Source organism: Manihot esculenta, chromosome 5, assembly GCF_001659605.2.
Source record: "Manihot esculenta cultivar AM560-2 chromosome 5, M.esculenta_v8, whole genome shotgun sequence".
Taxonomy (NCBI): domain Eukaryota; kingdom Viridiplantae; phylum Streptophyta; class Magnoliopsida; order Malpighiales; family Euphorbiaceae; genus Manihot; species Manihot esculenta.
The window spans coordinates 9,884,666-9,955,805 of record NC_035165.2 but is presented as its reverse complement, the minus strand read 5'-3'; the positions used below and the strand labels follow the sequence as shown (position 1 = coordinate 9,955,805).

At 33.6% G+C, this 71,140-nt stretch overlaps 7 protein-coding genes across 11 annotated transcripts; 4 read left to right on the top strand and 3 right to left on the bottom strand.

Moving 5' to 3' along the window:
* The first annotated feature begins 4,258 nt into the window (after positions 1–4,258).
* Positions 4,259–8,171, top strand: LOC110615066 (phosphate transporter PHO1 homolog 3). Of its 2 annotated transcripts, XM_021756773.2 has the most exons (10): positions 4,260–5,261; positions 5,339–5,742; positions 5,846–5,917; positions 6,009–6,138; positions 6,238–6,358; positions 6,449–6,707; positions 6,800–6,904; positions 6,999–7,193; positions 7,298–7,713; positions 7,810–8,171. In XM_021756773.2, exons 1-10 carry the CDS (start codon positions 4,676–4,678, stop codon positions 7,907–7,909), a joined length of 2,388 nt encoding a protein of 795 aa, XP_021612465.1. In that variant the 5' UTR covers positions 4,260–4,675; the 3' UTR covers positions 7,910–8,171. The 2 variants fall into 2 exon arrangements, with proteins under 2 accessions (XP_043812393.1, XP_021612465.1); XM_043956458.1 differs by having other exon boundaries at positions 4,259–5,261; positions 6,009–6,358.
* A 17,019-nt stretch (positions 8,172–25,190) lies between these two features.
* LOC110614675 lies at positions 25,191–28,031 on the bottom strand. 2 transcript variants are annotated; one of them, XM_021756285.2, is made up of 3 exons: positions 27,608–28,031; positions 26,430–26,503; positions 25,191–25,570 (listed from the first exon to the last, which is right to left on the bottom strand). In XM_021756285.2, exons 1-3 carry the CDS (start codon positions 27,872–27,874, stop codon positions 25,492–25,494), a joined length of 420 nt encoding a protein of 139 aa, XP_021611977.1. In that variant the 5' UTR covers positions 27,875–28,031; the 3' UTR covers positions 25,191–25,491. The 2 variants fall into 2 exon arrangements, with proteins under 2 accessions (XP_021611977.1, XP_021611978.1); XM_021756286.2 differs by having other exon boundaries at positions 26,434–26,503.
* Positions 28,032–29,156: 1,125 nt separating this feature from the next.
* On the top strand, positions 29,157–31,972 carry LOC110614477 (galactoside 2-alpha-L-fucosyltransferase). Its single transcript, XM_021756020.2, has 2 exons — positions 29,157–29,703; positions 30,271–31,972. Exons 1-2 carry the CDS (start codon positions 29,418–29,420, stop codon positions 31,731–31,733), a joined length of 1,749 nt encoding a protein of 582 aa, XP_021611712.1. The 5' UTR covers positions 29,157–29,417; the 3' UTR covers positions 31,734–31,972.
* A 2,754-nt stretch (positions 31,973–34,726) lies between these two features.
* LOC110614478 lies at positions 34,727–36,557 on the top strand. Its single transcript, XM_021756021.2, has one exon. It carries the CDS (start codon positions 34,920–34,922, stop codon positions 36,378–36,380), a length of 1,461 nt encoding a protein of 486 aa, XP_021611713.1. The 5' UTR covers positions 34,727–34,919; the 3' UTR covers positions 36,381–36,557.
* A 623-nt stretch (positions 36,558–37,180) lies between these two features.
* LOC110614479 (mitochondrial uncoupling protein 3) lies at positions 37,181–39,739 on the bottom strand. The gene is made up of 2 exons (XM_021756022.2): positions 39,204–39,739; positions 37,181–37,859 (listed from the first exon to the last, which is right to left on the bottom strand). Exons 1-2 carry the CDS (start codon positions 39,585–39,587, stop codon positions 37,317–37,319), a joined length of 927 nt encoding a protein of 308 aa, XP_021611714.1. The 5' UTR covers positions 39,588–39,739; the 3' UTR covers positions 37,181–37,316.
* Positions 39,740–40,140: 401 nt separating this feature from the next.
* LOC110615352 (potential protein lysine methyltransferase SET5) lies at positions 40,141–40,925 on the top strand. Its single transcript, XM_021757195.1, has 2 exons — positions 40,141–40,645; positions 40,696–40,925. The coding sequence occupies exons 1-2, from the start codon at positions 40,141–40,143 to the stop codon at positions 40,923–40,925; spliced, it is 735 nt and encodes a 244-aa protein (XP_021612887.1).
* An 812-nt stretch (positions 40,926–41,737) lies between these two features.
* On the bottom strand, positions 41,738–54,870 carry LOC110615941 (protein SHORT ROOT IN SALT MEDIUM 1). 3 transcript variants are annotated; one of them, XR_006350624.1, is made up of 22 exons: positions 54,711–54,870; positions 54,493–54,594; positions 54,040–54,234; positions 53,239–53,529; positions 52,118–52,218; positions 51,245–51,895; positions 51,095–51,140; positions 50,302–50,394; positions 50,161–50,216; positions 49,703–49,820; positions 46,071–46,282; positions 45,924–45,987; positions 45,131–45,304; positions 44,913–44,952; positions 43,673–44,832; positions 43,463–43,537; positions 43,307–43,381; positions 42,915–43,223; positions 42,534–42,829; positions 42,392–42,433; positions 42,255–42,317; positions 41,738–42,164 (listed from the first exon to the last, which is right to left on the bottom strand). XR_006350624.1 is itself a non-coding variant. In XM_021758192.2 (22 exons), the coding sequence occupies exons 2-22, from the start codon at positions 54,562–54,564 to the stop codon at positions 42,075–42,077; spliced, it is 4,149 nt and encodes a 1,382-aa protein (XP_021613884.1). In that variant the 5' UTR covers positions 54,565–54,594; positions 54,711–54,869; the 3' UTR covers positions 41,738–42,074. The 3 variants fall into 3 exon arrangements, 2 of the variants coding, with proteins under 2 accessions (XP_021613884.1, XP_021613886.1); XM_021758192.2 differs by having other exon boundaries at positions 42,534–42,755; positions 54,711–54,869; XM_021758194.2 differs by having other exon boundaries at positions 42,534–42,755; positions 44,922–44,952; positions 54,711–54,869.
* Positions 54,871–71,140: the final 16,270 nt, after the last annotated feature.

Genomic DNA, 71,140 nt, shown 5'->3' with positions numbered 1-71,140 from the left:
ATTTAGCTAGTAAAATAAAATTTTAAAAAATTAAATTATTTTAATTTTAAAAAATACGATAAAATTAAAAATCAATGTAACAATAAGAACTAATCTATTCTCATAGTAGATTAAATTATTTCTCATAAAAAAATTAATGGACAATTTTTATATTTTTAAAATTAAACGCTTAAATTTTTATATAACTAATTCATTCAAATCGGAGATATTTTCATCTATAATTCCGTTAATCAACCAATAAAAAGGAGAATAAATATTTTAAATATCTAAAATATTCTTATGAATATTTAAATTTTTTCTAATATAGGTGACTAATTTTATATTGTATAAAATATTTTTTGGTGTTTAAGTTTTAATATAATTTACGGATCAATCCTTATATTTTTAAAATTAAATTCTTAAATCTCTATATTTAATCTGTCTAAAATTATAATTTTTTTCATCTATGATAGACTTTAGTTTAAAGTCAGTGGATGGTTAAATTTCTTTTGAAAATACAATTTCTTACTAAAATACTTTTTATAAAAATTTATAACCTATTTAAAATTTATTTGATATCATTTAAAAATAACTGAAATTATAAATATTTTCTAAAAATTTTGAAATTATAAATATAGAAGTATTTTAATGAATGAAAATTGAAGAATAAAAAGTGTTAAAAAATTAATTAAATGAAATATTATAAATAAAAATTAACGGGACTTAAGTGCTTTTTAAAATAAAAAATGAAGGATCAGAATGTTTAAATTATAATAGATAATGACATACTGATTATAGAAGGATATATTTAAGTATATATTTTTTAAAATATAAAAATTGATCAATTAATTATACTAAAATTTAAAAATTTAAATATAGTTTATTTATTTAAAAAGTAATAATAAAATTTTTTTTATATTTTTAATAGTAAAAATGAATAGAAAGACTTCTAATTTAAATGAACTTATTTTAAAATAATTTAAATATTCAATTTTAAAAATATAAAAATTCACTGTTATTAAAAAATTTAAATGTAATTTACCCAAAATATATAATTTATTTTATAACTTTTTATTATACTTCACATATTAATTTATATCTAAGATGTTTCACGTGGTTGAAAACCCATCGACATAATTTGCTGGGCAGGCACTAGCCAGAGTCAAGCTGATTGGTTTTATTTTAGGTAATTTATAATGTAAGCTCTGAAATTTAATAAAATTTATAATTTAATATTTATTATTTAAAAGATAAATAATTTAATTCTTAAAATTTTATTTCATTAACAAAATAGTATTTAATTCTTATAATAATTTAGTTTATTTAAATTAAATTAATTAATGATAGATTTAATAGTACGATTGTTTTATTAATAAAATAAAATTTTAAAAATTAAATTATTTAGTATTAAAAAATTAAAAATAAATTGCAATGTTTTGCTAAAATTTTTTAGGGCATAAAAAAATGAAATTGCATTATTTAGGTCAAGCTTGGGTCAACTTACAGATTTAACCCAACCTTGTTCAAATTCAGTTTATGTTCATAATTTTTTTATTAGGCCCACGAAAGAAGCCTTGTTTGGCGAAAATGGGTTTTTTCCCTCAATTTTAGTGATAATTATTTTATTTAAAATAAATTAATTTTTTTTTTTAACTTGCAAAATAATATTGCATTCCGAAACCCATGAGTGCATAGGCCTACAATGATGATGTATAAAAAATACAGAAAATTTTTAACAGTACCAAACTCCCATTATCTGAAGGGAACACTGTGGTAGTTAAAACAAAACTTTTCGCTTGAGATTCTAAAAAAATAAAACTAAACAAACAAAAATTCATGATCGAAGGGAACACTGAAGCGAAGCAATCCCACTGTGGTAGTCAAACTCCCATTATCTCCTTTCCTGGTTCTTTCTCTGTCGTTCAGCGTTTTGAAGCCCAAAATCGATTTCTATTCACGTCTTTTGAAGGCAGAGGTAACAGTAAAAAGTCTGCCTCCACGTGTTTAAACGTGTGGAGTTGAAGCTATGATGAGGTTCCTACCTTTAGCAACACTTTTGTAAACTTCTCCGCATTTCACATTTTCAACATTGACGGAGTCGGCATATATTGAAGCTATGACCCTAACCTGAGTTCTTAGCAGCATTGTAAATAAATTTATGATTGGTAAGAATTGATTGGCCAAATAAACATTGGATTATGATTGATTGAATTTTGGAAGAAAATGATTTTTCCAAGAAAAAGAAAAGAAATAATTTTAGAATATAAATAATTAGGTTGTAAAATAAAAATTTCTTTCCAATTTGTACGGCAAGTGACGTCCAGTGGGTCCAGTTAATTTTTTTTGGGTCAAAGCAGTTAATTTAGATCGAGGGGCATGACCACTGAGATTTTTTTTCTTTTCAGGGGGAAGAAATCTTTGATTAAGAAAGAGACAGGAAGGAGACAATACATGCTCAAGACAATTAAATGACACCTAATCTATAATTAATTAATTAATTAATTAATTAACTAACTAACTAATAATTAATTAACCGGTCAATGAAGTAGTTGGAATTAATTTACGGATTATTACGCTTACTCTTTTATTTTTATTTTAAAAAAAAGGAGATTTATGTTAGGAAAAATTTAGGTAAAATTAGTACACCTAACCATGTACTGTAATCCAAATTAATTCTAATCAAATTTAAATATTTATACATTATTTCTAGATTTTAAATTAAAAAATTGAATTTTAGAATTAAATAATTAAGATGAATCGAATTAAATTTAATTAGAAAATTTGTAGATAAAAAAATAAAGAGAGAAAATTAAGAAAGGAAAATGAGAGGAAAGTGACATTTATTTAAATATAATTAATATAAATTGTTATAAGGGTAAGAAAATTTCATTATTTACTATTTACTTTATCTTTAAATTTGAAGAGAATTACTCATAGGGTCTATAAATTATTTTTTAATTTATTTTAATATTTCTATTTTTTTATTATTTAAGTGATGGATGATTTTTTTTTTCACTTTTATTTTTTATTTTCATATTCTCTATTCGGAAACCTATATTTTTTTATTTTATAATTTTTATCTATTTTATTTTTTACACATATTTAAGAAATATAATTTTTAATTATAATTATTTTAAATACATTAAATTTTATTAAATATTAAAAGATATTTTAAAAATTTTTAAAAATAAAATAAAATAAAACAAAATTATAATAGTTAATTTATATATTATTATAATTTAAAAAATAAATAATAATTTTATTATAATTAAAAAAATAAATAAAAATTATAAAATGAAAAAAAAAAAAAATATATATATATATATATATATATATATATATATAAAAGCTAACTTCCATGCATATAGGATTTTTCTTTTTAAATAATAATGCATATGCGACTTTTGACTTGGTCAAAAGTAGTTTAACCAATAAAGTAAATAATACCATTTTACATGCAAATAAATCAAAAGAAGAAAAAGGGAAAGTCACGTGTGGAAATTTTACAAACCCAGGACAGTATATATTATAATACTATTTTATATTCAAATAAATAAATCTAAATTAAAAAATCCAGCTCAGCTTAGGAGATATTTTTTCCAATTGATTTTGAATAAGGTTTAAATTCAAAACAAAGAATTCTGAAAATAATTTCAACATTAATAAATTTTTGTTTAAAAAAAATTATGGATATCAAAACTGTTAAAAAGTCTTAAGTTGCCATTCCAATTGGGGCTGCTCGTAAAAAATAATATATACATAGTAAATAAAGGTAGGAGTGGAAATATTTAGTTTAAATTAAAAAAAAATTATTTGAATTGAATTAATTTATAAATTTAGTTGAATTTTTAATTTTAAAAATTTTAATTATTTTGATTTAGTTTGATTTTGATTAAAAAAAATTAAAAAATCAAATCGAATTAATTAATGATAATAATATATTATTTTTAATAATATAATTTAATATATTATTTTTTAATAATATAATGAGATTATATGATGAAATATTTTAATTAAAATTTAAAATAGTAAAAATAAAATGTAAAAAATAAAAATTTTATTAAAAAATTTATCAAATTAAATTAAATTAAATCAAATTGAATTAGATTAATTTAATTCGATTAATTAATTTAATTTAATTTTTATAAATATTAAAATTTTAATTTTTTATTTATTTATTTTAATTTAATTTAAAATCAAATTACCCAAATCACAGTGGCTGGATAAAGGACGGTCAATTTCGTTCTCCTGATAAATACAACTTAAATCATATCTGCCCGCCACCTTATGGTGGTGATTTCAATTGGTCCTCTTCTCTCTTTTGCCTGGTCCACCGCGTGTCTGCTCTTTCTTTCTTTGTTCCTTTGTTCCTCTCTTTCAATTTGGAAAGGTATTGCGATTGTATTCACCTGAACATTCAGGGAAACCACCTGACCCTAATGTGAAACTAAAACCATCTGATAAAAAACCTTCAAAGTGTCAGGTATGCAAGAATAGGTCTCTGTGTGTGTTTGTATATATAGAGGGATACAGCCTACACAATAGAACCTATCAGCAAAGGTTGCTTTCTTTATTGTCATTGTCTTATCCTTTGCTCATTTTCTCAAGCATATCAATCCAAGCCAAGAGCTCACATTCTTCAAAAGCAACCTTACTATCAACCCATTTTGTTTCTTTTGTATTATACCTACCGAAAATGAAGTTTGGGAAAGAGTTCAAAGCCCAAATGGTCCCAGAATGGCAGGAAGCATACATGGATTATGATTTTCTGAAAACCCTTTTGAAAGAGATTCAAAGATTCAAGCAAAGAAACAAACCACCAGCCACCCCAGGTAGTGGCCTGAAGAGAAAGCTAACTCTGTATAGAGCTTTCAGTGGCTTAACGCAGAGAAACAACCACAACCCTGAGAGCCCTTCTTCTTCTGACATCGAAAGCCAAGCCATTTTGGTTAATTCTGTTAACCGTGATGGCTCTCAAAACTATGAGACTACTTTCCTTATGTCTTCAGATGAAGGAGGAGAGTATGAGCTGGTGTATTTTAGAAGGCTTGACGATGAGCTAAATAAGGTGAACAAGTTTTATAAGGATAAAGTTGAAGAGGTAATGAAGGAAGCTGCCATGTTAAATACTCAAATGGATGCTTTGATTGCTTTTAGGATCAAAGTGGAGAATCCTACTGGCTGGTCTGATAGGACAGGTGATATGACTCGTCTTGCTTCTGATGTTGCAGCTTCTGCTGCTACATTGGCAGCTTCCACTCCTTCTGGAGCTAGAGCAACCAGTAAGTTTCCTCTAAGGCTTGCTCAAAGAAAATAATCCTTTTCATGTAATTAATTATGCTTGTGTATTCATTTCCAGGAAGAGTTCATATATTGGATTCAATTGAAGAAGGTCCAGGCCTGCATGACGATGAACAATCCGTCAAGTCAACAGATGACAGAGAGGAGGAGAACGGTGGCATTAAGGTAGAAGCAGTGGAGAAGCAGAAGCAAAAGAAAGTTAGAGGCACTAGACCAGCTCCTTTGGAGATACTAAACCATGTGAAAATGAACAACACACTTGCGACTCCTCGCTCCACCATTAAAGGCTTCCTCAAAGTTCCCCATAATACAGAACTGAAATTCACAAGAGAAAATCTTAGGAGAGTTGAAGAGCAACTCAAGCGTGCTTTCGTTGAGTTTTACCAAAAGCTTCGGCTCCTTAAGAGTTACAGCTTCTTGAATACATTAGCTTTTTCGAAAATCTTGAAGAAGTATGATAAGGTACATACATATATATAGCCCAGATTCCTCTTCTAATTATTTTCCTCATACGAGTTTAATGCCATCATTTTTTTTCTTGGTATTGCACGATCAACTCCTGCAGATTACTTCAAGAGGTGCTTCGAAATCTTACATGAAAATGGTGGACAACTCCTACCTTGGCAGCTCCGATGAGGTGAGCGAAATCTCTGGTCTATTTTCAATATAGCAATCCCTGTCTTAATGCCTTGTTTAATTCTGATATTATGGACATATATATCTCATAGGTAACAAAAGTCATGGAAAGGGTTGAAGCTACATTCATTAAGCATTTCTCAAACTCAAATCGGAGCAAGGGAATGAGCATCTTAAGACCAACAGCGAAAAGAGAAAGGCACAGGACAACATTCTCTACGGGTAAAATTTCTGTTGATATCACAACTGCTTTGCTTAATTACATGAAAATTTCACATATTCATTGGTGTTGTATTAATCCCTTCTATTGGAAAAGTTCAGGTTTTTTCTCTGGCTGCACGGCAGCTCTCATAATAGCCCTTGTTTTGATCATACGTGCCCGCAATATCATGGATAAGCCAGGGAAAGAAGCATACATGAAAACCATGTTTCCTCTTTACAGGTAAACTGGGTCAAATCAATAAAGCTTATCTAATCAATCTTGGCTATGATCCATGTCTTTGACAAGTCATGTGTATCCTTAATCTTGCAGCTTGTTTGGGTTCATTGTCCTGCACTTGCTAATGTATGCTGCTAATATATACTTCTGGAGGCGATACAGAGTGAATTATTCCTTCATATTTGGATTCAAACGAGGAACAGAAATGGGCTATCGACAAGTTCTCCTCGTTGGTTTTGTTGTTGCGGTGCTAGCACTGATCAGTGTTCTCTCAAATCTCGACATGGAGATGGACCCTAAAACAAAACAATATAAGCAATTTACAGAACTTCTCCCTCTCTTCCTGGTTATAGTAAGATTCTTCAAGTAGCTCTACTCGTCTGCTCCATCCAATTCCTAAAATTCTCGCATGAAAACTCATAACTTTTTCCCCCTTCTCTGCAGCTTCTCCTTGTTCTGCTGTTCTTGCCATTCAATGTCCTATACCGCTCAGCTCGCTTCTTCCTTCTCACATGTCTCTTTCACTGTATTGCAGCTCCTCTCTACAAGGTAAAAACATTGGAAACTTGCAAAAGGAATTTAACATCTGTAAAGTAAATTGTTGGATTTGTAATTGACTTGTAAATTTCTTCTTCTACTTCAGGTTGCACTCGCTGATTTCTTCTTGGCAGATCAACTGACCAGCCAAGTACAAGCCATCAGAAGTCTGGAGTTCTACATCTGCTACTATGGTTGGGGAGACTATAAACGCAGAGAAAACACTTGCAAAACAAGTGGTGTATACAACACATTCTACTTCATCGTTGCTGTGATTCCATACTGGGCCCGTCTTCTTCAGGTTACATATTACAACCATTGAAAAAGATTTGAACTTGGTAATAAATTGCATAAAAACCATTAGCTAAATAACCAATATATTGTTCTGTTCTCTATTTGTCTCAGTGTCTCCGGCGTTTGTTTGAAGAGAAAGATCCAATGCAAGGGTACAATGGATTGAAGTATTTCGTAACAATAGTAGCTGTCTCCCTGAGGACAGCTTACAGTCTCAGCAAAGGGACTGCTTGGCAAGTTATTGCTTGGGTTTTTTCAGTAATAGCAGCAATCTCTGGTACATACTGGGATCTAGTTATTGACTGGGGACTTCTTCAGCGCCATTCCAAGAACCGCTGGCTGAGAGACAAACTCCTTGTCCCTAACAAAATTGTATACTATGTAGCCATAGTCTTGAATGTGCTGCTGAGGTTTGCTTGGTTGCAGACTGTCTTGAATTTCAGATTCTTTTCTTTACACAGAGAAACTTCAATAGCCATTGTTGCTAGTCTTGAGATCATTCGACGTGGCATATGGAATTTCTTCAGGTAAAATAAAAAAAAACTTAGAATATTTTAACAATGCAAAGACTTTGCTAAAATCCCATTATTCTAAAAAGTCAACTGTTTGATATAATTGATCAGGTTGGAGAATGAGCATCTGAACAATGTAGGAAAATATCGTGCATTCAAATCCGTACCACTACCTTTCAACTATGACGAGGACGATGACAAAGATGAATAGCTACCCTTTTATTTTATAAGCATTAGGTGAAACTGGAGAATATAACACATCAAGCTAAGAAAAATTTAATTTGAAATCTGACGGTGTTCATAATTTTTGACAGCAACAGATATAAAAATAAAAAAAAATGGAAAAGGGTATGTATTATTTTTGTAGGGGCGGCAGAAGAAGTGGTTATGTGAAATTGTATATTGAACCCAATTTTCCAAATGATTTGTATTCTTTATTCTATTATTTTGATTTTTGGTTTCTCTTGGATTTATTAAGTCTTGTATAAGATAATTGCGTTTGATCAATCCTATTTCATTATTGTTACGTGTCCATAAAGCAGATTAGATGAAATAGTCAAAATAAACAAATTCTTAAAATCATGATTAGTGATAAAAAATTCAAACCTGAAAATTTTGCCGTCTCTTGTGGCTTGAATAGGACCGATACCTTTTCCTTTCTCATTTTCACATCATTTGGTCTTTTTTCTTTTATTTCGAAAGGTAATGGATATCATTAATAATTTCCACATACAAAAATAAAAGGCCTCTAGATCCAAGAATAAAGGAGAAACAAATGAGGCCCAGCTAACAACCTAGAGACATGAGTCGAAGAACCGGATTCGATGGAGGAGCCTTAGTTGTGTCGATCTCCTCCTGATTGTGCCAGTTGCCAGAAGAAATCTGAGAACTATTGTACTTGGAAGATCTCCTTTTACCATAGTCGTAAAAGCTATAAGTATACCAATTGAAAACTAAGAAAATAACCCATCATTAAGTTAACTGAACCACCAGAGAGAAGGAATCCCAAGAGTACAAACAACCACCAAATCAACTCAAGAAGGATGTTACTACACATATCTAAACCATCTGAGTCAAACTACAACTCAAGAAGGAACTCAACTGCGCTTTCCGAGTTCTGCTCTGCGAGTCAATGCCATGCCCCCTCACCATAGTAGAGGATAATACATATAGAAACCAAACTATGAACCTACCATCTTGCATGCAAAGTAAAACCAATAACAAACACCACAATAAAGAGAAAAGCATATATAAAAAAAAATTCTCAAATAACTATAGATCTGCAAGAAAAAATTGAAAAAAAAAAAAGGAAAAAACAAAAGCCAAAAGAATAAACTACACATGGGAGGGAGACCTATTCTTTGGGTGGAAGGAATGAGTACATTCCCCTCGCCTGAACGGGACAGTGAGAATCAAAGTGTGGCAGAAAAAAATCTCTCTCCGGACAAATTAGAGATAGAGTTAGTATTTTTAAAATTTTCGTCTCACATTATTTATAGGAATGAATTTTTGTAGTAGTTTATAAGTAGTAAACAGTTTAATAGACTTGTAACGGAGTGAGAAGGAAAAGCAAGTTTGGACACATTAAAAAATATAATTTTTAATTTAATTCAATTTTTTTATTAAATATCTCTCATTATTTTTAATATTAAATATTAAATTGTGAGATTTGTCGCTTAATTGTTTCAATAGAGATTTTCTACTATTTAAGTATATAAAAAAAGTATATAAAAAAATTTGTTGGCTATTAGCGATTCTCTTGTATGAGTAAAAATCATTAAATATCTGTTAAGTATTGAGGTTGATAAATGAAAAAAACGTTTTTAAAAAAGATAGAGAGAACCATTAAACATATGTTAAGCAATGAGGTTGATAAATAAAAAAATATTTTTAGAAAAGAAAATCATTTTATTAGACGTGGGAAAAAAATAACTTGAATAAATTTATTTTATTATTTTAGTATTTTTATAAATAAAAAAATTAGGAGACTTATCACTTAATTATTTTAATTGGAATTTTCCACTCTTTAGGTATATGAAAAGATTTATTGGCTATTGGCGTCTTATTTGTATGAGAAAAAACCATTTAAACGTCTATTAAGCATTAAGATTGATGGATAAAAAAGTATTTTTCAAAAAAAAAAAATATATTATTTTATTAGATGTTATTAAGAAAAATAACTTGAAAAAAAAAATTTTTTTTATTTTAGTATTTTCAAGACTTGTCATTTGATTGTTGCAATTGAAAAATGAGATATTTACAATTTATTCTCTACGTATTGCCATTATTAACAAATCAGTCCCTGTATTTTTAGAAACCTATTAAAACATCTTTATATTTTATTTTCATCAACGAAATAGTCCTTCCGTCCTCTTTTCCATTAAAATTAGATAAAGGAGAAGAGAGAAAATTTTTAAAATCTAATTTTATCCTTAAATAAAATCCTTTATTTAGTCCTTGGATATTGTTATTATTAACAAGTTAGTCCTTATATTTTCAAAAATCTATTAAAACATTTTTATTTTTTTCATATCTATTAAAACGTTCTTATCATTTCTTTTCGTCAATAAAATAGTTTCTATCTTTTTTCATATCTATTAAAACGTCCTTATCGTTTCTTTCCATCAACGAAATAGTCCTTCCTCATCGTTTCTTTCCGTCAATGAAATCGTCCCTCCCTATATTTTTAGAAATCTATTAAAACGTTCTTATCGTTTCTGTTTGTCAACAAAATAATTTCTATCTTTTCTCACATCTATTAAAATGTCTTTATCGTTTCTTTTTGTCAACGAAATAGTCCCTATCTTTTCTTTCCTTCTCCTCCTCCTCCTCCGAAAAAGAAGAAAACGAAGAAGAAGGAGAAGAAGAAGAAGAAGGAGAAGAAGAAAAAAAAGAAGAAGAAGAAGAAGAAGAAAGAGAAGAAGGAGAAGAAGGAGAAGGAGAAGAAGAGAAAGAAGAAAAAGAAGAAAAAGAAGCAAAAGAAGAAGAAAGAGGAAAAGAAGAAGAAGAAGAAGAAGAAGAAGAAGAGAAGCAGAAGGAGAAGCAGAAGCAGAAGAAGAAGCAGAAGGAGAAGCAGAAGCAGAAGAAGAAGCAGAAGGAGGAAGAATTGATAAAGAAGAAAATGAAGGAGGAGGAGGAGGAAGAGGATGAGGAAAATAATGGGGTAATTTAGTTTTTTATTATATTTTTAACGGTAAAAATAGACGGAAGGACTATTTTGTTGACGGAGAGAAAAGATAAGGACGTTTTAACAGGTTTCTAAAAATATAGGGACTGACTTATTACTCAGGGACTAAATTATAAATCTCTCTTGAAAAAATTTCTATTATTTAGGTGCATAGGGAGATTTGTTTGCTATTGGCGTATTTCTTGAAAGAACCATTAAACATATCAAACATTAAGGTTGATGGATCAGAAAAAGCATTTTTCAAAAATAAATCATTTTATTAGATGTTGCTAAGAAAAATAACTTGAAAAAAAATTATTTTATTATTAGAGAACTTATAAGACTTGTCACTTGATTATTGCAATAGGGATTTTCCACAGTTTTGCTGTGTAAAGAAATTTATTGACTATTAGGGTCTCATTTGTATGAAAAAGAACCATTAAACTCTATTAAGCATTGAAGTTGGTTAATAAAAAAAGTACTTTTTTTTTTAAACTCATTTTATTAGATGTTGAGAAAAATAACTTTAAAAAAATTATTCTATTATTTTAGTATTTCTATTATTAGAAAAACTGTGAGACTTATCTTTTGATTGTTATAATAAGAATTTTTTACTGTTTAGGTGTGTGGGGAGATTTGTTGGCTATTAGCGTCTCTGTCATACGAGGAAGAATCATTAAACGTCTATCAAGCATTCAGGTTGATGGATTAAAAAGAAATATTTTTTTTTAAATTATTTTATTAGATGTTGAGAAAAATAACTTAAGTAAAGCTATTTTATTATCTTAGTACTTTTATTATTAGAGAAATTATGAAACTATACACTTAATTATTGGAATAGGAATTTTTCAAGGGAGATTTGTTAGCTATTAGCGTTTTACTTATATGAGAAAAAATCACTAAACGAAGCATCATTGAAGTTGGTGGGTCAGAAAAAATATTTTTCTAAAAAAATAATCATTTTATAAGAAAAATAACTTGAAAAGGCTATTTTATTATTTTTATTATTAGAAACATTATGAGACTTGTCACTTTATCATATCTGACCCATAATAAAAAAAAAAAAGAGATAAGGCCCATAACTTTTATATATATATATATATATATATATATATATATATATATATATATATATATATATATATATATATAAATATTAGGGGAAGTTCTGTCAATTTTCCGGATCATATTCGTCTCTACAGATTAGAGAATGGGTGTGACACACTTGATTAGTGCAATAAGGATATTCAATTATTTAAGTGTGTAAAGAGATTTGTTGGCTATATTTTAGTATTTCTATTATTAGAAAAAATATGAGACATATTACTTAATTTTTGTGAAAGAAAATTTTCACTATTTAGGTATGTAGAGAGATTCGTTAACTATTAGTGTTTCACTTGTAGAAAAGAAAAATTATTAAACATTGATTAAGAATTGAGGTGGATGGATCAGAATTTTTTTTTTTAAAAAAAATCATTTTATTAGATGTGGAGAAAAATAATTTAAAAAATAATTTTATTATTTTAGTATTTTTATTATTAAAAAATTATCAGATTTGTCACTTAATTATTGTAAAAGGGATTTTTCACTATTTAAGTGTGTAGAAAAATTTAGTGACTGTTGGCATCTCACTTGTGCGAGGAAAAATCATCAAACATATTTCAGGCATTGAGATTGGTGGATAAAAAAAGGTTTTTCAAAAAAAAAAAATCATTTTATTAGATGTTGTTGAGAAAAATAACTTAGAAAAGAATATTTTATTATTTTAATATTTTTATTATTAGAGAAATGGCCATAAGATTTTTTTTGCTATTTAGATGTGTAAAAAGATTTATTGGCTATCGACGTGTTATTTGTATGAAAAAGAATCATTAAACGTTTGTGAAGCATTGATGTTGATGAATTAAAAAAAAATGTTCTTTTAAAAAATTTATTTTATTAGATGTTGTTGAGAAAAATAACTTTAAAAAAGCTATTTTAATATTTTTAATATTTTTATTATTAATAAAATTGTGAGATTTGTCACTTGATTGTTGTAATAGTTTTCCATTATTTATGTGTGTTATGAGAAAGAATCACTAATGTTTGTTAAGCATTGAAATTGGTAAATAAAAAAAGGCATTTACCAAAAAGAAAAAAAAAACCATTTTATTAAATGTTATCAAGAAAATTAACCGAAAATGACGATGTCGAATTGACATATGACGTTGTCCATACAAAATCTTTTACTTTTCGAGCTGTGATGGTGGTACTGTCTCTATCTCGAGTCACTTAGAGAAGTAGTCCACGGCTACAATCATGAACCTCTTCTGCCCCACGGTCTTAGGGAATGGGCCCATGATACCTATTCCCCACTGTGAGAATGATCATGGCTTTGATATGCTTAACTACTGCATCGCTAGGCTATTGATAGCATTGACGAACTTTTGGCAGAGGTCACATCTCCTCACAAATTCTGTGATTTCTTTCTTCATTGTAGGCCAGTAGTACCATTACCGGAAAATCTTGTTTGCCAATATGGTTGCTCCCTCATAAACTCCGCAGACCCCTTGGTATATCTCTTGGATCACCATAGATGCCTCTTTCAGGCCTACACATCTCAGTCACGGGCTGGACTTCTCCTTCGATATAGGGTTCCTCTTACTGCTTGATAATTGGTTGCCTTAGCTGTGATTTTTCAGGCTTCTACTTTGTCTTTGGGCAATTTCCCGATTTTGAGGTATTCTAGGTATGAAGTCATCTAGCTTCGTTCTTCATCAATGAGCATGATGAGGACTGACTTTTCAAAGGTGGGGGTGTCAATTTGCTGTACATATACTTCATCCGAGAGCTGTTCTAATTCTTCCACAGATAATTTGTTGAGCAAGTCTGCGTCTTCATTCTTTTCTCAAGGTATTTTATGGTACTTGACAATGATTCCTTGCTCACTGAGCTCGGCTTCTAGAGCTCGTACTTTGGCTAAATACTTTTGCATGACTGGATCCTTTGCCTAGTACACTCTCGTTACTTGATTCACTACTAGCTGAGAATCACTATTTATTCTAAGGTCAGTTGCTCCCACTCCTGAGGCTATTTATATTCCATTCAGAAGAGCTTCATATTCTGCCATGTTGTTAGACACTGAGAATCCAAAGCATGGAGTATAGCATACTCTAAACTCATCAGGCCCTTTCAATAGAATTCCTGCCCTACTACCCATGGAACTCGATGCCCCATCGACGAACAGATTCCACCTGAACTCATGCTGATGTTGGTTCCCATCCCCTTCTTCCACTGAACTCGGCAATGCATCATTCTACTCTTTTTTATCTGAGTTGAAGGAGCACTCAGATATAAAGTCAGCTAAGGCCTGGGCTTTGATTGTTGTCCTAGGCCAGTAAATGAGGCAATACGGACTGATTTCTACAGACCATGCCAGCATCCGTCTTGAAATTTCAAGTCTGTGTTAGATCTTTTTCAGGGGCTAATCAGTCATCACTACTCCCTGGTGGCCTTCTAGATACATCCTAAATTTCCTTACTACCAATAACAAAGCAAATGTCAGCTTCTCGATATTCATATACCTGACCTTAGTGTCTCTAAGTACCTTGCTGATGTAGAACATAGGCTTCTGGTCCCCTGCCTCTTCTCTCACCAGTACGGCACTCACTGTCTGTTCGGATGCAACCAAGTAGATCAATAGCTCTTCTTCCGCCAAGGGACTGCTAAGCACATGTGGGGAATTGAGATACTCCTTAAGGCTTTTGAAGGCTTCCTGGCAATCTTTCGACCATTCAAAGTTCGGAACTTTCCTTAGCTTTTTTAAGAAAGGTAAGCATCTCTCTGATGACTTGGACATGAACCTATTGAGTGCTACTACTCTTCCGGTGAGCCTCTGGACATCCCTTATACAAGTCAGCTCGGGCATACTCATAATGGCTTCCACCTTTTCTTGGTTTGGATCTATGCCTTTCCCACTAACCATGTAGCCCAAAAATTTCCCTCCTCTAATAAAAAGGCACATTTCACTGGGTTCAGCCTCATTCTATATCGCTGCAGTACCTCTTCTAAGTCAATCAGGTGTTTTTAAAAAGTCTAGCTTTTCACTACAATGTCATCGACGTATACCTCCACATTCCTTCCTATCTGATCTTTGAAGATTTTATTCATCAGCTGCTGATACGTTGCTCCGGCATTTTTCAAACCAAAAGAGATAGCCTTGTAGCAATATGTCCCATCTTCAGTAATGAAAGAGGTCTTTTCTTCATCCGACCTGTCCATAGAGATTTGATGATACATTAACATAGAGTCTAAAGAAGGCTTTTTGCTTTTTCAAGTTAAAAAAAAAAATTTCTCAAATCATAGTTCGAGAAATAATTTTTCCCGAATCAGGGTGAAAAGTGGCTCTACCGCAATTAAAAAAATTATTTAGATATATTATCGCATCTTTGAGATGCGGTAATGCATGAGTGCGGCAATGCAAATATAAATTTAATTTTTATTTATTTAATTATATATTAAATTTATAAAATATAATTATAAAAATTAATATTAATATTAATATTAATATTAATTAATTTAAATTATTTATAATATAATATTATATTTATTAATTTATATAATTTAGTTATATATTAAATTTATATAAATATAATTATAAAAATTATATTAATATTATTATAAATATTAATTATTTTAATTTATTTACGATAAAATATTATATCTTCCATATCTATAATAATATTTTATTATTTTTATTATTTTTATTATAATTAATTTATAAATATTTATAATTATAAAAATTATAAAAAATTAAAATTTATTTATTTTATATTTTTTTCTCATGTCAAAATATTTTATAAATATTGATTTTTACTATTTTTATAACCTCCACAAATATTGATAGCCGAAATATTGATAGCCGAAAGTGGCAGTATAAATGATGACCACCGATCATATATAACTCCACATTCTCAAAAAAGAAAGAGACATTTATATAGCACGAGAGGATATTTGATATTTTTAGTATTATTTTTTGACTTTATCATTTGTATATATATTAATTTATTTTTATTATATTCTACTGTTTTTAAATATTTATATATTTTTTTTATTTAATTTTTTTATACTTTCTACATCGATAAATATGATTAATAAAATAAATTGCATATATCCTTAGTATTAATTAATATATTTGTAAAATAAATTATATTAATACATTTTTTTCTCATATTTACTTAAATGTACATACCACCAGATTAAATATGTAAATGCTATATTAATACATTTATATATATTTTTAATATTAATTAAATTATATAAATCAAAAAAATAAATTAGTAAATATGATAAATATAATACTATATTATAAATAATTTAAATTAATTAATATTAATATTAATATAATTTTTATAACTATATTTTATAAATTTAATATATAGTTAATTAAATTAATAAAATATAATATAATAATTAATTAAATAAAAATTAATTAATATTAATACAATTTTTATAACTATAATTTGTAAATTTAATATATAATTAATTACATTAAATATAATAATTAATTAAATAAAAATTTATTAAATAATATTATTATAATTTTTATAATTATATTTTATAAATTTAATATATAATTAAATAAATATTAAATTTATACTCATCGAGTGCGGCTGAGCCGCATTCATGCGATCATGTATCTAAATAATTTTTTTCTTTTACTTATTCTTTCCTTAAAACGCGGTAGACTCTACCGCATTTTTAGAATGCGGTAGAGTTACTTTTCACCCTGATTCGGGAAAAATTATTTCTCGAACCATGGTTTGAGAAATTTTTTTTTTTTAACTTGAAAAAGCAAAAAGCCCGTCTAAAGAAGATAAGTAATATAAACCAGTCGTAGAGTCGACCATTTTATTAATATCTGGGAGATAATTTTTTAGGCAGGCCTGGTTTAAATCAGTTCTTAAGGGGGGAAGAATGTAATACCCGGCTAAATTCCGGCGTCGAAATTCCAATCTTCCGACGGAATCCCCATTGGAATCCGGAATCTCGAAGCTGAAATCTCTTAGAAGGGTAAAATTAAGGTTTTCATAAAATGAATTTGAATTTTTAATTTTAATCTTGAGAAAAGAAAAAGGGAAATTTTTTTAAGCAAACCCCAGGTTCGGCAGCCGAACCTTTAAGTTCGGCCGTCGAAGGTGGTTCCTCCATGCCGCCACTGGACCTTCTTATTCGGCAGCCGAAGGTGGTTTATCCAGCCACCTATAAGAGGCCTTCAGCCCGAAAATGAGAGAGCTTTCTCTCTATTTTCGGGCAGTTGAGCTTTCTCTCCATTTTCAGGCAGAGGTAGGTCTATGCCCTCCCTTTGATGCTCTTGTTGAAATTCTTCAAAATTTTTCAGAAAATTCATGAGTTTTCTTTTGTTTTTGAAGATTTGAGATCGAATCTAAGTTTTAAACCTTGGAGACCTCTGGAGATCGATTTTCTCTCATCTCCAAGTTTGGGTTGCTGCTACCTTTAAATCTCCAAGAGGTAAGTTTAGATCTTTGCTTTCTCTATATTTTAAATAAGTTTTAAGAAGGGGTTAAGGGTTGATAATGCATGAAATGGTTAAATCTAAAATTTTAGGGTTTGGGTTAGGTTGATAATGAATATTTTCTCTTGTGTTGTTTTTGTTGTTGCTTGATGGGGATTAGGCTAGTTTTTATGTCCCTTATGCATGTTGAGTGAGTATGGATGTTTATGAGTTGTTGGGTGTGAGGATCGGAGTGTTTGATAGCTGTGTGCATAGGACAGAATCGGGTTCTGCCTTGCTGGAGAACTCAGGTTCGGCCGCCGAACCTGCTTGTGGAGGCAACCTTTTGGCCGCCTAACCCGCCTCCGAAGGTTCCAACCTTCGGATCTGTGTGGGGTTTAGGCCACCGAATCTGCCTCCGAAAGTCGATGACTTTCGGATTTGTGTGGAGTTTAGGCCACCGAACCTGCCCCCGAAATTCCTTGACTTTTGGATTTGTGAAGGACCTTCGGCCGTCGAACTTGCCGCCGAAAGTCCCCTGCCTAGACTTTTCTAGCTTGTTTTATATGCATGTTTTGGTATGTTTTAGGGGGTATTGGGGAGTTGATTAGAGTCTTGTAATAGTTATGTTTGATCCCTCATTTGAGTCCATCTGTGTAGGATCGGACCTGGGAGACCGCAGAGGCCTGTAGTGAGATATATATGTCAGTTTTAGGCGAGCGTCAGCCAAAGGTGAGTAGAACTAAACTGAATCATTATTTTAAGAAATTAAACCTTTTAAGCATGCTCATGCATCACAAATGCCATGTATACATATTAGGTTGTTTTGCATTAGAATTCATGAATATGATGCATTGCATAATTTACTGTTGATGTGGATGGATATTGGATGACCCATTAGCCCTCGAGTATGATATGATATGATATGATACGGAAGTCCAGGTCGAGGCCCATTCTACGCCCCTGGCATTATGGATATGTTATGTTATGTTTAAGAGGAAGTCTTGAGGAGCTCCCGTTGAGGGTCGGACATTATTGGAATATGTAGAGGGTTACTAGTAACAAGTCCATTTTGATGTGTATTGTATAGTTGTGGACATGTATTGTTTAATGGATTAAAATTGTGCTCTGCCCTAGTTTTTGACCTTGTAATCCCTGTTTTTCATGATCCTCATGTAAAGGTGATAGAACATATTTTAATCCTTTTTATCTTGATATTATTGATGATTTTTACATGATTTCTGCTTAATTTAGTGCTCTTGACATTATTTTGCAGAAAATGGTGTAAAGGGACATTTTGGAGAAAATCCCCTTAAAATTGCCTTAAATGGAGCAAAGGAGAGCAAGCCTACCAAGTTGAATTCAAGTGAAGTTAAATAAGGAAAGTTCTAAATAAGGAAAGTTCTAAATAAGGAAAGTGTCAAAGAAGGAAAGAACATTCAGCCAAAACAATTTGAAATTCAAATTTCAAACCTCCAAGTAGCCTTTTCCTTATTCAAGAAGCCAAGTCTTAAGTTGCCATAAATGAAGAGCCAAATAAGGAAAGTATTTTGAATTTCAAATCTTCAAGATTCATATTCAAATTTTGAATTTCAAAATCCAGCTTATCAAGGAAGCCAAATCCAAAGATCACATGCTTGCCACCTCATGCCTTGCACATTCAAAATTCAAATTGCAAAGAAGGCTCCACCTTCCTTATTAGTGCATGGGCGGCAAGGAGAGTGTGAAGGCAAGTCTTGGGCACCTTGGGCAGCATCTTGAAGACACTTGGGCAGCAAGCAAAGACCAAAGGCCCCACTCCTTGCACTTGAACACATGCCCCACGTTTTTCCCTTCTCACATGTGCATGGATGGCACATTTTGGACCAAGGGCATTTTGGGCAGCCTCTTGACACCTTGGGCAGCCTCTTCACTAATTAGGAAGCAAGTATCATCTAGGGCAACACTTTTCAAGTATAAAAAGACACATAAGGAGCCTCCCCATGTCTTTTCAAGCCCCCATTGGAGGCACCTACGGGATTCACATCTCTTCTTCTACCTTTCTTCTTTTCTTTTATTTTTGATTTTTATTTCAGCCATGAGAGGCTGAAATCTTTTATTCTAGTTGAAGATTAGGTGATACTTTAGTTGTTTTATGGATTGGGAGACTTAATCAAACATTGTTTATATTTTGTTATTCAATATTCATACAATCTCATACTTAATTCCATTGTTGCTTTGTTGTTTTGATCAATATGGCCAATTGATTCTTGATTGCAAGGTAATAATATGTTAGTTTGGGTGATTTAAGTCCATAATTGCTTGGATTATTCAAACATAAGAACACTTGGTGTAAAAACCAAGGAAATTGTATGATCTAGCAACATCTCATGCGTTTGAGTAGTTATAATTGGATCTCTCTCTTTCTTCATGCAATTAACAATTGTTTAATGCCTAAGGCCCAAGGACGTTCCTTGGCAATTTGTTAATTAGTAATTAATTAGATGACGTTCCCTAATTGGTTTAATCATAAGGAGAGACATGGTGGTGAGAAGCGTCTTCCGTCTCCATAACTAATCTATTGAATCAATCAAAAGAAACTAAGTGTCAATGATCAATCCCAACAACTGAAGTGGATCCAACTCTTCAACTAGAGCTTTCTTATTATTTATTTCTCTTTTATTTTATTATTCACTTATTTTAATTGCTTTCAGTAGTTTGTTAATCAAATCAATCTCAAACCCCAATTTTACTTTTACTGCAATTTATTTTTATTCCGCTTTCAGTTTATTTCTTTTTCAGTTTTATCTCGTTTCAGTTTGTTTTGCTTTCAGTTTATTTTGCTTTCAGTTTTATCTCGTTTCAGTTTGTTTTGCTTTCAGTTTATTTTGCTTTCAGTTTATTTTGCTTTCAGTTTTATCTCGTTTTAGTTTATTTATTTTTCAGTTTATTTTTGTTTCAGTTTATTTTATTGGTCTTGATAAGGAAAATAGGTAAGTTCTCAATTCCCTGTGGATTCGATCTTTTCACCACTATCTGCAGTTGTAAATTGTTGATAACCAGAGAGGTTATTTTTGACCGGCTTCGACAACCGCGAGTCAAAAGGTTTTATGTATAAGTTTATGTTGGAACCAAACTTGAGGCATGTGATGTTTACCATACTAGAGCATTTGATGAGGGCTCTAGTATGGGTTTATGTTTTCAGTTTAATACATGCACAGGTCAAGTCTTGGTTCATGAAATGTTTATATTTTTGTCATATCGTGTTATCATGTATGGGATTTTATCAGGTACACAGGATGTATAGTAGGCTTGCTACGAGCTCCGACGACCTTAAGTCGATCTGAACCCTAGCGCCGGTAGCGGTCCAATTTTTGAGTCGTTACAAGTGAAGTCTATACACATTTTATATTTTTCATTGGCTTTTTTCACTAACATAGGGTTAGCTAACCATTGTGGGTACATTACTTCCCTAATAAATCCGGCCTCTAATTTCTGCACTTCTTCTCGTGGCTTGTTGTTTCTCCTTCCCAAAGACTCCCTTCTTCTGCTTCACTGGCTTGGCCCCGATGAGGATGTTCAGCTTGTGGTCATCACCTCGGGATCAATCCCTGGCATATCCGAGGGCTTCTGTAACGACCCTAAAATGGACCGTCACCGGCGCTAGGATTCAGGTCGGCTTAAGGCCGCCAGAACCCGTAGCAAGCCTGCTCTACTCTCTGTGTACCTGTAAAACTCATACATGATCATACATTTTCTGTGAAAATAAAAACTCTTTGCTCTGAACCAAGGCTTAACCTGTGCATGCACTATCTCTGTCCTCTGTACTCTGTACTCTGTACTCTGTACTCTGATTAAAGCTTGCTCTAGATGGGTTAACTCATACCTGTTAAGCCTGGTTTTTTACATACAGTAAACAGATATATACAGATCATGTTATGCACAACATCACTAAGTCAAGCACATCTCTAACTGTATACACAACTATTACATCTTTTTCATAATACATGTCCACTCTAAGCTATTACAAGGCTCTTTACTCTTTACTCTTTTGGCATTCTGCTGTTCTCCTCTCTATACTGTACACTGAACCTGCAAAACTGGGGTTAAGGGAGTGGGATGAGCTCTATAGCCCAGTGAGTAGAACAGGAAAACATCTCATTAAAATATGATCTCATGGAATGCGTCATAACACAGACAAATCACATCAAGAGTAAACTTGTCACCACATAGTCCCAGTAACTCTGTGCCAGGGCGTAGAATCGAGCACCTGGTCTTCCTGTCATATATGTATATGTGTATATAACACCTCTGTACTTACCATTGCCAAGGCGTAGTCAAAGGCTCCTGGTCTTTACTATAACTGCCAGGGCGTAGTCAAAGGCTCCTGGTCTTTACTATACCTGCCAGGGCGTAGTCAAAGGCTCCTGGACTTCCTGTCTGAGACTATTGGATCATTCAGCATTCACTCACATCATCAAATAACTATGCAATGCAACATATTTGTGAATGCTAATGCAAACAACCTGCTGTATACTCATGATGCATGAACTATGCTAAAAGCAGTTTATGTTTCAATTAACAGTATTAAGTTTAGTTCCACTCACCTCTGGCTCTGGACTGACTGACTCTGCAGGCTCTGAACACTCTGGAGCAGTACTCACTGCTGCTCTCTCTGGTTCCTCTGGTTTGTACCTATACAGATGGACTCAAATGAGGGACCAAACTAGCTTATGAACAACTCTATGAAACTCCCCAAGAATCCCCTTAAACTCACGCTAACATCGCACTTTAGCACATAAACATCAATAAAGCACATGCATAACTCATGGCATATCATAGCAGGAAACAGATAGGACTCAAGACCCTATCCTAGTGGACATGATTTCCTATTGTGCTTGACCACTTCTAACCTGTATGAGCCCAACACTGTCTCTATAGGTCCGATCATGCGAACCTAGGGCTCTGATACCAATTGTAACATCCTCTGGGCCCACACCAGTGAATATTGTCCGCTTTAGGTTCATGCCCAGCGTCCTTCCCCTCACGGTTTTGTTTCTGGGTCAAGGGATTTACTACCTTGTCTTCCCAAAACGCGTCCACTAGGGTGTCCAGGGCTTGACCTTATAAGGCCCCCACCCTTTCAACCTCTTTCCGATGTGGGATACTTTAAATCCACCTACAAGGGGTATTACATTCTTCCCCCCATAAGGCCTGAGCGTCCTCGCTCAGCACACCGTACTCATGAGGCCCAGGCTCTGATACCAATTGTAACATCCTCTGGGCCCACACCAGTGAATATTATCCGCTTTGGGTTCACGCCCAGCGTCCTTCCCCTCACGGTTTTGTTTTCGGGTCAAGGGATTTACTACCTTGTCTTCCCAAAACGCGTCCACTAGGGTATCTAGGGCTTGACCTTATAAGGCCCCCACCCTTTCAACCTCTTTCCGATGTGGGATACTTTAAATCCACCTACAAGGGGTATTACATTTTCCAAGCAAAGCTTAAGGCATGACCCCTGATTAAAGCCATTGCAATTTCTTTTTGGCCCTTTTATAGGCTTGAATTGATGCTGAAGACCTTGTCGCTTTCTTCCCTAGATAACGGGAAGGTCTTCAGCTTGTCTACAGATTTAATCCTGGCCTCCTTCTTTTCATCTCGGACCTCCATAACTTCGGGGTTTATTTCTTCTGGCTGGGCGCATTGTTCTTCTACTATGGCCAGGTATACAACTCTTGCCTCCTTCTATCTTTCCCACTGCACCTATCCCTGCCTCCGTTAGAAATTTCATGCTCAGATATCGAATGCTAATCACTGCTTCAAAGTCATAGAGCATCGGTCTTTCTAGGATGGCGTTGTAGCTCAGGGGTAGCTTCACCACCAGATACACCGCGTAGTGGGTCCGTGATAGGGGTGGCTCTCCTAGGGTGAGGGCTACCTTTACTTTTCCTTCCACTGCTACTGGGGTTCTCCCTATCCCCTTGACTGGAGCTTGATCTCTGACCAGCTGCTCTTCAGGTATCTTCATCTGCTGGAAGACCCAATAGGAGAGTAGGTTCACTTTGATGCCGTCGTCTACTAGCACTTTTCGAACCCAGAAGTTATGGATGACAGCCTCGATGACCAAGGTATCATTATGAGGCATCTGCACTTCCTACGCATCCTCTAGGGAGAAAGAAATGGTCATTGGGGAATGTTCAATGATCTGCATCAGTTATGCACTACTTCCCTCTTCATTTCTACTTCTCTTTTTCCCTCTCTGACTTACATGGCCTCTAGTCCCTTTTACAATTATATTGATTGTCCCACTAGAGCCATCATTCACCAGTGCTCCGATATGTCTTCAGACAAGACCGGGAGCTTGAGGCACTGAACAAGCACTGGTGGGAGAGGAAGGAGCATAGACCTTATCAACCTCGACTCCCTACCGAAATCAGTCCCCTGAACGTGTCCAGAGCTGAAGTACTCGTGGTAGTCCAAGACAAGAATTTCATACAATAGCCCAAATAAGTGAAGGCAGAAGCAAACAGAAGGGACCTGGATAAGTACTGCCAGTACCACCAGACTCATGGCCATAATACAAATGACTGCTACCAATTGATAACGAGATAGAGAGGCTCATCAAGTGATGTATCATTTCCCATTGTCAGGCGGCCATTTAATTCCATCTGGCACCATGTGGACACAATCCCAAATATCCCGGGGTCTGTTGTCCCACAAGTCCATTAAGACAATTGGGTTAGACCTCCCACATGTGGACCCAAGCCCTATCCAGTCCGTCTGAGTGAGTTCTAGGCTTTGTGTTGTGGAGCATACCTATGTATTCGATCTTGATAGAGTTAAGGTCTGACCTTTCCTACACGTGCTCGGTCATAATTTGGGTATCCAAGACCCAATAGTTATAAAGCTATTTTAGTATTTTTGTATTTTTATTATTAGGTGAGACTCATAATAGAAATTTTCTACTATTTAGGTGTGTAAAGAGAATTATTGGTTACTGGCATCTCACTTATATGAAAAAAAAAAAAAAACGTTTAAACGCTTATCAAGTATTAAGGTCGGAGGATAAAAAAGTGTTTTACACAAAAAAAACGTTTTATTAGATGTTAAGAAAAATAGCTTGAAAAACCTATTTTATTATTTTTATATTTTTACTATTAGGAAAATTGCAGTGAGACTTGTCACTTGATTGTTATAACAGGTTAGGTATGTGGATTTATTAGTTATTAATATATTATTTATATGAGAAAAAATCATTAAACATTTGTCCAGCATTGAAGTTGACTGTTTAAAAAAGTGTTTTTTAAGAAAAAAAAAATCATTTTATTAGATGTTGTTGAGAAAAATAACCTTAAAAAATTTATTTTAATATTTTATTATCAGGAAAATTATCAGATTTATTACTTGATCTTTATAATAAAGATTTTCCACTGTTTAAGTGGATAAAGAGGTTTATTGGTTGGTATCTCACATGTATAAGAAAAATTATTAAAAGTCTGTCAAGTATTGATTCTGGTAGATCAGAAAAAGTATTTTTTTTTTTTAAAATAATTTTATTAAATAATGTTAGAAAAATAATTTGAAAAAATTATTTTATTATTTTAATATTTTTATTATTAAATTATGTAAAAAATAATTTTAAATTAATTTAATCTCAAATTGGAAAATCAAATTTATGTCCTCCATGGGTCAACTAAGGCTTATAAAACATGTGAAGTGTTTCGACGCGCATGCTCAATGAAAATGGCAAGGAACCAAGATATATCAAAATGTTGGTGGTTCATTTCCATTGAACTCCTCTAACGTTGTTACCAATCGAATTCATCAAATTCAAAACTTCTGAGAGCACAGATGCCATTCAAACAGGCAACTATTTTGACGTAAAATAACTCTTAAAACATATTAACAACAACAACTAAGCTTAATCCCAAACTAATTGGAGTCTACTATTATGGATATTTCTTCAGCATTCAGCTCTGTTTTTTTTTTTTTTTTCCCTTTTTTTGAAAAAAAAAAAGAGTTGCAATTGAATTCCACAAAGCATCAATTCAAATTGCTGAAAATTGCAAAAAGTTTCAACCATAGAAAAGAAAACCTACTTATTGAACTCGATAGATCACTAATCTTGGCTGGCAGATAACTAGAAACTCCTTGCTTAATTATTTTGTTCACCAGTCTTCCCTCTGTCACCACTGCAACAGTAGAAGTGTGGCAGCTTGACTCTACCACAACTCCTGAAACCCAACAATGAACCACAGAAAATATTATTGCAAGGAGGCATTAGCATATTTCATACTTGGCAAATATTCAAGGGGATGGAATTAAAAATATCATATGATTCCTGAATGTAGGAAATACTAATTATGATATGAGGACTTACAATGAATTTCAAAGTTAATGGAAAAAACTGAAATCACACTATTTCATTGAAAAACAAAGAAACAACTGTAGTGAAGAGGTTCAGTTTCATCTCCTCTTAAACGTTTTCATTAACGCATTATTTCAATTTGTTTTATGCTCTCCTTAAAGTTGATTATCTTTTATCAAGGGCTTCTTGTTCTCTAGAGGAGGGGGACAAAAGAAGAGGAGAGGTGAAGTAATCTACTCCACAGACCCCTCCTAACCGCCTCTGTCGAACTCATAAACTAATGTAACTTGCAACATAAAGAAAAAAAAATACTTGAATTTTGAGAAAACTTGACTTCAAGAAGATATTAGCATTTATATGAACATCCAAATTTCTCAAAGTCAAACAAGAAATATTCATCTTAAACAAAATTTACTTTTCCAACTAAACCTAATATTTGACTTTGAAAACTTATTTTCCAACTAAAATTTCTGCAGCAGTGATTCAAACACCTTCTAGCCAATGGGATTAGATGTCATCACAAAAAGGACAAGTATTTCTCAGTGAACTCTTTCCTAAAATTGCAAACATCATTGGCAAACTATTCTTTGGCAAACTTAATTTTCCAACTAAACTTTCTGCAGCAGTGATTCAAACACCTTCTAGCTAATGGATTAGATGTCATCACAAAAAGGGACAAGTATTTCCCAATGAACTGATTCCCTAAATTGCAAACATCATTTTACCTGCAACGAATAATTACTGGTGTTGGTTTCAATGCCTTCGGTCCATTTCTTATGCCTCTCTTATGGGGTGACACCTGCATGGTTTATAAGGCATTAGTAAATCTATATGTATATATACATAACCACAGTTAAAACATATTTTTAGTGTTTAGAAAATCAAGGTTCAATGCAAAGTGAATCGACAGACCCACAGATGAAAAGTAATTAAATAAAGATACACTACTTATTTATCAAACAGTCACAGAAACCAAAAAGAAATGCTCACAACGGAAGCTCTAATGACAAATTTTAAAATTGCTGCTTCAGAGATTGTGCAAGGGCAACCATCCGGGAGGGTTTCAGAAGGAAACTTCCATGCACTTACATATCGGCACTGTGGATTTTTGTTGTGACTAAGCCAGCTAGCTATGGCAAGGAAGATGCCAGTAGCTATCAACCTAAAGATGGATTAGTTAGTTTAGCTGGACTATTAGTAAGTTGGGAGTTGTCAATTAGTCATTGATTCATTAGTTAGTAAAGTCAACAGTTAGTTGTAGTAGGAAATAGAGGTAGTTATGTTACTGAAATTGTAAATACCAACTAAAATATAAAAATAAAGAGTCAATTGACTGATAATACGAGATTATCTTCCTTCTTCCGTGATTTGTTGTGGCCCTGCATAACAATTGATAGCTACTGCCATCTTGCCATAGCTAGCTGGCTCAGTCACAACATTTTACTACAAATACAATCAAAATCAAACTGTCATGAACCTCCAAGACTCTGTCAAGGATTTCTGAATACATTAGATATGCTCATTTGCAATAACCCGCTACAGTAATTTGATGACATCCTAATCCACCTCAATGATAGGCGTGTTCTTCTCACACACTAAATGTGAAGCAAGCGAGCCACACTATATAAGCGAAGGAAAAAGATTCATTTTCTTTTTATTGGCAATCAGTAAGCAATATCAGGAATTCCTCAACCCAAGATTATTCACAGTTACCAAAATTGTCGATAAACGAAGCTAAACCGAACTACCTAAAACCCCAACAAAACCCTAGTTAACACAAAACCCACAAAAAATTAACTCAAACACAGATCCTAAACATCAAAAAACACAAATAATCATGACGATAGCACTAAAAAGTATAATAATAAAACCAACCAGAGAAAGAAATGAGAGGAGCAATTACTTTCTTTTTGGGGACAGCCATCAGTTCCATGGATCCATCGAAAGCGAAACTGGGGAACCCAAACTCTAAGTTGTTGCTATAGTTGCCACTGCTATTATGTGGGTGCGTATCATACTCCGGCAAAACCATATGTGTAGGTGCGATCGTAGGTTGGAGCGACCCATCCATCGGTGAAGGCATTGCTGCGACATGAGCCCACCTCAAGAGCGACAACGCGCAACCTCTGTTACCAAGGGCGGTCTTTAGCATCCCTATTCTCGACGCCATTGATAGAGAGGATGGTGAGAAATTGCCCCGTCTGTTAGGCCTGATCAATGTAGAGATTGCCAGATTGGTTGCAGCAGAAGCGACGAGGGGCGTTGGCTAAAGAATGGTGGTGCACGTTGCGAAGAAAGTTGAATACGATTAGAAACAGCGTCGTTTCAATTAAAATTGTAATGTAATCTATCGGTTATGCCAAAATTAACATTCAGCCCCTTATTTTTAAAAGTCAAAATCTTCATCCCTAAATTTTAAATCCGTACAACTAAACGTCTCTCCCACAATATCCGTTTATCCCTGAAGTTCCTCTTCATTATAGCCCTGTTTTTTTTTTTTTTTTTCCTTTAGAAATTAAAATTTTATTAATTAATTATCTTATTTTTAAAAATATATTAAAATATCTTTAACATTATAAAAAAATTTATAACTTATTTTAAAATTAATTTTTGACTAAAGATTAAGGTCCTTATTTTTAACAAATAAAACAGTCACTTGCATTTTTTTCATTTTTAACAAATTAAATTATTTTAGATATTTTTTCAATAAAATAATTATTTAAAGTTATTTTATTTTACTAAACAATGAGTTATTTATTTTTAAATTAATTTATAAATTAAAATATTTATTTGCAAAACTTGACCATAAGATCATAAGTATTTCTCTATTTGTTCTATAAAATAAGCCTTTTTTTAATTTTTTTTATCAGTTATAAATTAGAATTTATTTTTAGTAGTAAATTTTTTCTAATATATTTTTATCCAATATATATTAAAAAAGTAAAATTTATCAAATTTAAAATAAATTAAATAATATAGATAGAAAATGTATTAATAAATATAATATAGATTTTTATTAATTTAATTATATTTTTTAATACATATAATTAACTACATATTTATATTTATACGACTTAGCAATAAATAAATAAGAAAATAAAATTAATTAAGTTCATATATTTTTATTTAAGAATCAAATAAACTCAATTAAATATTTTTTGAAATAAATTTCTTAACTTTATTTTTAAAACTAAATAAATTATAATCTAATGAAATATTATTTTTAATAATAAAATTTTATTTCTTAAAATACTAAATTTTAATATGTTAAATAAAAAATATTTATTATTAAAAAATAATATTATATTAAATTAACACTGATTTAGTTTCTACATAAGATTTAGAGATTTATTTGATAAAAAATTAAATGATACATATTAGGTAATTAAAAAAATATAGAAATTCAATTGGATTTATTTCCAAATAAATAAATAGATAAATGCATAAATATGGAAAAGAGAAATTCTAGGTAGCCGGCGAGAACGCCAGAAAGAAATCACTGTGATTGCTTCCCACTCTACCTTGTCATTGGCTCAGCTCAATGCACACATTCCCTCTCTGCACTTGCATCACACTGTAAACAAGTCGTCTCAGCTCCGAATCTGAAGGACCAAAACCTCTCAAAATCCCAGATCAAAAGATAGCTCCAGTCAACTCTTTCTTTCACCATTTTCGCTCCTAAAGGAAGACGAGATCTTGCGCATGCAGAATAAATGGATCTAAATTCCTTCATAAGGAGGCGATTGTCACCCTCCAAGTACCCGGATCAAGGCTTCACCCAGCTCTCTCGACTCCAACTCAAGAGATTCGGATCCAGTACCACGACTCTCACCAAGATCTTGGCAACCTGTGTGTTTGCTTTACCTGTATTATTCGTGCTTTCCGTGTTGATTCGACACCCACCGTCTGATCGGTTATTGGGGTTCGCTGAAGCTAGGGTTCTCGGAAACGGAGCCCAACCAAATGTCACAGTGTTCACTTCTGCAGGACTAGGACTGGGTGAGTTTTGTTCAGTATTTCGTTTATTTTATTTTCTTTAATTCTTTTGGGCATTTTGATTTCAGTATTTTAACATTGTTGCTGCTTTTTAAGTATGCATTTTTCAGTTTATTTGGTACTTCAAGCTGAAAATATCTTCCCATTTCTTCAGGCAATCAATACTATAAGCTTGATGTTAGCTTTACTCGCTCAAATTCAATCTGTATGAATAAAATCACTTTGATTTTGCTTTTTTGCAAACATCTAAATTAACTTCTTTATTTTAATGATGTTCTGGAAAATGAAATCAAAGTTGTTGATTTGGCCTATTTCATTTTGTTATTTAATTCACCTTAATATTTTATTGCAATTAGGCAGTGAAAGACATTTGACATTTTCTGTTAGGCCTATTTAGATGAAAAAATTCTGAACTTTTTGCAATTTTGCAATTTAATCTAAAATTTTAAAAGTTTGGTAAAATTGTTTGAAATTGTAAATTTTATTATGATTATATCCAAGTTTAAAACTTGAATGGGAGAATGTATGATTTGCTGACCTGTATTGATTTTCTTTTTTATTTTTATATAGGCTCTGAAAGTGTTCTTTCACAACCTACATACAAGAACAATGACAGACTACTTGGTGGACTTCTTGTTGCTGGATTTGATGAAGCTTCTTGCACCAGCAGGTACCAGTCCTCCTTATATAGGAAGACTCCAGTCCACAAGCCTTCTTTATATCTTATTTCCCGACTCAGAAATTATGAGGATCTTCATAAACGCTGTGGACCAGGTACTGAATCCTATAACACAGCTCTTGAACAACTCAAGTCTGGCCAAACAATTGGTTCTGCGGACTGTAAATATCTTGTTTGGATATCGTATAGTGGCTTGGGTAACAGGATACTAGCCCTAACTTCATCTTTTCTTTATGCTCTTCTCACAAATAGAGTTCTGCTTGTTGATCGAGGTAAGGATATGGCTGACCTCTTCTGTGAGCCATTTCCAGAGAAATCATGGTTACTGCCCTTGGACTTCCCTCTCATTGATCAATTTGAAACCTTTGACCACAAATCTTCTCATTGTTATGGGAACATGCTGAAGAATGATGTCATAAATGCTTCTGCAGAATTGGTCCCACCTTATATGTACCTCCATCTAGTTCATGATTATGATGATCATGATAAGCTTTTCTTTTGTGATGAAGATCAATCTCTTCTTGCAAAGGTCCCCTGGTTGATCATAAAAACAGACAACTACTTTGTCCCATCTCTTTTCTTGATTACATCTTTTGAGCAAGAGCTAAGCAAATTATTTCCTGAAAAAGGAACTGTTTTCCACCACCTGGGGCGATACCTTTTCCACCCATCAAATCATGTTTGGGGACTAATCACAAGGTATTATCACACTTACTTAGCTAAAGCAGATGAGAGCATTGGCATTCAAATAAGAGTTTTTGACTCAAGACCCGGTCCTTTTAAACATGTGATGGATCAAATTCTAGCCTGTACTTTGAAGGAGAAACTGTTGCCTGAAGTAGATATGCGAGACTCTGTAGTCACTGTTTCTGAAAACCCAAAATTGAAAGCTGTTTTGGTGACATCATTAAATTCAGGGTACTCGGAGAATCTGAAGAACTTGTACTGGGAGCACCCAACTTTGACTGGGGAAGTTGTTGGCGTTTACCAGCCAAGCCATGAGGGGTATCAACAAACGGAGAAGCAGATGCACAACAGGAAGGCATGGGCAGAGATGTACCTGTTAAGTTTGACAGATCTACTGGTTACAAGCTCATGGTCCACTTTTGGCTATGTTGCCCAAGGTCTTGGAGGTTTGAAGCCCTGGATACTTTACAAGCCTGAAAATGAGATGGCCCCTGATCCACCTTGTCGCCGGGCAATGTCCATGGAGCCGTGTTTTCATGCTCCTCCCTTTTACGATTGCAAGGCTAAGAAAGGAATTGATACAGGCAAGCTCGTTCCTCATGTGAGACACTGTGAGGATATGAGCTGGGGTCTAAAGTTGGTGGATGGTCATGATGAGCTACGGTAGCCATTGTTATTTTAATAGTGGACGAAGTTAGCATGCAACTTGGGTGTAATACAGAGAAATTATTTAGGGGTGGAGATCTATCATACAGCATGTATCTGGCGAATTGTAGTCCAAACACTCACATTCATGTATGTTATGGTTAAGAATATTGTAAGCTATGGAAGAGGTTCAGAATTGAGGATCTTGATCCCTCGCTGCACTAAATTTGTTATATTGAAAAGAAAATTTAGTTTCAAAAAGTTATTTGTTTGTTTCTTTAGACAAAAAATTATAAAATAAAATTCACTAATTCATCTTTATATTTTAAAAAATGCATTAAAATATTTTTAATATTTTAAAAAAATTTATTAATTAGTATCTCCATTCATTTTAACTATTAAATATTTTATTATTTAATTTTTACAATTTAAAAAAATTTATTAGTTAATTCTTTAAAAATTTTAAAAATTCATTAAATTATTTAATATTTTATTATTCTCTTAATAAATCCATTGATAATGTTAATTATTTTTAATAAATATTATTTTATTTTATTTTTAATATTAAACATTAAATTTTAAAATTAATATAGTGAATTTTTATACTTTTCTCTATACAGAATATATTTTATTGCATTTAAAGTATAATTTTATTAGTTATTAATTAAAATTGTTAACAATTTTAAGTTGATTTTTGATATTATGATTTATCACTTTAATACTTTATAATTTTCCACTTTAAAATTAAATATATTATTATAATTAAAATAACACTATATTATTTAAAAATTTTATATTATCAAATTATTTATATTTTGATTTTTTTAATTATCAAATTATTTATAATATTATCTAATAATTTTATATTATCAAATTATCACTTTAATAATTTATAATTTTTATCTTATAAGTTTAGTTAAATTATCATCCACTTTAAAATTTAAATATTATTTTTAATAATTTTAAAAGTAGTATATATATATATTATATAATTTTAATCTCATAAATTTAAATATTTTATTAAAAATTAAATTATCATTATCCGATGACTTAATTATATTATTGTTTATTATCCTATAATATTCTTTTAATTTAAAATTTTTATTTCATATTATCAAAATTAAATTTATTTTAATAACATTACCTTAATTTTGATATTTTATTATTAACATATAAAATTAAAATTTAAATATGAGACGTCTTTTATAATAAGTGTATCTGAGTAAATTTAAGAGATTTCTTCTCCCATATCCAATTTCCATTTCTAACTTATTATATGCAATCTAAATTAACTATTAAATCCATTAATTATTTTAAAATTTGAATTAAAATATCAACAGATTTATTTTTGGCAAAATAGTTTTTATATCTAGATTTTAATATGTATTTGGTAAATATTAAATATTTTATATTTATAATTATAATTATTCAAAAATAAAATAGCAAAAAAAATTTATAAAAATAATATGCTTTACGAAATTTTGTATATTATGATTTGTAATATTAAAATTTTAATTTATTTATAGTAGTATTTTAATAAGTAAATAATTAAAAAAATATTTTAACATGATTTTAAAAAATATATGTTCTAATATAATTTAATTTGATAACAGTAATTACATATAGTTATGATTTATAAATATTTTCAATATTTATATTTTAAATTAAAATCTCATTTAAATTAATTATTTGAGAAAAAGCATATTATATTAACATTTTCTAAAATATATAATCATTTAAATATCAATATTAACTTATTAATAAACTAAAAGTGCAGAATTATATTTCAAATTGAAAAAAATTAATGATAAGGATTAATTTATTGATATAATTAAGATAAGAAAACTAAATCATTGCTTAAATATCAAGTAACTAACGAGTAACCTATGTGTTTTATGCTTTTATTGTATCTCAAAAACTTTTTGTAATTTTTTTATTTATAAAAAAATAATTTTTTATGAAAAATATTCTAATGAATTGATTTTTTTAAAAAAAATAAAAAAAAAATAAAAAAGGTGGAACACTAAAAGAAGCTTGGAATAACTGAAATCGGTGAAGGTGAGAAGTGTAGGCCAAAGGAATCGTCCTGTTATAAAAAAAGAATAACCTGAAAAGGATAAAGCAGAGAAGGAACATGATAGGCTTCCTATCTTCAAGGGGAAGTAAAGTTAGGTTTTTAAAGTAAATTGAACCTAATCAATCAAAGTTGTAGTATTTATAAAAATTTAATTTAATTTAATTTAATTTAAAAAGAAATTAATTTAAATTAAATTTATTTTATTTTATTTAATTCAATTTTTTATTTTTTATTTTTTATTTTTAATATTATAAAATTTAATTAAAATATTTTAATTTTAACTAAGGTTTAATTTTTTTATTATAAAAAATAATATATTATTATTATTAATTCATTTAATTTAATTTTATTAATTTTTTTAAATAAGATTAAACTCAATTAAAATAATAAAAAATTTTAAAAATAAAATTGAACTGAATAAAAAATAATAAAAATTAAATTAAAATTTTAAATTAATTTAATTTATTTTTTTTTATTTCAACATAATATTATTCACTCCTTTGATACCCAATAATATTATATTATTCGCGCTGCACAAGTTTTTATATTAATTCTTATATTTTATTAATTTTTTTTTTATTTTACTTGTCATCTACCAATTTATATTTCTATTGTAACCCAGTTTTTTGTTAAGTCATTATTTACTAATTTAATATTATAATATTTATATAGATTTAAATTTATATATTTAATAATAATATTAATGCATAATTAATAATAAAAATATGACTATACATGGTAAGACTGATAATTTATTTATGTAAATAGCATTTATTAACATTTAAAAGTATTGTTTAGATAAAAAAATATTTTAAATATATGTATTAATTATTATTATTATTATTATTATTATTATTATTAAAAATTTACTTTCTTTTTCAAAAAAATAATAAAGAGTTATCTGTTCATAGAGTGTGGAAGCAAACTGCAGGCAAAACAAAGTCTTTTGCTTGACCCATCCAAATTTTACAGATAAAAAGTTGAAAAACTAGAATTGAGAAGGGAGAGGACCACATAAAAATTCTTCTGGATTTCCTTGAAATTTTGCCATTCCCAATAATCAGAAAAGAGGTGTTAGCATCTCCTTGTCTTACTCCATTCACCACTCAATCCCTGCCTTCGTCTCCAACCATGGAAGTTGCAGTACCAGTAACTTCAATATCCAAGGCTTTTAATTTTAATGTCCTTGCAACTTCTGTCGACCAAAGACCAGCTAACCCCATCGCCTTGATACCAATATGGTCTACCAAAAAGCTCAGCTTGCTTACGATTTGTGCTTCAAATTCTATCTCAGGAGACAACACTCACACTCATCTTTTCCTTACTCGCTGCTCCACAAAACCGGGTACCAACACTGACAATGGAAGAGGCCAAGATTCCAGTACTGGCTCCAATCCTAGTCTAAAACTAGAGAACCCATCAACGCCTGTTTCGAACAATTCACTGGCCTCTTCTGTTTCATCACCATCATCATCCAGAGGATTGGTGTTGGATTTGGGTACCATTGAATGGTGGGATTGCAACGAAATTGGGTCACCAGTGGTGAGACGGTTCCTCAGCGATGAGGAAGAGAGATGGTACATGTGGTACCATGGAAATTCTAGTAAAAAACCAGAGGCTGATTGTATAGGATTAGCTGTTTCCAAAAATGGTATACACTGGGAGAGAGGGACAGGACCTGTTATATCAAGTGGAGATGTGGGTATTGTGATGAATTGCAGTCAAGATTGGTGGGCATTTGATACTATGAGCATTAGACCTAGCCAGGTGCTTATTATGTCAAGCAATAGAGTGAAAGCCTCAAGTGCTGTGTACTGGCTTTATTATTCTGGTTTCAGTTCTGAAAAGGTGGATTTTGTAGATGATGATTCTTTGGAGTTCAATTTAGAGAACCCAGAAAGGTTTTGCTTAGAAAACAACAGTCATGGCAATGGAAAAATCTTCAAGTCCTTGCCTGGTTTGGCAATGAGTCAGGATGGAAGACATTGGGCTAGAATTGAAGGAGATCATCACAGTGGAGCTCTGTTTGATGTGGGTACTGAGAGAGAATGGGATTCTCTGTTTATTGCTAGTCCACAAGTTGTTTTTCACGGAAATGGTGATCTTAGGATGTACTATCACTCATTTGACATGGAAAATGGGCACTTTGCTATTGGGATTGCAAGGTCAAGAGATGGGATTAAATGGGTGAAATTGGGGAAGATAATGGGTGGAGGAAAAATTGGTTCTTTTGATGAGTATGGGGTAATGAATCCAAGTGTTGTTAAGAGCAAAAAAGGTGGGAAGTATGTGATGGCATATGAAGGTGTTGCTGCTGATGGAAGGAGGAGTATTGGATTGGCAGTGTCGCCTGATGGATTAAAAGATTGGAGGAGATTTCAAGATGAAGAAGTACTCAGGCCTTCTGAAAAAGATGCGTGGGATAGCAAGGGAATTGGATGTCCTTGTTTGGTGCAAATGGATGGGGACGATGACGAGTGGAGGCTGTACTACAGAGGAATTGGCAATGGAGGAAGGACTGGGATTGGAATGGCATTTTGCTTGGGAAATGATATCAGTAGTTTTAGAAGATGGACAGGTTTCCGATTTTAGATAACGCTAAGGTGTAATGTCATCTCCCTCAATTGATTTTTTTTTTTCAAAAGAGTTTTGCATCTTAATTTTAGATTGGTTGCTCAATTGGAAGAAGCATCATTTGATTTACAATCATAAATGATATACTGATTTTTTTTCCTGGTCTGATATTATATTTAATTATATTTTTGCTCATTTAGCTTGAAAACTGCTGAGAATTACATAAACTTCTTCGGTATCTCAATTCAGAATTCAACCAAATCTTTCCTTCAAGCCGAGTCAATCTTAAAAATCAACCAAATACTCTGTGAACATGAAATTAATCAAGATTATATAAGTGAACAATATAACCAAGAGACAGTATTCAATCAGAAGTCTCACAATAGGCACAAGGGAGAACATGAGAATTCATGAATATGCTACTTATTTTATTCCAAGAGTAAAATAATAATTATATATCATCATCGACACAATCGTTACAATAATTCTCACGGTCTCTGCCTACAAAGAGTGAAGACACAACTCAAGAACGGTCTCTGTCTACAAAGAGTGAAAACACAACTCAAAAACGTTTACGGTAGTCAACTGAGCCCCGCCCCGCCCCTGCTGGTTGTCACATGAAACTTGAAACTTACAAAAGCTCTTATATATATTACCGTTAAGCAAAGCTCATCTATAAATATGTTAGATGGTGGCATAATTTAGTAATAAGAACCCAAAAACAACGAAATTATTCTCCTTCAAATTATTTTCAGCAGCTTTTCAATGACATTTTTAAGTCTCCCAATCACAATCTGGAGTCATAAAGGTGGGTTTCAACAATTAATAATCAACATCACTGAGATATTTTATGGCATTCAAGGAAGCAAAGTAATGTAACCATTTTATTCTTTAGAACCAAAAACTAAATACTTGGCCAAATGGAGCTGGGACACTCAATCCACAAATCATTTTTCAGAAGGAAGAGAGACCTGCATATTGTCTGAACTTCTCATAAGAAACCCAAAAGACAAATTGCCAAGGACCAAGTCTTGCCCATGTTGGAAAAAATCCTTTCCACAGTGCTCTTAAACCCTCAATTTTAACTGTCTTCACCAGACAATCAAAAGAGCTCTTGTACATAACCTCGCTTTCCTTGGCCGCTACCTGATTCATCATTCTTGTCTTCACTACATCAGCTGGACAACTCAAAGCAGTTGCAGAAAGCCCTGACATAATGGAGGCTAAGGTGTGGGAATATGCATTATCAGCAGCTATGTGGTTCTGGACGACAAACCTTTTAGCGTGATCATAACATGCTAACTCTCCCATGTTCACTAAAAATGCCCTTTGGATGTTTGGGAAAACCCCTTTCCAAAGTCCACCAAAGCCTTCTGCATGCACTATCTTGCGGAATGCATCAAAAGGCCCCACATATCGAGATTGCTGACCTTGGCTTACCATACGACTATCTGCTTGCATCCGCACCTTGACAAGGTCAGCGGGGCTAGCCACCACCTGTACTACTAATGACAAATAAAAACTTAAAGAGTTATTGTCTGACTCTTACATATGGCAAATAAATGCAACTGAAGACCTTTTCTCACTAGGCCAGTATGGTCGACATTGTTTAGAGAATTAAATCACTGGCTAGGCTACCTAGAAGCATCTGATTAATAATATCTAATAATTTGTGATTTTTATTCTCATTGGAGAGCTATAACTATATCCTCACAAACACAAATGACGAATAAGAATGCCTCTGCTTAATCATTTTACAACCAATTGCAATCCAAGAAAAGAGGAACATTCTTCACTTCATGTGGCCTCTTCTTCCATATTTATAAGTGGACATGGATATCACATGAATGTCAAAGGAGAGTATGCTAAATTATTTCCCTCTTCCAGGAGAGTGAAACTTGATTCCCCTCACATGTGATTCAAACCTAAGGTAGACGTAAATTCTTCTATATAAATAGCAAAGTTGGTAATTTCATCATCCCTTTAGAGTTACAATTTTAGGAATAAATGTTGCATCATGATTTGTAAGGATCACTGTGTATATCAGAATCAGACCAACAGAAAAATGCAGATCAATAATGTCTACCACTATATTCAATTGATTTAAACTCTGCAGCCAATCTCAAAGGTACTTCATTTTTTTTCCTCTATATGAACTAATGTAGTCAATTATTGACTAAATGATAACTTCTTCAAAGAGTAATCTCAACAATCTCCCACCCCTTACAGCAGAAGGAAAGCACTTACCTAAACAACTAAGACAAATGTTCTGGACATGACAAGTTTTAAAAAGAGAAATTCAACTGCCACCACCATCAACATTCACAAAACCCTTAAGATTTCCACATCAGATAATTTGGATATGCATTGTCTTAAATGTTCGAATAACAAAATGATAATGTCAGTTGCCACTTCAAAGAAATAATATTGTGCTTGAAGATAAACAACATTTCAACATTTGTGCTTCAAACGATATGTATGGTATGCCATTTTTGGCTGAGGAAATGAGTTGCTACTCAATCATAAGCCCTAAAGAAGAAAATGACATCCTATACTACCAAAAGGCAAACTTCAAGTCTTGAAAATTCAAGCATTTCAAAATGCCACAACCTCTAAGCATTTTTCTCTAAAATTTCATAGCCTCCTTAAACCTGCTTAGCTTTCGTCATAACCAATTCCATGTAAGAGACGGTGATTATGAACATAGAGATTCAAACGCTTCATGAACTATCTTCCTTTAGAAGTACTGGTATCGAGCTTTTAGACAAATCATTAGCTAAAATTTCAAAATTTAGCCTATTGAGTTGATTTTTCAAGACAGATCAATCATCAATTTCTTACCTGGGCGATGACACCTGAGACTCCGCCAAGGAGCGCTTTACTAGGCAGAGAAATGGAACCATTTCCACTATCATTGACAGCAAAATTCCTCAAATTTTCATAACCCACAATTCGAAGAGGGGTGTAGAAGAGGTGTCTGAGGATAGCAGGAGAAAGGCCTTGATAGAGACCGAGAGGACCTTGTTGGCGAAGGATTTCCGCGGCGACTCGAAAAGCGTTGGTGGGGCAAGTGGAGGAAAGAGACTCACTGTGGAGCTGAAGTCGAGTCTTTGCAAGGTCTATCGGGAAGGTCGCGGTTTCCGCCACCATGGCCGAGAGTGAGGTCAATAGGATCTTTGTGTGAGTCTGGGTATGGTGGAGCCCATGGCTCTGGCTTGGTTTCATGGATGGAACTATGGAAGGGATATGGCTTCCTGGCTTTGCTCAGTTTCTTGTAAGTAAGAAAATTACAGGGAGGAGAAAAACGAATGAGAGAATGGACGGGCCGTTGTCATATGACGTGGGATGCCATTTTGAAAAACTAAATGAAACCATGTATTTCTATAACTTATCGTTTATTTTTAAGTTGAGATGGAATAAGATCCTGGAGTACATCTCACTCTCAAATTTATTTAAATATATTTAATTTAATTTTAAATATATTTTTATAATTTAATTTTTTTAAAAATTTTATTATAATTAATATGTTTAATCATATAGTGCTTTTAAAATAGACCGTTTTGAGGTCAATCTTAAAATAAATCGATTTAAAAAAATTATTAAATTTGGTCTGATTTGTAATTGGCCCACAAATAAATACAAACAACTTATTTTTTTTAAAGAATTAAATTAAAATTAAAAAAAATATAATCAATAAAGAAAAAAGAAACACTAATTAATAAATAAGTTTTAACTTCATATTTTTTTTTTTTAATTTTAATATCTTGAGACTCCTGAAATGAGTCTCTTTAAGCCGGAGACAGACGAAATCAGTAGCAAAACAAACAAGGAGCTTGATAAGGTTAAGATGATGAGCATATTGGATGTGAATGCTCTTGTTAAGGATTCAGTTTCAGCAAAAGTCTTGGGCAAGAACGAGGATTACTATGGTGTTGGGTTGTGGGTGCTAGCTTCATTCATCAACCATTCATGTAATCCCAACGCCAGGCGCTTGCATGTAGGAGATTATGTTCTAGTTCATGCTTCAAGAGATGTGAAAACAGGAGAAGGGATCACATTTGCATATTTTGGTGTGCTTTTGCCATTGGAAAAGAGAAGGGAAATGTCAAGAACATGGGGTTTCCAATGTCATTGCAAGAGATGCAAGTTTGAAGAACAATTCTGTTCTAAGCAAGAGATAAAGGAGATTGAGATGGGATTACAAAGAGGATTAGATGCAGTTTGTGCAGTTTTCAGGGTAGAAGAAGGCACGAAAAGGTGGTTGGTGAGAAGAAAAGAGAAGGGTATTTGAGGGCATCATTTTGGGCAGCATATTGTGAGACACATGGGTCAGAGAAGGTGGTGAAGCGGTGGAGAAGACGGCTACCTGCAGTTGATGTGGTGGTGGATAGTGCTGCAGAAGCAACAGGAAGTGATGAGAGGATAGTGAAAGTGTTGATCGAAGGATTGAATAGAAGTGATAATCTGATGGAGATGGAGAGAGTGATGAGGTTAGGGAGAGGAATATGTTGTAAAGTGGTAAAGAAACAAGCAATCAAGTCTCTTCTTGGAATAAGCTATTGAGCTAATAGCTATTCCAAGAAATGAGTTATTTTTTCTTCTTTTATTTTACTTTCATAATTAGTGATCAATCATTCTCTAACTGTTCAGAATGGAAAAATGTCATGATTTTTTCATCATATGATTTTATGGGAGCCATTATAGTTTTATGCCTTATTTTGAGCAATGATAATAAGAATGCAAAGCCTAAATAAGGCCAGCACAGGGAGGAGTATAGGGAAATTCCACCAGTCGGCGACGAGGCTGGCCCAAGAATCCCACAATACAATCACCCAGCCTAACAGATGTAAACTTAGAAAAATGAAGGATGCCTTAAATCTTGAGTTCTATAGTTCAATGAGCCTTTTTTTTTGTTTTTTTGGCTTTTGAAATCTTTGTATTGTTGTATATTGGCCTTGGAAATGTGTTTGTATCTTGGACCTATTATGGTTCCCTTTTACTGATATTATCCTTACTTTGAGGAGAAAAAAAAAATCAATTTTCCTTTTAGCCAGACAAATATTCTCAATTGGGTTTTTACAGTGCATCAAATATGAGAAAATGCATAGATTTGTAAATATTAAAGAAATCACCTTTTATCATTCCCATTTGATATATGAACATGATAGGCACGCGACAAAAACACTCGAATAATTAAAATAACCCATTAGAACTCATACAAAATTATGTATTCTAAGCAAAGACTTTCAGGCGGCAGAGATGAATACCCATTTTCCTTTCCCAATATTTTAGAGTTAAAATGTACTTTTTACAGGAAAGAAATACCACAAATATGAAAAGAGAACAATCCATGGCTACGTTAAAAAAGGGTCTACTTACAGTCAAAGGCAAGGAATACTCAGATAAATCATAGTTCTCAACGTGAGCTTGGGTAGAAAATCTTCCAAAGCTTCCATTATTAGTATATTGCTCAATAACAATATAAATTTTCTCATTACAGGACTAGTAACCTAAGATCCTAAAGAGTTCAACAACACTCAAAACAGCGTCTTCTTTTCAACCAACAAAGATTACCGCCGAATCGAAACTCAAGAAAAACTAACACAACCTATAAATAAAATGATGAAGGCTCCACGCCTTAAATTGAGGACCAATAGGAGATTGCAAAAGAACAACAGCCTACGCATGGACCAGAACAACCCAAACCTCGTATTAAATGTTAGTCATTCTCACCAGCTTGTCATAAAGAATGTGATCGTCCCTCCCTGTGTTGCTCTCCAATAATGCACTTTGCACAAGTTCCTGAAACGAAAGCATCACGAACCTGAGTTTCTTGCTTATAGAAAGGGAGAGGGGGAAAAATACCTGAACAATGGAAAAGCAAATTCTCACCTTCACATCCCTGTGGGAGAGAAACTTCCCCAAGTTGTGAATAATCAGTCTCATGTCTTCAACCTGGAAAATTATCAGATAATCTTCAACAATCTTGGTCATGATTCAAATGGGAAAATTAAAAGTTTAATCTTTACCCTAATATAGCCAGTTTGATTGCGATCAAAAAACCTAAAAGCCTGCTCCACAAAAGAAAACTTGTGTTGTTAAAGGGAAGATGAAAGTGTATATATATATTATCTCACAAACAGCAAGGGATTAGAGTTTCTGTAAACAAACTTGCAATAGTTCCTTGTCAATCACAGCCTCCTTGACAGCAGATGGCTTTTTATTCTCAGTCTCCACCTTGGTATCTCTTTTCTCCAACAAATCAACATCAGACTTCAGCTCTGCCTCATCACTTTTTGTCTCCTTGGCATCCTCCTCTGCTTTTTCTTTCCCATTGCCGGTCACTGGTTCATAATCAGCATCCGAACTCATCTTTTCCTCTTCTTTGTTCTTCTGTAAATGATTTCACCAAACAAAACTACTTCAACAAGATAGCATGCAGCAGTTTTGACAGGCGAACAATCAACCTGACACTCTCCCCCACTTTATATGATAATGTCTTATACAAGAAAACAAGAAAAATGATAGTACTAACAAGGGAGGTATTCTTACCTCATTAGACAAGTCATCTCCAGGATCCTCCATTTCCTCATATTCTTCAGGATCTTCCTCTGGGTCTTCCTCATAATCACTTTCGTCTTCCAACTTTGCTTCATTAACCTCATCAACAGAAGCATCTTCCTTTTTCTTAGTTTTTTGATCCTCAGATTGATTTGCACCCTCCAAAGATTTAGTTTTCACAGGCTGTTCATTAGTCTTTGGGCGTTTGGTTGATGATTTACTCTCCTTATCTTTCTCTTCCATTTCCTCCCGAAGCCTCTTCCGTTGATTTCTTTTTGTTACAAATTTTATGCGTAGTTTCTGCACAGGAGATATATACAGAAAGATGTTAATAAATAAATCAAGTTATGAGCAAGTTGATGGATTCACCATTGTGAAATAACCTGAAGGAATGTTAGGATTCGGGAGCCCATCTGATATTGAAGCATTTCATAAAATGATTCAGCAAATAATGAGAGCTGCAAAAAACAAAATTGACATGAGGAATAAAGAAGTATTACTTTATGTAAGAAACATAATACATGTGTACCAAAACTTACCTCAAATGTGGATTCCTCAGTATCATTATCTGTGTAGTCCAAAAGTGACTCGAGTGAAAGTGACAATGACCGCAGCTGTAGTCAAAAACACACCATTAGACAATAAGGGTTAGAACAGCATATGTGCAATTAGTTGCTAAAAGGAGGGTTTTTTTTTGTTTTCAGTTACAACTTGGGTAATAAAATATGATGCCTTTCAAATCAACATACTTTAGTTTCCTTGTCCCCTTTTGTCTGAAAAATCAATCCAGGATGTCTAGGAGGTTCTTCAGCCATTCTCTTTTCTTTTGTCTCCTTATTAGATTTGCTCCTAGACTCATCTTTGCCATCTTTGTCCTTCTCATGCTTCGATTTTTCATCATCCTTTGATTTTCCTCTCTTGCTATCACTATTATCCCTCTGAGCAACTTTTTGCTTGTCATCCTTTCCCTCAATTTTAGCCCCTGAGGCAATTTTCCCATCAATTTCCTTGTCATCCTTCTTATCTGCCTTGACAGCTTTGATTTCTGATTTGGTTGAATTGGGCACACTTTCTTCCTTCACCACAGTTGGTGCTTTTGACTTTGGAATTATTTTCTTTTCTGAAATTTGCATCTCATTCCTCTGGCTTTCTGCACCCGTTCTTTCTTTCTCCATATTATCTGTTTCGTTACTTGTCTGAGCTACTATTTTCTCATCCTTCTTAGCCTCAGTGGCCCCGTCACTGGTCCCCACACCTGCGAGTTTTCTTTTGAGCACTCTTTTAATGATTTTCTTCTTTATGGCAGTTTTGACACTAGTACCTTGCACAGGTGCACCACTACCGGTTTGTGAATTGTCCTTTGTGCTATCTTCAGTGTTATCCACTTCCTTCTCATTTTTAACCCCTGGTTGCAAGCCCTTATCTTCATTTTGAGCAGCTTTCCCTGCTGGAACCTTTTTTATAACTTTCTTCCTCACAAAAGTTTTAACTCCAGAAGGATCAGCAGAAGATTCATTCTGCTCAACAGGTATCTCAGATCTTTCATTGGTCTCTCCAGCATCCTTCTCCTCCAAAGACTCATTTTGCATGCTGACAGCAATCTCAGCATTTGTTTTCTTATTAGCAACCTTCTGTTTGACAATCCTCCTTATAATCTTCTTTTTTCCAGTCTTCACATCAGCTGTCTGAGGACCTGCAGCATCCCCTTGTTCTTTCTTTTCACTATTCTTGACTTTCTCTCCGGTTCCAATCCCATTCTTCTCAAGGCTCTTGTCCTTGTCATCAACTTTTGGTGCAGTCGCTTTACCTTTCCCATCTTTCTCCTTGTTGTCAACACCAGAGGATGAAGACTCTTTGGTTTTTTCCGATTTGTCCACCTTAGAATCTTTTGAAGAATCCGTTCCCTTACCTGAAAGGTGAAGAGAAGAATGATATCAATTTTATACTACAAACATGGGAAAAGGTGCAGTGTATGAGAAATTTGGATACCATATTCACCTTTCTGCCCTTCCTTCTTCTCCCTAGACCTCTGAGAAAAATAGGCATGCCATTTGTAAGAATACGTTATGCTTCACAGGTATAAATATAATTTCAGGAAATAAAAAGATTAACAGCAACCTTATGCAATCATTGGATCAACCAAAATCTGGGAATAAGAAGTGTCAGCACAATACATGGCCAATTTTCAAGTCCTCATAAGAACATACCTCTTTTTTTAATGAAAGTTGACGTGCTCTCTCAGCTACAGCCTTCTTGTGAGCAAGCCACTGCTCTCGCCATGTATCCAATGAAGGCAGGCAATCAGACAAATCTGGAACAAACAGAACAGTGATCTCTTTATGGCTGAAGAATCCATCCTTGCCAAACCTATCATAGTGAATCTGTACATGCAAACAGCACTATAGAAATCAGAACTCTGACTTGAAGGAATACATGCAACCAGCAAAACTAAGCCTCCCAAGCATGCAACCTAAGAAATGTAAACACTGTTCAAGAGGAAAAAAGATAAAACAAATAGATCGTGGACTAGTCTCATAAAAACTTTACCAAACCTTCAATTCATTTAATGTGAACATCAAAAATAAATTCCATAGAGAAAACAGCTAGAGGTTCAAGAAATCAACTACCATGCAGAGCTTTTTTTTTTTTTTGCACAAGTTGATTCCTTTTTTCATATCCCAGCATGAATATTCAAACTTATTCCGACTTAAAACCTATAGTAAAACTGTTAAACCACAGACAATAGAAAGGATCAAAGGAAAAAATGTCAAACACAAAGTGTCCTCAGCCGTTGTCAGATTTTGTCTACAAGGCATGTTTAGTTGTTCTTTTTGCTGAATTATAAGGTATTTTCACATTTTTCTTTTTCTCCATTTTTTTTTCTTTTGGAAGGAGCAAGCCTCAATAATGGCCTTACTTTGATTAGTAAGTCATTATTAGTAGGCCTCTATTTATTTATTAAGCACAAAAGGTGGTATCTAAGAAGAAGAAGAACAAAACCTCCAAAAAGCGATTCCAGTTACGGCAGTTCTGCAAATCAATTTGTGTTGCATCCCTTGTATATCTACAAAGTAAAATACAATTTAGTCCCGTCAAAGAGTATCAGTATCTTATAAATCAATTCGTCACGTAATAGAGAATACTAACCTGAGGGCTGTTTGAACTAGAACAGAATCATCAACTGAGGGATCACCACCATCTACAGAATCCCATGGACCACCAATTGCCATGAAAGAACGATCCCTTTTCAGGATAGCAAACCTAAGAATATTGCAAATATGTGGTAGACGATCATCATAGCTTTTATCAGAAGAAAGCTCTTCCAGGGCACCTCTACTAAGTCCACTCATCAAAATTATCTGAACCAAAGGGGAAAAATACATCACCAAGCAGACAAATATCAATTAGCACAAATATTACAGTAAAAAAGGTGAAGTAACAAACATCATGATTCAGTCATGACTAACGTAAAATGAGACAGTCACAAGAAAGAAATGAATATCATACATAAAAATAGAACAAGTAATTGAATAGGGCTATGCACAATGCTAGGGTGTTCCAACTGTACCAATTCATGCCAAAAAAAATAAAAGAAATACTCTATGAACCAAACTGTACCACAGGTGAGCATACATTAGTTCTAACCAAAAGACCGAACCAACCAATCCAATTTAGTTATGTTTTTCAGTTTGTTTTTTCAGTTAATCAGTTAGGTTTCAGTTAGTACTTTTTAAAAAAGAAAAATTCAGTTTTATGGTTCAGTTCTGTTATTTCAGTAGAATGACCAAAATAACCTAACCGAAATGATTTTTTAAACAGCACCATTTTGAGGTTATGTATCTACATATAAATAGATACACCCTAAATGTTTCTCCCTTTACATATCCACACTCTACAGCCATTCCTCCTCCTTAAACTGATATCATCTCCTTCAACGAATATCACCCACATTGTCCTGTTCAACTGATATCACCCTCAAACCCTTCATTCTCGTGCTGCTTGAAGATCCATCCCCGCTGCGGTTTGAAGATACAGGAACACGCATCGATTTTCTTGAGAAGGTGGCTAATTGAAGTTGAACCTGCAATGAGCCTCTCGGCTGTTTAAAGATCCATTGGTCTCGAAGCACGACATGCACATGCTTAATGACCCATCTTGATCTTGAATCCTCACATGCATCCGCTTCCGTTTGATTTCATTATTTACATTGCTTGGTTGATCTTGTTACCGAAATGAAGAATGGTTTCTTCAATGGCAAGGTTTCAATAGCTTATTGATTTGGGATCAGTAGCTTGATTTTTTCTTCAAAACACTATCTCCTTTTTTTTTTCCAAGAATTGTTGCCTTAAACAATAAAGATTATTAGATTTGCTTGATTGACTGAACTGCTGACTTTTATTTCATTTGGCAAATATTTGGTCTTTCTTTTTGGGGTGGGAGAGGGGGGGGGGATTGATGGATGAGATTGGATAATCAATGCACAGAACCAATCTTTTCCATCTCAGTTTGATTCAGCTAGCTTCTAAAATCGATTTGGTTCGGCTGCTTATAATGTATAATTTGGTACTTTGATTTTCTAGGTCGGTTCAAAACCGAACTGACCGATTACACACCCCTTAACTATACTAAACCAAAGTTATATTTACATTTTTTTGACACAATTCTGATTTTTTATCAAGAACCAATTTAAATGTTTTTTTAAGATATCATATATAATTTCAATAAACTTATATATATAGAGAGAGAGAGTATAATATAATATAATAAAGTACACATATATAATGTAATATTGTGTATATATATTTTCTACTTTTTTAAATAATTTTAGTCATAAACGTATTAAATTACCTTATAATCCCTAATTATATAACTAAATCACATGTTAGTAATACAACATACTTTTTAATTCTTAGTTATATATGTATGTATTAGTTAAATACTATAAATCAAGAAAAAAGTAGAAAATAATATAATATACTTATCAAGGACTCGCATATATAATATTATTTTCATTAATATTATTATTTTGATGTTAATACTATTATTTTACATTGTTTTAATTTTAGAAATTTAAAATTTTTTATTCAAAAAAAAAATGTTATAATTTTTGGAGTAAGAATCGAGATTCATACTGAAATTCAAGCTAGAATTGAAATAAAAATGGAACCGAAACTAGAATTAGAATCATGTCCAAATTATTTAGATTTAACCAAAACCAAAGTTTGAATGCAATTCTAGTTGCTAAAAATTTTTCTTCCAGTTCTTATGTAAAGCACCAAACTCAAGACCCCAACCTAACATCCTTAATGTTGATCATTACTATGCAAATGACAAAACAAAGATCAACGGGATAAAAATATTCCTCGCATAACTTAACTCATTCCAAAACAAATTGGATTAGCTAGATTAATTTTCTTCATCAACTCACATGACATTCAGTCATCCATGAGTGCTTTCTTGAGAGAACTTCTCAATCTTCTTCAACCCTTCAACCAAACATTCTACAGTATTGTCAACCTTCAGAATTTTCTTCCCCACAAACCATTCTTCTGAAAACCCATCCAGAAGTTTACACTGACCAGGTAGAATAATATCAGATTATATGTCATCTACTAATGCTTTACCAGTGCTATTCCCATCAAAATGTACTCAAAATTTGTTTTCTTTCAGTTGACTTGCCAATACTAATGCTTTACACTGCCTTTCAGGTGTTGCCATCTACCAATGCATGCAACACCTGAAAGGCAGTCTTGTATTCATTCAAATAGGTATAAACATAGAAGTCCTCCAACTTACTTCAATGAGTCAATAAACTTATTTTACTCAATCAAGACCTTGCAGATTTTACAGGTAACCGATACTTTCCCAAGAAATATGTCTATGTGTTCCAAGTGTATTATCATATGCTCATGCATATCTGTAAAGTTTTCACTAAGATGGATCATTTGTGACATTTTAGCACCTTGACTGGGGAAAGAAGTTCAAGAGTAAAAATATATATCACTCACATCAATGACAATAATTTAAGATACAAAGAAAGTAAATAAAATTAAATATAAAAAATCACCAAAATGATATGATTCATATGAGGAATCTTCTGCTTCAGAGTCATTTCAATTTTCTGGCTCTCAAAAGCATTACTGAGTTTTCACTATCTATGAAGATGACTCACAAAAAGGCTAAGTAAGGATTTAAAGGGGAAAAAAGGGCCATCCAATTCAATATGTTAGAAAAGCACATAAGGGTCAAGCAGTCCACACTGCAGATTATGCGTACAATAGAAAATCGAGGAACAATATAGAATAATGTTAACTAGTTTCCACTTTATATAACAGATACAATCTGCCCTATATGCCCCATCACCAAGTTACTAAGAATGCAATTCCTAATTTATTTTATTATAGATATTCAATATCATGAATAGGTCAATGATTTCAGCAACAAACATTTAACTCGCTCATCCTTGAAAAACATGTTATTTCACAGCCAGCAATCACTTGTGACCCAAGGAACATGAACAAATAATGAATTTATTCAAGCTCAAAGTTCCTCACAAGGAAAAAGAATATTGAAAGCTAGATTGAAGCTTCCCTGACCAACTGTATGAAATATGGAAAGCACAGGCAGAAAAATATGATCACTCAACGAAATCATGCATTTACTTCAATGTAGTTCACAACACACAAGAATTATCCTCACAACATGCTAGAATTATCATTTGAAATCTAACACTCGTGTGGATGTAATTATAACTGCGGGGGAAAAGATAGACAACCTACCTTTGCATTCCAAATTGTGTGACCATGCTCTGATTTTTCAAGTTGAGTTGAAAGCTTAGTTGATGGGTGCTCCTTTGGCTCTGGTACACTTTCATCTTCAATAAAATCATGCTCAAAACTGTTGTGTTCAAGGCATTTAATTAATACTAGTCAGTTCTAGTTTTTCCCCTCCACTATAAGAAACAAAGTACTGGCTATCCTTTTAATTTCTGGAAGCTTAAAGAGCTGCTTAAAATCCCATACATAACACTGATGGTTTATGCTAATGAAAAAAAAAAATAGAAGGTAAAAAAATGGAGAAGGTTATATAATGGCATGCAAAGGGCAAAGCAATATGGGCAGCCAGTGCACAGACTTTATAATTGAAAAAGAAACCAAATTCTGAAAAATATTATGCCTATATTATGTTCAAATGAAACCAAGGAACATACATAATAAATAAGTAAAGAGCATAATACCTGACAGGTGTATGGATAGAAAGTTTAAGATTCTCCTTTGGCCAGTTAATGACAACCTAAAATGATAAGGGCATTAAAAAACAAAAAACCATAAAACCTTGATATCCCTTCAAATGATGGGGGAAAATTAGAAACACAAACCTTTGATAATTCAGGAGATATAAATAGTCTGGGATATCTCTTATCTATCGATAAATAATCCCTCTCTACATCAACCAAACAGGAAGCATGAATCTGCAAGCACAGAGCAATAATTACAACTACAAGTGAAATTAATTGATGAACAACTCAGTTTGCAAAAACAGAGTTCCATTGACTTGATATATGGTTTGTCTCACATGAAAACAGCAGCTAAAATTTCTCTTCCTTAAAGGGTAATATTCCTCAATTTTCAGTATCAGTAATAGCCATAATAAAGGCTGTCTACAACCAACACATAAGAAGTTCCTGTATGTAAATTTATTAACATGAGTATGGTTTAGAAGATACATCCTGGAAACTGTATCAGAGATTGGCAAAATAGTCTGTGTGATGGAAGTCCTTCCCCCCAGTGTAACAAACAATAGGAATGGCCGGTGAGTCCAGAATGATAGAAGATGTTCAAAAAAGGGCAAGGAGAGAGGCAAGGTGAATTGGAACAAAATGCACAGGCAAGGAAACATTGGGATCAAAGCACCCCAAATCAAAGCAACCTCAGATAAAAGGGGTCCAATAGAAGAGAATTAAGAACATAATACAACTTTGACAAAGTCAAAAGTCAAACTAGAGAGAAGACTTAGGCCAAAGATAGAAACGAGATGACAACAAGAAGCAAAATGTATATATCCAATTAAGCCCTCAGCTCTGGAGCCCCAAAAGGAAGATATAGATTCTTGACGAGCTAAAAGTTCTCATCATCACTGAATTACTAAACTCTTGTATTGGTTTTCTTTACCTTGCAGACATATTCTCTTCTTTTTTCTTTAACAGGTGAATGACGCCTTCAGCATAACAGAACAGCTAGTTAGTTATGAAGACTGCAAGATACAGAAACAGCTATACATTCAGAACTAGAGTAGGACGCAAATGAAACATCATGATCCACCTATGTGAAGCGTCATGGCTTGTCGAATCTCGCCGGGAGGATCTCCCCTCCTTTGTCAAAGAGGGCCCACGTCTATCTCTTGAAACTCTTGGTGGAGTTCGTTCACGCCTAATTTCGAGGGCACGTTTCCGCTCTCGCTCCCTCTCCTTCTCACGCTCACGCCGCTCCAAAATGCGTTCCCTTTCACGCTTTCTTTCTCGTTCTCGTTCCCGTTCCCGTTCTCTTTCCTTCTCCCTTTCTCTTTCTTTATCTCTCTCACGCAAAAGCTCCCGACGACGCTCCTCCTCTCTTAGCTCGAACTCCCGAAGATAACCAGCTCTATCATCTCTATGCTCATCAATCCTCAAATGACCTCCACGATAATCTGAGTCAAGAGAAGTCCCATGAAGCCCTTTTCCTGTGCCATAATCCCTACCAGGAGGCAGGCTAACTCCATAACCTGGATTTGATGAACTCTGAGGATACAGGAGATCATCCACATTCCTCCCTGGAGCTGCCCCTAATATTGATGGAGCATGTTGCCCGCTGTATGAAGAAGCACTAAGCATTGATGAACTGCGAGGATCAGCATCCATTCTTCCTCCATAAGACACAAGCTCTTGAGCAGGATGACGACTGGAAGCACTCCTTGCTGAAAGATATTCAATTTGTCTGCCAGAATTGTTTTGCTACTCAGTGCAATTATACCAGCTAACTCAACTATGCACAGGCTATCACCATAACAGAGAGGTCTAATGCGTTACATTATAACACGGCAAGGATGACCTTGCCTGTTCATCAATGGAAAGGATGTACCAGTGAACAAGCAACATAAACTGGCAAATGAATAGTAAGTTTGGTATGAAATATAACAAATAGTTGAATAAAAAATACCTAGCAGTTCCATCAAGAGAAGCAGATTGCAATGCCTGAGATTTCAGTAACTGTTCTTGTCGGAGCACCGATGCCTGATCAATACGCTCATACATCCCAGCCTGTCACAGTAATGGTACAAAGAGCAAAGAATATTGTAAACTAAAAGCAGCAGAAAGCCAGAAACTTGCTTTATTTGAAAAATTCACACAAGCACAAGATGAATATGTAAATATTCATTGGGCAATAAGGCTGAAGCATTCTATGTTACAATATTACTAAAATATCCTTATAATTCAAATTTTATTAGCTATTGGAATTCATTGTTGTAGTTATTATTAGTAGGTTGTGGACCCTAAGATGGAATATGGGTCACACACACACCATCAAAAAATATGAACTGCTTATGTGATTATCATAATCATGTCAGACTACTCTCAAAGAAAAATTATGTCAGAATAAACCTGCAAAAAATTTCACAAGGTCATTTGGATAGATTGGCATTTGTGATGAAGAGGCATTTAAATCTTATATCATTTTTGAAATAAAAGGGCATTTGAATCAGAGATGATCACCCAATAACATCTTAACCTAATTTACATGAAATGCACTTCATAGAAATCCTTATGACTGAAATTCGATTGAGTTAGAAGATACTGATGATATACATTATGTATTGATTACGGGCCGAATGATGAAATGTGTCCCACAATATATAAACTTTGATCGGTCATAAGCATTCATAAAATTAATACTACATACATTCTTTGCATAAACTTGAAAAGTACATATATTTATGTTTATAATTATTTTAATTCTCAACAGACCAAAAAGGCAATAACAATTTTACAACTAGATTTTAAACAATCATGGGCACTTTAATACTACTGCAGTTTGTATTCTTTTAATCTGCATAGTGTATGTATTAGTTTCAGATATCAACAGAACAATCAATTGCATACTTCTTCAAAGAACCAGTAACATCGATTCAAAGTTTTAAAACCATAATCATATAGGGATAATATTAAAATTTGGAGAATTAAAATTGAAAACTTGACATTATTTTTGTAATTACTATAAATACTTGTGAAGTGATAGAAAGCCTAGTTACACAAAAATTAGGGAATAATGAGAAGCAACACCTGATGTTGATGACTAAGACCAACAGAATCAGCATATCGTACAGCTGTATCACTTTGCATGTCCCTTGCAATATAAGCACTTTGTCGTTCACCATATTGACGCCTATCGATCACTGGATAATCATGAATCTTCTCCTTGTATAATTGATCACCTTTGTGACCATATCCATGACTAGATGATGGAACATAGTCACCAGATGTAAATTTTGGAGAATCAGATAGACCTGAGGGATAGCCACCACGACCTTCCAAAGCTGATGGTCCAGTCCCTTTAGCACTCGTTGCTGGTACCTGGACAACAATTTTAAATGGAAACTCAGAAGCTTATAGCAGCAGATATTCAAAAACACCAATCAACAATCTGTCAGACTTAAGAATGAAAACATAAATCTTTTAAGAGCTCAGTTAATATTATAGGCACAATATCAGGAGCAGATTGACAAGACAAGGTATTTTTAGTTCAAAAACACGTTTCCCAGGTTAAGATTCCAAATCCAGCGTTCCACCAACATGGAAAAAAAGAAAAATTTATCTCATATTAACTTGGGCAATTACTGAAGAACCAAATGCACTGGAGCAAGATTTTAATAGATGGGACATATACATCATAAAGCATGTGCATAAGGCCAACCGAACTGACAAGCAAGGAAAAATAATGAAATAAGGTGCAAAAGAATCAATGAGTTTTTAGGAATAGTTCAAAATCAAAGGTTAAATGCACCTCCTTGAAATAAATATAAAATTACACAAGTATACAGGAATATACTGAACAAAAGCAAAGGAGAAACTAATCCCACCAACCTGTTGAGCACCTGTCATGGAAGCCGAGCCATAGATAGCCCCATATTGACCCATATAATGTGACGCAGAGCTGCGGAACCCAGTAATATCTGCTTCTTGAGAACTACTTAACATTGATGAATGCCTAGAAGCCAATGAATGTTGAGAACCTCCATCAAGCCCTCCAACTGAACTTCCAGAATATGCTGATCCCAGCTATAAAATTACAAAATTTTAGAGTAAAATGAAAATCAATAATCTTTTAAAAAATGCAACAACTCCCATATTTTTCAGCTAGCCCAATATGGGTGTTTCCCAATTTAACCAACAGTAGAGCAATTGTACAGTTTCAGGCCATGTCTATGAAAAAGAGCGATGAAAACTCAATTAACAAACATAAACATAATATCAATAATACACTGTCCAGATATGTTCCTAAACAAAAGAAAGGCTGCGATTTTGTAATGAGCTTACATTTTGACCGTAGCCAGATTGAGCACCATAAGGTTGCTGCCCGTAGGCACTATTGCCTCTCGAAGAATACATGTCTAGACCATAAAATAAAGGATAATAAATCTGCAATTAAGAAAAGCCATACAAGTAATCGAACTATATCAACCGACAAGAAAGAAACAGCCTGCCATCAGTAGCAGATTATTGAAATTGAAATCAGAATTTAGAAAAGCGACTACCGGTTAGTAATAATGCGAGCGTGCTGCAAGAGGCTGCGAGAGGCTGCGAGATAGATATCTAATGGCTGATAAACCCTAAGAGCCAAGCATAGAACAAAGTGAATTCTCAGATATCAAAATGCCAATCTTCTATAGGCAGGCGATTCGCGGGTTAGAAAGGAGACGGCTTGGGCCTTTCGTCCTGTCCAGATTGTTAACTGATGTATTGGGCCAGTCGCTTGATTGCAAGCAATTTTTTCACTCCAGTATCCAGTAACTAATCTAGGCAGACCATGCCACAGTTCGGTTTCCAACTGCAAATCGAGTCAGAACCGATTTAGTTCAAAATTAAAATCAGACCGGTCAAATTTGTTTCTTTTTATGAATCAACCATCAGTTCCTTGTAAAAAGCAGATCGATTCAAAAAAATATATTTTTCCTTTTCAAAAAGAAATTATATTGAATAATTTGTTACCCTGTAATTTTTTACGATAAAATTAAATAAATAATGTATTACTATTTTACATTTTATAAATTTATATATTATAATATATAAAATATTAATACTATTAAATTTTAAAAATCAAACCAAAACAAATTTAAATATAACTATTTTTAATCAAAAATCGGTTCGAATAATAAAGTTTAATGAACTGGTGGATACAAGTTCACCTAACTAGTTAGTTTATTTATTTGAATTCGGACCAATGCAATTAGTGGATTAAGAATAAAAGGTTTTTTATATTTTAAAAATAAAATCAAATCAAATAGGAAGAAAGCGGAGTTGAAAAAGTTTAATTTTTTAAAACCAGATTGATTATAAAGTTCCTCAACAAATTTCAATAGCCAAATTGACAAACAAATGCAAAAATTTCTCAAATTCTCAATTTCAAGTTTCATTCTCAGTAAACCTCAACTATTAAAATTAATATCTGAAGCAAGAACATAAATTAATTTCAATACATATGCTGAATACAAACAATGCAATAAACTGAAACCAAATATCAAAACGAACCCATAATAAGAATGAAGCTCCAGTTCTATTATTTTTTTAGTACGAATATTGCGTCGGTGAATCACAATCCTGTAAGATTAAATACTAATACTAATACTATTATTTAATATGGAAAATCATTTTTTTATTGTATAATTTTTATTTTTATAAATATTTAAAAAATTGTAGTTAATACTTGATGTTATATAAGACTCGCACGAGTAGGCAATGAGTTGTCATATAAGACTGGAACACGTGCAAAAATTTAATAAATCAATACACGGTCCCATCTATATAAAGAAAGACTTGGACAATTATGGTACTCGGATCCAAAGAAAAAAGGGTATCCAGGTGCTTCAAAACAGGTCGATCTCAAGTTGGACAAGACTCGCCCTTGTAACTTCAGGGCAAAACTCCATAAATAAATTACCGTTAACAGTTATAATCTAACAGATCCTCTCTCACGCCTTTAATTACAGGATTCCCGACCAATTAGCCAATGAAAATACTTTACTAAAGAGCTGGCCACATCAACACTGGATTATTAAGAAATATTATATTTATACCCACTTTCTTACAATATAAATGAAGAATGATCACAAAAATAAATGTATACTATTCTTGAACACTACTCAAGTTCTAAGCAATTTATTACATTCTCTTTATTCTTCAGTATACTAACTTAAGCGTTAGAGTGGTTGCCGTGAGCATCCACCACCACTTCACCTTCTCTTCTTTGCAGGTCTAGCCAATCACAGTAGCTCCATTACCGCCACATCATTATTTTATTTTCAGTAGTATCATTTGGTTTCGTTGTCGAGAAATTCATTGAATTCTCTCTGTTTAGTTGGTTCTCTTTTATCTTTACAAATATCTGATAATTCATGAGCTGCTGCTAAGATTGCTACCAATAAGAATGTTATCATTTCTTTCACTCCTGGCAATGGATAAAATACACATTCTATGGTCAATGAGGCAAATTTCAGCAATCTGAACATTGAGTAAATGCTCCAGTATGTCATAAGGTTGCAGGTTATTTTTGAGTAATATAAAGCTCGGGAAGAGACATCACTCATGGCTCCCAGGGAGAAGGAGGAAGTTTCTGTAGGTCTAAAGGACTTAGATAGAGGCACTTTTAAACTCAGTTCAAAGTGAAGGACAAATTCGAGGAAGAGAAGCCATCCGATGATGTTCCTAAGTGTAATACCCGGCTTGTTCAGGCGTCGGAATTCTCACCGTCCGGTGGAATTTCGGATGTCGGAGTGGCCAGTAAGGTTTTCAGATCTGGATCCTAGTGCCGAACAGTTTGGAGCCGTTACAGAAGGGTACCGGTTTTCGGGCTGTTACACTAAGGATGTTGGCTGGAAGCTGGTACAGGCTACCCAAAAGTGCCAAAAACGATGGGAATAGGATAAAGGACAGTCAGAAGCAAGGCCAAAAGCTGGAGAAGCAAGGATATGAGGGAGATCATAAAAGTTATCCGGTCTCCCAAGGAAGGAATGGTTGAGATAAGTATACGAAATATACCCCATTGAACAACTCACAAACATATATTCTAATGTGGATTAGGAAAAATGATAAGAAGATCAAGTAGCCTCTTGATCTCAATCCTAAGAAAGCCAAAAAATAGGACAGGACCAAGCACTACCATTTTCATGAAGACCATGGACGTACAATGGAGGAGTGTCAGCATCTGAAAGACGAGATCGAGAGGTTAATAAGAAACGACATACTTTGAAAGTTCATCAGAAAGAGTAGAAGAGATAGGAGACCGGAGCATAAGGTAAAAATTTCAAAACTACCCCTGACAGTGAACCTGTGAGGAGTTACTCATGTATTTGCAAGAGAACCGAGTGTTAATAGGGGTGACAATAAAGAGAATATCAAAGATGGCCAGCTCCTAAGTCAAAATCCGAGTCTTGAAAATGGTCAAGTCAGATGACCGAGTCTTTTATTTTATCCTTAGAAAAATGTTTGTGATTTATGAAAAAGTTATAAAACTAGGATGCATTCTTCAAGCTTCTTTTTTTATAGGAAAGTCAAAAATGTTGGATGGATGAAAGCGTGGAGACAAGTACAAAGGCCAAAATCTGAGCGTTGATCCGCGAAAACACATTCATAAAATAGCCACATGGCCATCGGGGCATGGGTCTCGCATAACAAGGCATCCCATGCCAAGCTATAAGGCAATTGCCAGGCCAAAATCCGGTTGTTAGTTCGCAGAAACATATTTAAAAAAAAGGTCACAAGACCATCTAGGCATGGGTTTCATATATACTCTAGGCATGGGTCCGCAAAAACAAAACCATAAAAGGCCATAAAGGCAATTGTCAGGCATTCGAGCATGGATCCTGTATATAATCTGAGCGTTGGTACACGAAAATAAATTCATAAGATGTTGTAAGGCCATTCAGGCATAAATCCCTCACAATAAGGCATTTAATGTTAGGCCTCAAGGCGGGTATACGCCAAGCCGACCTACCGGATTTTATTCTCACTTCATGAGAAGTTTCTAAGGTATTCCATGCCAAGCCTCAAGGCGGGTTAAGTCAGGTCAACCTACTGGGTGTTAGTCCCGCTTTATGAGAAGTTTCTAAGGTGTCAGGGCGCAAGTCGGGTATACTCCAGATCGATATATCGAGTGTTAGTCCCGCTTCATGAAAAATTTCTAAGGCATTTTATGCTAGACCTTAAGGCGAGTATACATCAGGCCGACCTACCGGGTGCTAGCCCTGCTTTATGAGAAGTTTCTAAGACATTTAATGCGAAGCCGCAAAACGAGTATACACCAGACCGACCTACCAAGTATTAGTCTTGAGAAGTTTCTAAGGCATTTAATACTAAGCCTCAAGGCAGGTATACGCCAGGCCAGGAGACCAGGTATTAGCCCCACTCACAAGAAGTTTCTAAGGGTTTTGATGCCCGAAAAGCTCGTCAGGGTTAGAGAAAACCCAAAAGCACGACACAGCTAGAAAATGTCCGGAAGCTTGACAAAGCTGGAAAAGGCCAAGGAGCTCGTAAGGGCTAGAAAAATGCTCGGAAGCTCACAAAGGCATTTGATGCTAGAAAGCTCGTCAGGACTAGAGAAAGCCTGGGAGCTCGTAAGGGTTAGAAAAATGCTCGGAAGCTCGCAAAGGGATTTGATGCCAGAAAGCTCGTCTGGGCTAGAGAATGCCCGGAAGCTCGCAAGGGCTAGAAAAATGCCTGAAAGCTCGTAAGGGCTAGAAAAATGTCTGAAAACTCGCAAAGGCATTTGATGCTAGAAAGCTCGTCAGGGCTAGAAAAATGCCCGTAAAGACTAAAAAATGCCAAGGAGCTAGTAAGGGCTAGAAAAATGCCCAGAAGCTCATAAAGGCATTTGATGCTAGAAAACTCGTTAGAGTTAAAGAAAGTTCGAAAACTCGCAAGGGTTAGAAAAACACCTAGAAGCTCGCAAAAACATTTGATGTCAAAAAGCTCGTTAGGGTTAGAGAAAGTCTGGAGGCACGTCAATGCTAGAAAATACCCGTAAAGGCTAAAAAAAGGCCAAGGGGCTCATAAGGGCTACAAAAATGCCCGGAAGCTCACAAAGACATTTGATGCCCAAAAGCTCGTCTAAAGAAAATCCAAAAGTACGCCAGGACTGGAAAATGCCTAGAAGCTAAACAAGGCTGGAAAAGGCCAAAGAGCTCGCAAGGGCTGAAAAATACTCAGAACTCATCAGGGCAATATTATATCACTCGAATCAATTTTTGCCAAGATAAGATCATAAACTTGACTGGTCGGCAGGGCAAGCAAGAAGAAAGCAAGGATATCATTTGCTCAACCCAGACAAACAAGCCACATGACCCAGATTATAAAGACAACTGTCACCTTCGAATCTAAAGAATCGAAGACCAGCGGTGGGACATTTGATGCTACATGAGACTCGCCCAAAAAAGGCAATGAGCTGTCACTATAAGATTGGGATACGTGACAAGAATTTGATAAATCAATAAGTGGTCCTACCCATAGAAAGAAAGTCCGGACTACTATGGTGTTTGGATCTAAAAAGAAAATGAGACCCAGGCGCTTTAGGACAAGTCGGCCACAGGTCGGATAAAACTCGCCTTCATAACTTTAGGGCGAGACTCTATAAGAAAATTACCGTTAACAATTACAATCTAGCAAATCCCTTTTACACCTTCGATCACAAGATTTCTGACCAATTAGTCGGTGAAGATCTTTTACCAATTAGTCGATGAAGATCTTTTACCAATTAGTTGGCCACATCATCGCTGGAAGATCAGAAAATACTATACTTATATCCACATTCTTACAGTATAGAAAGAGAATAATCACAAAGACAAAGGCACACTATTCTTGAACACTACTCAAATTCTAAATAATTCATTGCATTTTCTCAATTTTTCAATATACTGACTTGAGCGTTGGAATAGCGCCGTAGGCACCCACCACCACCTCACATTCTCTTCCTTACAAGTCTAACCAATCATAGCACAGCTCCGTTCTGGTCACTGTCATTATTTTATTTTTAGCAATATCAATACTCAAAAGTAATAAATGTCTTTCTAATATACTCACTCCTTTCATTTTTATCTATAATATTTAGAAAATTAATTTATTAAAATTATTTGTCACTTTAAGTATATTAAGAAATTAATTAAATTAATTTTTATAATTTTACCCTTATATTTAATAAACACAGTAATTAATTGTATAATTTCCTACCACGTCCTATCTTATATTTACGTTTCCTATCTTAATTACCATAAATTTTTAATTGATAGATTAATATAAAAGAAACTACTGAGATTAAAATAATTAAGTGGGGTAAATGGTAATTTAGTCAAATTAAGAGATATTTTACAATAATTTAAGTGATTTAATTATTTTCCTAACTACCCAGCAAAAATCTTCATAGATATATAAAAGTGGAAGTATTATCCATTTGCATTACTCTATTAAAAAATGATTTATTTACGATTGCTAGTTATTTTTAAAATTAATAAATTTTTATCTCTCTTTACATATAACTACATATTAATAAGCTAATAATTAACATAACTACAAAAAGAAGGGTGATCAATAAGATGAAGCCTAGTTTTAGTTCTAATTATCTTTGACGTTTTTCTTGATCAACATGTGTCATGATTTTTGTTTTGTTAGATGTTAGTTTATTCTGGTGTTAGAGTTTTGTGTAGATGTCCTGTTGGTGGGGTTGTGGGCACATCAGTTCTCTCATTTTCGAAATAGACACGGTTATGCATATTCCTTCACAATTTGTCCCTCTATGATACACTGTAATTGTTGTGGTACTACTTTTTTTTTTTTTTTTACTTTCAATGAATTATGTTTTGTGTTTGGCGAAGCCTGATTTATGTTTTATTGTGTATCTCCTTTGATTTGTGTTGGATGCAAGTTTCATCTTAATTTTATATGATATTTCTCTTTTATGTTCTAGAGATGGTTTGGTTGTTGTGCTTCTACCCGTCGGAATGCCTTTTTTTTCTTTTTTTATGGACATGCATGGTGTTTGTACTTTCATTATTAGTCATTCAATAATCAGTATAGATATTTCTTAATAGATGCAGTGTTCAATTTAGACTCTTCGATGCAAGTTATTGCATGATTAAAAAAAAAGCTAATAATTAAATTAATTTTTAAAATATAATTTAATAAATATACCTATACAAATTAAACACGTTATTTTTTTTACCATGCAAATGATTTAAATAAAAGACTTAAACAGACTCAATATATTACATTGCAAGAGAAAAGCGGATGGTACAAAGAATGGTCCACGATCCACAATCGAAAAAAGTCCATAACCCACAAACGAAAGAGCCCACAACCTAAAAAAGGCCCACAATAGCAGCCCAACATCACTCCACACAGCATGGTACCGCTCACACCGATCTCACACAACACCGCTCACACTAATCTATAAGGATAGAACACCAACCGATATCAGCACGCCGAACATGCCTCCGATGCAGACTATATCTATAAACAAAGATCGAAAAAAAAACGAAGACGAAAGCAAAATACACAACCTACCCTTGCATGTAAAAAGAAATAAAAGCAACAAAATCACATACACCAGCACAACAAAACTCAATCGACAAATTCACAATTACCAAAACGAGCACTACAAAGCTAAGGATCTAAGTCAAAGGTTATTGTGAACCGATAAAGTCATTACTATTGCTCACTAAACGAAAAATCCGTAATATTCTCAGTCTCATATAGTCATAAAGTCGTTGTAACAAAATCAACTAAACTTCAACGCTAAAAAAGTTATCGATTACATTTTAAAACTTCTGACGGTAAAATTATCTCTAAATTTTCAATAAAAAAAACTAGCAAACGGATTAAAAATAAACAATAAAATGTAAAAGAAAAAATAATAAAAATATTGGATTGATCATCCAGCATATCCACATCAAAGGCGAAGGGGTCCGAGGGCCGAAAACAACTGCAACCAACAAGATAATGTACTATTCTCTCATCTCACTTCTCTCTTTCTCTCTTCTCTCTAGACTCTTCTCAATTCACGGGCGAAGTAAACACGTTGTTACAGGATGACTAGAGCATTATAGATTTTCTACTGTGTTTCCTAATTTAACAAAGTATATGGTCAATAAAATCAGCATGATGTAAAAAGTTTTATTCTTAAATATTAATCAATTATTTAAAATCGCCATTTGTAAGCTTACGTGGGTTCTAATTTATCGTCATTATAAAAGACAAAACCGAAGCCACCTACTACTGTACTACCTGGTATCTGTGGGTCCCAACCCCTAATTAGCTGCTGATTCACATAGAATATTCTGTCTCTTCCATCTCTTAAGAGATTAGCACAAATTACGGCGAGCCACGCGATGGGTGATCCCAATCCACTTCCCTCCGACACGTTACATTATTTAAAAACCTATTTCTTGGTTTTGTTTGGACCAATTAGGACCCACTTGCTGAGGTGGCTAGATAAGGACCATCAAGTTTTAATTAAGATTTTTATTTCATTTTATGGTAATGCTTATCCTAGACTCTTTCTTTACCTTAATCCCCTGATTGCTTTTTTCAGCCACCGGACACGTGGCACTTTTTCAAGTAGTGGATTTCGGTTGCTATCTACTATCGACTGATTGGATTATCGTTTTTAAACTTCTGTTCGGTCCGAGGTTAAGGATTTGTTGTTTTACTCTTGAGAGTTGGAAATAATTCGTACTCTCTTTATTAACGATGCACGTAGCTTGGCCTGGGAGATTCTTTTGCTTGACATTTCTAACTCGAAATATCCTTAAATTTGCAAAGTGTATTGAAAAGAAATTAAGAACAGGAAATGAGGAGAAAAGAAAAAAAAAAGAATTATTTTATATCGTTTATATAAATAAATAATAAAAAAAATCAAAGATCTTTATTAAAAGAAAGATATATATAGGCATTTTATATTTTTTTTCTATTTTTCATCAATTTAAAAGAAAAAGATTTTAAAGCGTTTATAGGAAATTTAATTTTTGTATTTTTTTTTCATTTTTTTCTCCTTCTTAATTTATGTTCAAATAAGAAAAAATTTAAATATTAATTTTTTTTTCTATTTTCCTCCAACTAAATAAAATACAAGACTTTATTTGAAAAAAAAATAAAAAAAAGAATAGTAAAAGATGGTAAGACAATTTTTACAAATATTGATTTTCAAACGGGACTTAAATAAATCAAAATTTTAGTGTCCTGTAAAGATATATGAACGCGTCAATCTTAGGCGATCGTCCATTAGGAAAAAGACAGCCGCCAATTTGATTGATGACTCCTTTTTTAATTTTGGTGCAAAACGACGACGATGATAATAATAATAATAATAATAATTTACAATTTAATATTTAAATATTACTATTATTAACAAAAACAATCTCAAATTTTTATCTTTACTTTCTATCAACAAAATAATCCTTCAATTTATTCCTATTATTAAAAATATAATAAAAAATTAAATTATTCTCTTTTTTTTCATCATCTTCCTCCTTTTTCTTCTATTTCTTTGATGATTTTTCATCTTCTTCTTCTTTAATTTTTCTTTATTTTAATTTTTTTTAATTTTTCTTTTTATTTTTTTTTAAGAAGAAAGAGAAGATTTTTTTTCTTCTTCATTATCTTCTTCTTCTCTTTCTTCTTCTTTTTTTTCTTTTTTTTTTCTTCTTCATCATCATCTTCTTCTTTTTTCTTCTTTTTTAAGGAAGAAGAGGAGGAGAAACTATTTCGTTGACAAAAAAAACGATAAGGACATTTTAATAGATATGCAAAAAGATAAGAACGTTTTAATAAATTTTTAAAAATATAGGGATTGACTTATTAATAATAGCAATATCCAAAGATTAAATAAGGGACTTTATTTAAGAGCAAAATTGAATTTTAAAATTTTTTTCTCTCATCTTTTATCTATTTTTAACGGAAAAGATGACAGAATGACTGTTTTGTTAACGGAGAGAAAAGTTAAACACGTTTTAATATTTCTAAAAATGCAGGGATTGACTTATTAATAATGATAATATTCAGGGACTAAAATATAAATTTTTCTAGTAATAATAATAAGCCAATTAAGTTTTTATATACGCTTGCCTTCCATCTTCATTGGTTCGGTTTGGAAATTAATTGATTTTTTTTTCATTAATTTCATTTTTCAAATGATAATATTCAATTTTTTAACTTAAAAAATATCAATCTAATTAAGAAATACAAATCATGGATTATTTTATATATTTTAATTAAATTCCTTTATTAAAAATGCTTTTTTTTCTAAATGGAATATTTTACATATTAGCTTGGCTCATGAAAAGAATTTTATCACTTTGATAAAAAAAAATCGATAAAAAATATATATAATTCGTTTAAAATAAATCATTAGTTGTGACCATAAAATAGGGACACATAATAAGTTTCTGATAGGCTAACACATGGTCGTAGAGGTCTCACTGCTAAGAAGGAAGACCAAGATAATGTAACACTCGGTACTTCATCAAGAATTATACTCTCTTAAGCAGGCCGAGTGTTCATAGAAAGTTATAATCTAGCAGATCCCAAATATACCAATAAATGTGGGATTCCCTATCCACTAATTGATACTAGTCGGATTTCAAAGAGATTTGATAAATAACTCCATCTTCTTACAGTATAAAAGCAAATGTGCATAGAGTTTAAAGGTACGAATTCTTAAATACTAATTATAACCTCAAAATAATTCATTACATTCGCCCTCTCTATCAATTCTCTGACTTGAGGGAGTGGCTGCCTATAGGTGCTAACCACCTCACATATTCTCTTTTGCAGATTGACCAATTGCAATTCAACTCTATTTACAGCCACATCATTTGATTCTATTACCGGAATATCCATTGAATTCTTCCTGTTCAATTGGATTAAATCCGGTTTCCTATTCACTTATGATTCTTTTCTCTTAAATGGTTGAACATTCATGAGTTGCTGCTAAATCTATTGCTAACAAAGGGGCCATTATCTCTTCCATCCTGGTAGCACATGTACCATCCATGGTCAATGACGTAAAACTTAACAACCTGAATAATGAGCAGATGCTTCAGTACATTAAAAAACTATAAGCAACCCTCGAGCAGTATAAGCCTTGGGAGGAGGCCTCATTCATGGCTCCTAGAATAAGGGAGGAGGCTTTCATCGAGACCTCAAAGACTCGGACAGAAGCAATCCAAATGCAATCCAAAGGGAATGCCAAGTTGGAGAATGAGGAGTCGCTGGACGAGGCTCCAAAAGACGTCGACTGGGAACTAGTTCATGCCGTTTAGAAGTACCAGAAGGAGTAGAAGGAAGACTATGGCCTGAACGATGCCTCACCCTTGTCGGAGGAGATCCTAGCAGAAACCTTCCCTACTAAATTCAAGCTGCAAAGTTTTGACAAGTATGACGAAATAGCAGACCCTAGGAGTCACCTAGCAAACTTTAGAACAACAATGCAACTTCAAGATGTCAATGAATTTGTCTTGTGCTGTGCTGAGTGTTTTCTTCCACACTCATAGGTTTGGCTCAAAAGTGGTACCAACATCTTCTGAGCGCAAGTTATATTATGAATTTTACTTGATTTGCTATAATATTTAAATCCAAATTTATCACTTGCATTCCTCCTAAAAAGCTCTCATCTGACTTATGAAAGATTCACCAAGAAGAGGGTGAGTCTTTAAGGAGTTTTATTTCACGTTTCAATACTGAAGCGATATAGGTGGAAGAACTAAATCATGAGATAACATGCAAGGCGTTGAAAAAGGAAACTCGCAACATCAAATTCATGGATTCATTAATCAAGAATCTTGCCGCTAACTATCAACAACTGATGGATAAAGCTCAAAAATATATAAGGCTTGATGATGAAGTCCAGGCGCTGATAAAAGACAAAAGAACAAGTCAAAAGCAAACTCAAAAGCTAGAAAGGCAAGGGTATAAAGGAGATCGAAGGAATTATCCAATATCTCGAGGAAGGGATGACCAAGGTAAGTATAAGAGTTACACACCACTAAATGACTCACGGCCACACATTCTAACGTGGATCAGGAAAAACGACAAAGAGGTCAAATAGCCGTCCAAGCTCAATCTTGAGAAAGCAAGTAGATGAGACAAGACCAAGTACTATCACTTCCACAAAGATCACGAGCATACAATGGAGGAATGTCAGCAACTAAAGGACGAAATCAAAAGCTTGATAAGGGATGACACACTTTGAAAATTTTCTAGCAAGGACAAAGAGGATTAGACAAGAATAACCTTGTTAAGGTCTCCTACCCGTTACTGGTATTAGAGGACAAGATTGTGGCAGTATTGGACACCACTAATCTCCCCCTTGTGCTAAGTGATAAGAAACACAAACGGGAGCTATGTGTAGAGTTTTGGGGTGGTGGACATTCCACTTGACTACAAAGTAATACTTTATCGCCTAGTCTTAAACTATCACGGGATAATTATTAACATGGGTGCTATGTGTCTAAAGCTATCAACTCTAGGAGGATTAATTGTTGTTCGAGATAGCTAGAAAGTAGTGTAGGACTGCTACAAGCACTCCACAAAGAACCTCAAAAAGGCAACGATGCCCATTGATCAATTAGAAAAATTAGACTCCCATACAAATCCAGAGGCAGCAGACCCGGTGGAAGAAGTCCAACTAGAAACCGATAAAAAGGTATGATTTGGAACTGTGTTAAGTGATGAAGTAAAATATAATTTAATAGGATTGCTAAAATATAGAGTGGCCACTTTTGCTTAGTCTTCAGAAGAGGTAACAGGGATTGACCCAACTCTTATCACCCATAAATTGTCTATCGACAAGATAATAAAATTGGTACAACAAAAGAAAAGAAAATTTACACCGGAGAGGTACCAGGTGATTAAGGAGGAGGATAATAAACTCTTAAGTAGAGGGTTGATAAAAGAGGTCCAGTATCCTACATGGCTGACAGAGCATATTTTAGCCCACTTTATCATGATATTAATGATGTTTATTTGCACCTTTTCTGCCTAATTTTGTAGTTTTGTTCATGTTTTGCAGAAACTAGGTGTGAAAAGACAATCTGGAGAAAATGCTCTTAAAACTGCCAAAAAGTTGCCAAATATGGAAAGTTCCAGAAAAGGAAAGTTTTCAAATATGGAAAGTTCCTAATAAGGAAAGTTTTCAAATATGGAAAGTGCCAAATAAGGAAAGTGTCAGAAGGCACAGTCAGCAAACTGTCCGAAATTCGAACTGCAGAATCTCTCCTGCCTTATTTAGAACATGTGCCAAATAAGGCAAGTTTTCAAATAAGGCAAGTCTTCAGAAAAGGAAAGTCTTCAAATGAGAAAAGTGCAGAAGCAAAAGCAAATAAGGAAAGCTCAGTCAGAAGATTATTTGAAATTCAAATAGCAGATCTTTCTTTCCTTGTTCAAAGATGTGCACATACTGCAGCAGTCAAATCTTCCAATTTAGGCAGCAAGATCTCATTAAGGCACACTTGCCTCTTCTGCGTTCAGCATTCAAAATTCAAACGAAGGCTCCACCTAAAAAGGAAAGACTGGACAGATTCACTTTCCCTTCTGCATTCAATGACTGCGCACCACTTGCCTCCTGCAACACAATCCGCGCGCCACTCCCTATTCAGGAAGGAGATCTCAATGCACTTGGCCTTTATTCAGTCCAGATTCATAATTCAAAAGAGGCTCCACCTAAAAAGGAATGTATGGACAACATATCTTCCCCTTTGAAGATCAAAATTCGTGCATCCTTCCTATTCAGAAACAATATGCGCGCTTTCCTCTTCTGAGAGCCATCTGCGCGCCACCTTCCTTTTCTGCAACAACTTGGGCAGCAAGTTGCATATGGGCAGCATCTTGGGCAGCCTCTACACTAATTAGGAAGCAAGGTCAGCATCTAAACTTATTTAGGAAGCACAATCTGCGACTCCTTCCCTTTCTGAGACCAAACCGCGCGCACCAACTTCCTTCCGCAGAGCATTCGCGAGCAGCCTTCCTTCTGAAGCCGAAAAGCGCGATTCTTTCCTTTTCAGACACAATTTGGGCAGCAAATACCTCTTGGGCAGTAAGTATGACCTAGGGCAACACTTTTCAACTATAAAAAGCCACATAAGGAGCCTCTACAGGACCTTTAAGCTCCCCTTGGGAGGCACCTACGAAATTCACATCTCTTCTTCTACCTTTCTTCTTTTCTTTTATTTTTGGTTTTTGTTTCAGCCATGAGAGGCTGAAACCTTTCATTCTAGTTGAAGAACAAGTGAAGCTTTAGTTGTATTGTGGATTGAGAGACTTGGACTACATTGTTTATCTTTTGTTATTCAGTATTCTTGTGATTTCATGCTTAAGGACATTATTGCTTTGTTATTTAAGATCTCCATTGATTTTTGTTGCAAAGTGATATATTGTTGGTTTGAATGATTTTAAGTCCGTAATTGCTTGAATTGTTTAAACATAAGAACACTTGGTGCACAACCAAGGAAATTGCATGATCTAGTGTTGTCTCCATGCATGTGGGTGACTAGAATTGGTTCTCTCTATTTCTTTATGCGATTGACTATTGTAAAAGGCCTAAGACTCAAAGACGTTCTTTGGCAATTGTTAATTAGTAATTAATTGGAGGACTTTCCCTAATTGATTTAATCTTAAAGAGAGAATCTCCATGGCCAATTTATTGAATCAACAAAGGAACATATGAGTCAATGATCAATCCCATCAACTAAAGTGAATATGAATCTTCAACTAAAGCTTTTACCATCATTGTTTTACCCTTAATTTACCATCTGCTTTCTTTTTAATTGCTCTTTTCATTAGTTTAATCAAATCAATCTCAAAACCCTCCATTTTTACTTTACATGCACTTGCATTTTCTTTTCTTTTCTGCTCTTTTTAATTTGGTCTACTCAAGGAAGGTAAATAAGTATCAATTCCCTGTGGATATGATCCTTTCACCACTGTCTACAGTTTTAATATTGTTGATAACTGAATTGATTATTTTGACCGGCTTCGACAACCGTTCTGTCAATGGCTCGCCAATGTAGTAGGGGTGAGCATTCGGTCGGTTCGGTTCAAAACCGAACCGAACCGAATAAACCGAAAACCGAAATTTGAGTGTTTATGAAAACCGAACCGAACCGATTTTGGTCAGAAACCGAATCGAACTAAACCGGTCTGATTCGGTTCGATTCGGTTTGATCGGTTTTGATTTTTAATAATTTTTTTATTTTTTACACTTTATTTTTAATATTTTAAATTTTAATTAAAATATTTTAATTTTAATATGATTTAATTTCTATATATTATTGAAAAAACATATTATTATTACTAATCGGTTCGGTTCGGTTTTTTCGGTTTTTTTCTGATCAAAACTGAACCGAACCGAAATAACCAAAATTTTTGAAATTGAAAACCGAACCGAACCGAAATATATAAAAAACCGAACCAAATTTTTAAATCGGTTCGGTTCGGTCGATTTTTTCGGTTTGAACCGAATACTGCTCACCCCTACAATGTAGTACTGGTTAAGAAAGCAATCGAGAAGTGGAGGATGTGCGTGGACTTTACCGACTTAAATAAGGCATGTCCAAAAGATCACTATCCACTCATGTCCATCGATAGGTTAGTAAACTCTACCTTGGGACACGTAGTGGTTTCTTTTCTTGATACTATTTCAAGTTATCATTAGATCCTGATGGATACCGAAGATGCAGAAAAACCTACTTTCATCACCAATGAATGAGTCTTTTATTACAAGGTGATGCTGTTTGAACTAAAGAATGCAGGGGTGACCTACCAAAGGCTAGTGTCAGGCATCTCCAAAGACTTGGTGGGGTTAACAGTTAAAGTATACGTGGATGATATGGTAGTAAAAAGCCAATTCTTAAAAGATCACTAGGTGATATTCAAATGGTCTTTAACGTTCTGGATAAGGCAGGTATGAAGCTTAATCCTGAAAAATATACCTTTAGGGTAAAGGTAGAGAAGTTTCTATAGTATATAGTCTCCAAAAGAGACATAGAAGCAAACCCAAAAAAAAAAAAAAATTTAAGCCATCCAAGACATGGAGGCACCCAGGTCCATATATACAGAAGTTAAATGAGTGGGTCACAGCTCTTGGCCAATTTATATCATGCTCACCCAGGAGGTGTTTCTTATTCTTTAAAGCCTTAAAAGGCAAAAATAAATTTGTATGGGGGGAAGAGTGTGTAAAAGCATTTGAAAATTTAAAATCCTTTTTACCATCTCCTCCTTTGCTAAGCTCGCCTATCGAAGGCGAAGTGTTGTTTTTATATCTGTTTGTTGTAACGACCCGGAAATCCGACCCGTTACCGGCGCTAGGATCCAGATCGGCTTAAGGCCGCCGGGACCCGTAGCAAGCCTACATACTTCCTGTAAACCTGTGGAATCCCATACATAACAACATATACATGATCTGTAAAAACTTTTCTTTTCTCTTATCCAAGCAAAACCTGTGCATGCACAAAATCATACATAAACCCCACACTGGAGTCCTCATCAAATACTCCAATGGGGTATCATCATCATACATATCAGCTTGGATAATCATGGTCATTAACATCATTACTCATTAAATACTCTGCACATAATGGGGATTCACACACCTCTAGGTCAAGCACTACTATAATCCTCAATACATCATCAAAATCATTAATTACATTACATGGTCATAAGTACTCCTTACATCATGTTCATGTCCACTACTATCTATTACAACATACATGACTTAACTTCACTCTAGCCGACTTCCCGATCTATCCTGTACCTGCAACTCTGGGGATAAAGGGAGTGGGGTGAGCTACTAGAGCCCAGTGAGCAGAATAATAAAACATTAATTTAAATCATGCTTCCATGTATGCGCCATAACACAAACATTTCACAACAAGGATGAACTTGTCACCATTTAGCCCCTATCTTTCTTACTTATACATGCCGGGGGCGT

Bases quoted from the DNA above. Each gene is read 5' to 3' on its own strand.
- LOC110615066 (XM_043956458.1), top strand. From the start codon at position 4,676: ATGAAGTTTGGGAAAGAGTTCAAAGCCCAAATGGTCCCAGAATGGCAG. The intron at 6,359-6,448 runs GTAAACTGGGTC...TTAATCTTGCAG, and splicing joins ACCATGTTTCCTCTTTACAG to CTTGTTTGGGTTCATTGTCC. The intron at 6,905-6,998 runs GTAAAAACATTG...CTTCTACTTCAG, and splicing joins TTGCAGCTCCTCTCTACAAG to GTTGCACTCGCTGATTTCTT.
- LOC110615941 (XM_021758192.2), bottom strand. From the start codon at position 54,564: ATGTATTCTTCGAGAGGCAATAGTGCCTACGGGCAGCAACCTTATGGT. The intron at 54,235-54,492 runs GTAAGCTCATTA...GTAATTTTATAG, and splicing joins AATCTGGCTACGGTCAAAAT to CTGGGATCAGCATATTCTGG. The intron at 43,224-43,306 runs GTTATTTCACAA...TCTCCTGTGCAG, and splicing joins GAATCCTAACATTCCTTCAG to AAACTACGCATAAAATTTGT.
- LOC110615352 (XM_021757195.1), top strand. From the start codon at position 40,141: ATGAGTCTCTTTAAGCCGGAGACAGACGAAATCAGTAGCAAAACAAAC. The intron at 40,646-40,695 runs GTATTTGAGGGC...CACATGGGTCAG, and splicing joins GGTGAGAAGAAAAGAGAAGG to AGAAGGTGGTGAAGCGGTGG.
- LOC110614675 (XM_021756285.2), bottom strand. From the start codon at position 27,874: ATGGCGTCGAGAATAGGGATGCTAAAGACCGCCCTTGGTAACAGAGGT. The intron at 26,504-27,607 runs GTAATTGCTCCT...TAAACCATGCAG, and splicing joins TGGCTGTCCCCAAAAAGAAA to GTGTCACCCCATAAGAGAGG. The intron at 25,571-26,429 runs GTAAAATGATGT...GTTGGGTTTCAG, and splicing joins CCAGTAATTATTCGTTGCAG to GAGTTGTGGTAGAGTCAAGC.
- LOC110614479 (XM_021756022.2), bottom strand. From the start codon at position 39,587: ATGAAACCAAGCCAGAGCCATGGGCTCCACCATACCCAGACTCACACA. The intron at 37,860-39,203 runs GTAAGAAATTGA...TTAGTAGTACAG, and splicing joins TCTCAGGTGTCATCGCCCAG to GTGGTGGCTAGCCCCGCTGA.
- LOC110614478 (XM_021756021.2), top strand. From the start codon at position 34,920: ATGGAAGTTGCAGTACCAGTAACTTCAATATCCAAGGCTTTTAATTTT.
- LOC110614477 (XM_021756020.2), top strand. From the start codon at position 29,418: ATGGATCTAAATTCCTTCATAAGGAGGCGATTGTCACCCTCCAAGTAC. The intron at 29,704-30,270 runs GTGAGTTTTGTT...ATTTTTATATAG, and splicing joins TTCTGCAGGACTAGGACTGG to GCTCTGAAAGTGTTCTTTCA.